The sequence below is a fragment of the Grampus griseus genome, assembly GCF_964374135.1.
Source record: "Grampus griseus genome assembly, chromosome: 13".
NCBI classification, from domain to species: domain Eukaryota; kingdom Metazoa; phylum Chordata; class Mammalia; order Artiodactyla; family Delphinidae; genus Grampus; species Grampus griseus.
Genome location: NC_139007.1, coordinates 60,862,549 through 60,934,637, shown reverse-complemented (window position 1 = coordinate 60,934,637; position 72,089 = coordinate 60,862,549). Strand labels below are relative to the sequence as shown.

Genomic DNA, 72,089 nt, shown 5'->3' with positions numbered 1-72,089 from the left:
CCAGAGAGGTGGAATGAGGCTCCTTTGCGAAAGATGCTGGAAGTTATGTAGCCCCGTGGTTAAGTGTCACACACACACACACACACACACACACACACACACACACACACACACACACACACACACACACACACACACACACACACACACACACACACACACACGCTACTCTTCTTAATTCACTCTAGAACAACCCTCTGTGGTGATTGAATATTAGCATCCCCCAATCCACAGACAGGAGAAAACTAAGCTACATTTGCTTATTTATTGACACAACCATAAACATACCTAGAAACAGAGAACCTGGACAAATAGATCTCTTGAAAATCCCCATCTTTTAAAATTTACATGAGTCGCAGGGCTCATATTTTCCACATTTTTGGTGATTTCCCACAGTCACCAAAATAGAACTCTGCCTACAGTGGGTCCTGCATAAATGTGAGGGAACACAAATTAACCCCTTTTTACTTTCTAGAACTAGCGCAATGAAATAAGAATATTCGTTTAATAAATTACTTCTCAACATTCTGTAAGTCTTCGCCCTACTCTCTGCTAAGTTTTAACTATTGAGAGAATTTGAATGTAAAGTCAGATGTAATGACAGTGAACCAAAGAATACTTTTCTGGAGAAAATAAAATATCCAAAGGAGTTTAAAAACACAGAACTGCTAATTACAAAATTTATTTATGTTAAATCTAACTTAGCTTTGATAGCAAGATGATCATCAAAGAATGAGATATTCTAAATGCCAGAGGCTCTGTAAAATTTGTAAATTATCAGTGAGGATATGAGACTAAGCTTTGGTTAGCAAAATGAGAGGGGAGGGGCTTCCCTGGTGGTGCAGTGGTTGAGAGTCCGCCTGCTGATGCAGGGGACACGGGTTTGTGCCCCGGTCCAGGAAGATCCCACATGCTGTGGAGCGGCTGGGCCTGTGAGCCATGGCCGCTGAGCCTGCGCATCCAGAGCCTGTGCTCCACAACGGGAGAGGCCAGAACAGTGAGAGGCCCGCGTACCGCAAAAAAAAAAAAAAAAAAAAAAAAATGAGAGGGGAGGAAAGAGGTCAGACTTACTGGCAAAGAACTCTCATAATTCAGAGCCAAGACCAGACATGAGGGAGATTATCAGGGAGGATGCTCCCTTATTCCTTTATTCACACAAAAGCTGTATGACTATTGTGGGATGGAATTGGAAGAAATAGAATATATGTGGGAGTAAATGAATAGGTTTCTGTGTTTTTTTTAAGCTTTTCCTGGATCCTGCAGCTCTAGTTTTAAAAAAGAAAAAGAGATCTGGGCTCTGGTAATAAAAGATATTTTTGCATCATCTTTATGTTAATTCAAGGGCTCTTAGGTTTAGGTAGATGAAATAAAAATAAATTTATGTATTGGAACCTACTGCAAAAGAGTCAAGATTTCTATAATGGTATCTATCGCATGTAGGAAATAAGCAGATTTTCCCACTGAACTGTTTAATCACAACCAGCTTATAGTTTAAATTTTTCATTATTTTTATCTGTCATTTGTTTAGTCCTTTGCATTGGCCATAAACTGTGCCAGGTACTTTATTCATCGGAACCTCTTTACTCCTCAAAGCCATCACATGAAGAGTTATTATCTCCGTTTTACAGAAGAGGAAACTGAGGCCCAGCTACATCAAGGAAAACACATAAACAAGAAAAGAAATAAATCCATCATGAAACAGGCCCTAACATTTCAAGATCCAGGGGATTCCTGCCTTTTGTGGCCTCTTCTCTGCCGTTCCCTCAGGGAGAGCTTGGTGGAAGTGACTCCGGGCACGGGAGTTTGGAGCCAGGAAAGCCCATGTGTCAACTCTCAGGGTCCCGAATGAAGATGAGATGGGCCAGCCCTTGCTGAAGAGGCCACCAGTAAAACCTGCCAAGATGTCACAGGGACATCCTGCGGTCAGTCCTAGGGAACTGAACTTCTTTTTTCTAAAATTGCAACGATATTTATTAAGATTTCTTAAAACTGCTTTTAATTCTCTTTAGTGTCATGATTCCATTTGGAAATTTTTCTTGTTTCCTAGATGTACCTGGTATGTTGTGATATGTTTACAAATGGGATAAGGAAAAAAAACTAAAATAATGGGAAAAAAGCACCTGTATAAAAAAAATGGCCTCGGTGAGGCAGGTAAGGAATTGCATCCAATATTCCTTATATGAAACACAATTTTGCATCTTTTTGACCGGTTGTGTACATGGATTTTAATTGATCCTGGCCGCAGCACTGTATTGACAGTCAGGTATCTTGCCCTAAGTTTATTATCCATATCAGTTTCATTAAGGGAGTGAATAACCAAGAGCCACGTCATATCAGCTCTGTAATATAGAAGAGCAAATGGTCTGTCAGTCTTGGGTAAGAACTGCACTGAAAGTATTTTTGAGGCCATAGGTAGTTATTTTTATGAAATTCTTACTGCAGTAACACCTTGCTAGCTAACAGCCACTGCTTTCTCCAGGGCTTCTTTCTAGAATCGCCACCTCAGGGCTCAGTGGCATTCTGGGAGACCAGGGCTGGAGCTATGCTGTCTTCAGAAAGCTCAGTTGTACCTGGTCTTTCAAGATATTCGAAAACCAAGAATGTGAGCACTTCAAAAAAAAACCCCACATCTCAACTTCAAAGATTTTAATAACCCGTCAGAAAGACAGTTTTGCCACTACAGGAGGAGGAGGCAGGAACTAGAAACCTCCTTCTTGTGTTGTAGTTTTGGACTTTGGTATTAAACGGAGATGGGCACTTGTAGTTTTCACAGTGGAGAAGGCAAAAGCAGGTGGGTTGTGACTCTGACATCTCTTCCACCTAAAGTTGTCAGCTTGGAAACACTGCTGCCTATTGATCCCAAGCCAGAGCAGTGGTTTCGGGGTTGTTCGAGGGGTTTTTGGGGGCTGCCAGGTTGACAACAATGGAAAGTGTAGAAATGTCAACCAAACAAAAGAAAAATCCCACCATGTTATTATTAATCTTTAAAAAGGAAAGCCTGTTCCCTGATACCAGTTGGAAAAACCTACAGCAGGGCAGTCAATCCCTTTGCTCCCTCCCCTCTGACCAAACTGGGGAACTAAAGCAATCAGACAAGTGTAAAATGGTTGAGAGGTGGGACAAAGCGTATCCAAAAGGTCAGATTTTCCCATATTCTTAGAAAAAAGTATCTTTGTAACTAGGGTAAAGTGCACAGTTATCAGATAAAGGCCAGTGAAGCAGCATGTACAATGGAATGACTAATAAATAAATTATTTATTATAAACTATTATTTATAAAAATAAACTATTATAATAAATAAACTATTTTTAAATAAACTATTATTTATGAAAATAAATAGTTTATTATTTGATGGTGATGATTCATACAACAAAGTGCCAATAAGTGACTCAATACTCAATCCCTATTTGGAAGATTTTTTGAAGCTTGCATGGAAATGAGAACAATCATTAACCTGAATAATTTTCTCATGTATATATAGAAAGTCGACGCATCTCCTGGCTTAAAAAATAAGTAAATAAATCAATCTATTTAAAAAAAATTTTTTTTCCTATTTTTTTCTTTGTTATCCCTATTCCAGAAATTTCTAGGGTCCATTAAAAGCTGTTCTTTGAACAATGAAGAGTTGGTAACTGCATCAGCTTTCTCTTCAGCATTACCTATGCTTTATTACTTTTATTAAGGAAATATAAAGTAACAGTAAAGAAAATTTGGAAGATAGAGCAAATCTCAACTACTTTCACTTTTTAAAATTCGCTTCTAATGCTAATGATACACATGCTCAGGTTTTGCATGATAGCTAGTTTAGTATCTGCCAAAGAATATACCCTGCTTTCTTCTACTGAACATTGCATAGTAAGCGTTTTACTTGCTTTTTGTAGGTTACATAGTACGTCATAAACTGCCTTGTTCCACAATTTAATTAATGCCCTAGTGTTTTCTTCCTTTATTTCTTCCTTCTTTTCTTCCTTCCAACTTCTTAACTTCCTACCCTCTTTTCTTCTTTCCTTTCTGCCCGTCACAAGTCCCACTGTTTCTTATTTATTTTGTCTTTTTTATGCCAAGTTTCTGGAAATACGATTGCTGTGTCAAGGCAAATGATGATTTTTATGGTTCTTTATATATGGTGCTAACTTGTTTTCCAAAATATTTGTAGCAATTCCCACTGCCAGCAGTGGTAGATGAGTGTACCAAATTCCATAAGCCTCCTCTGACAGTATGTTTAAGTTGTTCAAAAATCCTAATTGTTATTTTTATGTATCTTTTAAGTTTTTAACAAGGTTCATAATTTTAAGTCTTTTTGTTTGCTAATTATGCTTCCTCTTGTTCAAATCATTCATTTATCTACTGGGATTTTTTTTTTTTCTTACCAATTTGTATAAAGTCTTTCAATCGTAAAGAATGTGCTGTCTTTATCATATGTGCTCTATCCATCTTTTCACAGCCTTTTGTATGTCTGTTTACTTTGGTTGAGGAAGATGTTTTTATGGAGATGTAAAGATTTGCAAAGTCTCTTTAGCTAAATCTATAGACTTCTAGTTTTTAGATTCTGTCTTTTACTTCTAAGGTAATCAAAAGCAATCCAGCATTTAGATATTTGATAAATATTAAACTCTTTTTCTATACGTTAAAATATTTAGGTTTTTACTGTGTTACACAGTGTACAGTTCAGATATACATGGATTTTCTGCTCCAGTCATTAATCACTAACCACTATCCCTTTTCTTCCTGGTCATTTTATGAGGCTTGCCTTATGATATATTAAATTCTTATCACTGTGAAGTTATCCCAGCCCAGCTCTACACATGTATTTATTGTGGCTAATATAAGGCAGTACTGGCTCCCCTTCTTAGTCTTTTTCTTTTGTAGAATATTCTTTGATATTTTTACCTATTCCTTCTTTGAAAGAAAATTTAAAATCATATTATCGAATTTAAAAACATCTTGTTGGGATTTCTTTACACCTGAGAAATTCTTTCTTGTAATCCTTGAGATAAGGCGGCATGTCATGACTGGGGTATTTTAGCAACAGATGACCTGAACCAAACTGGGTTAGGTGAATTTTTACTCAGAACAACCTGAAGAAGACATGAACTAAGAGACCAATATAAAGTATACCTAAGGAGAGGCTTCCAGATCCATATTTGAGGGAAATGTAAAGAATCAGGGCCACAGGGAGTGAGTTAGCCTTGAAAAGTAGAAAGGGCACTGGGAAATCTAGAACCCAGGAGAGCAAGAATAAATCAGAAAACGGACTTAACATAACCATGGGGACCTAACCAAACTCTTGGTTTTTTCTTGGTACTTTTCTACAATTCCATTGAATTTCCCTTTGTGTTAGCAGTGTCATCCTGAGCCTGGCCATGCATTTTATAAACTAGAAAGAAGCTCTTATAATCTTGTGAAAACTGTCTCAATAAAATCTAAGCATCTGTCAGATTTCCATACTATTTGATGTGTTCTGCAGGAATCTTACATAAATTCTCAATGAATCCTTTGCAGTTGCCTTATTACAGATTTTTGAGTAAGCCGAGCGAACATTTACTTTGTGATGTTCTGCAATATTTTGTTTTGAAATGTGTACTCTTTTGAAATCAACTGTAAGTCATAATATTTGTCTTTATTTTCCAACTTCAAAATTGCCTTTTTTAAAATCAGAAAGACATGTGATACCCTCTTAGCTATAAACATTGTTTTCTAGGAAATAAAATACTTTCAGCAACAAATTTCACGTATGTTCTATTTCCTGAAATGTAGATCAAGATAACGAAAATAATATGCCAGATCAGTTCTCCAGAAATCAATCTTTACTCACACATTGTTATGAGTGCAAATACATTTTATTTATGAATGCTTTTTGACCTTTTCCAGAGCTTTTTCTTTCCATTAGAAACTCTTCATTTTAAATGACATCTCCATAAGTAAATATTATTTAAAGGAACAAGTATTATAAAGAACAGAATGTTGCATCCTTTATAATTCTGTATCCTTGTGTTAGACCTCAATACCGAAATTCTTCGAAGCTTCAAAGTTATCTGCAGAATTCTGGTGGAAAGTGCTTCACTCTTCTTAATCTTTGGGGAGTAGCTATGGCAAAAGATTATATTTTATCTATCATATTTCTTTTGGGGGAACTTCTCCTTTCCCCATCTCTAATCATGAGATCTATATAGCAGCAGCCATCATTTATGTAACTTCATATACTTGGCCACTGTGACTGTGCAAGAGGGAAGTCCCTGAATCAAATGAAGTTACATCAAATTCCAAGGCACTGACCGTAGCACTTGATCCTGAGAAAGCCACATGTAACAGACACTCTTGGTGTTTTGCACCCATCCCCTCTGGTACCTATTTTTATGTACCTGTGTCCTGGCTTTGATGTACTTTGTATCTAAGGGCTTGCATCTGTGACTCTCTTCTGAGGCCTGTCTTGGGCTACTGGAGATGCTTTGCTTTCACACATTTGCAAGCAAGTGCAGAGAGTCAGAAGCATCTGGAATGGGGTGACCTTTAGCCAATGACCAGCTGGTCAGTTGAAAAGTGCCACAAACTTGCCCTGTATCTGGACAAACTTTGAGCGCCGTTTGCATTCCAGAGCTCCCAGTAGGATCAGGCTGAAGCTGGAATTTTGCTTGAAATCACTCCCTTGTTTGGTTTCTTTCCCCTTGCCTGTCCCTGCTCCCTCGTTCCTTTTCTCCTGAGAGCACTTTCACTGTAAATGACTTGAACACATAGCCCCTTCACAGGCTCTGCTCCTAGCAAACCTGACCCAAGCCAGCATTGACTCCTGCACGGTCCATGAGTTTCTCTCCCTGAGATTTTCACTCCTGGAGTTGGGAGGTAGAAAGCTTGTCAGGATGAGTCTGAAGCTGACCCACAGAAAGCTGGGGAGACAACCCTGAAATGCTACAGTCCCCACCTCCAGCTGTCCTTGAGGCATCTCAGGACACCCCCAAGGTGTGGTTGAGATAGAAGCTGTGGTTCAGGTAGTTAATTCCATCCCTGTCAACAGACGTTGGGGAACTTTTTGAGACCTGGGAAACTTTATTTCCCTCTGACTGTGTTATCTTCTGCTTTATGAAAAGCCATCTTGGGAGTGGGGGGGAGGGTGAATGGGATGAAGGTAGCCAAAAGGTACAAACTTCCAGTTATAAGATAAATAAGTACTAGGGATGTAACATACAACATGCTAAATATAACATGCCATATGTTATAGTTGAAAATTATTAAGAGAGTAAATCCTAAGAGTTCTTATCATAAGGAAAAAATATTTTTTTCTTTTTCTTTTCTTTTGTATCTATATGAGACAATGGATATTCACTAAACTTATTGTGGTAACCATTTCATGATGTATGGAATTCAAATCACTATACTGTACACCTTAAACCTAGTGCTGTATTTCAATTATATCTCAATAAAACTGAAAGGATACAAAAGAAAAGCTGTCTTTATAAAATGTAACTTTATATTTAGCTATCCCTTGATTTTACAAAAGAAAGAAAGACAAAAGGAAAAAATAAGAAAGAGGAAAAGAAAGTAAGCCAGACCCTACACTTGATAATGGTATCTGTCAGCATCTTTCTGTTGAACGCATCATCTTCTCATTTTGACAAGCGCATGGCAAACGTTAACGCTGCCCTCACTTCTGTGCCTTAACTGAAACTTGGTTTTGCCTAATGACAGTTTTCCTTATGACCAGTTCTCAAGAATAGACTACTCATATTCCCTCTCCTCTTTAAACTTCACACCTTTAAACTGCAGTCATATGTTGCCGCATAACAAATTACCACAGGCTTAGCAACTTGAAGCAACACCTAATTATTAGCTCACAGTTATGTGGTGAGCAATTTCGGAAGGTCTGGCTGGGTTCTCTGCTTAGGGCCTCACAGGCTGAAGGTGCTGGCCGAACTCAGCTCTTATCTGGAGGTTCTGGGGAAGAGCCTGCTTCCAAGCACGTCCAGGCTGTTGGCAGAATTCTCTTCCCTGTGGTCCTCATTTCCTTGCTGGCTGTCAGGTGGAGGCAACTCTCAGCTTCTAGAGACTTCTCTCTGGTCCTGGCCCAAGGCCCCCTCTATCTTCAAAGCCAATGATGGGAGTGAATCCCCATGATGCTTTCTGACTTCCTCTTTTGCTACTTTCTGGAGAAAATTATCTGCTTTTATAGGGCTTACCTGTCTGGCTCAGGCCCACCAATGGAATCTCTGACTTGGGGCTGTAATTACATCTGCAATCCTTTCAGAGCAGCACCTAGATGAGTGTTTGACTGAATAACTAGGGCACAGGAATCTTGTGGGAGGGGTCATGTTTAGAATTTTGTCTACCATGGCTACCAACTTAGAAGCATTTTAGTACCCCTTGAGGGTCTTGGATTAATGTGGAAGCCTCCCCATTCCATAGCTGGGGTGAGTATTTTCTCCTAGGGTAACTTCAGCTTTTGGAATTATTTGCTGCTTACTGTTTGGATGTTGTCTGCTACTTCTTCATCATCTTATTTTTGTCTTCGTTGAGTTGGGTGGAGGGTTTAGAGATTCCTTTTACTTTCTTGTGAGGCTAAAAAATATTCTTTAGAAAGTATGTTTGTGGAAATTTGTATAGGATCTCGTTATGTTGTAATAGGAAGGCATTTTGGAGTATATAATCCCCTACAATGATGCATTCAATGCCCACCGATTCTTTAATTAAATGAGAGAGAGAGAGAGAGAGAGAGAGAGAGAGAGTGTGTGTGTGTGTGTGTGTGTGTGTGTGTCCTTACGAATGATACAGCATGGCTACTGAGCAATCAGAATGGACACCAGCCATGAATGCCCAGTACAACTAAAGAGCGGCCCTGCTAGCTCCAATATCAAAGAGGCACTTTATAAAGTGCTACGAGAGACACAAAGATGAACACAAAAAAGAAGATATGACAAACAAATCTTGGGAGGAAGAAGAGCTATGTGCCTAAAAGATAATGGAGAAAGTTTAAGCGTTAAAAGAGAGATAAAACGCTTTGTGTAAGAGGGGAGAAAGATTATTTCCAGCTAAGAAATCCAGAATATTCTATGGGAATACAGCCCCTGAGGTGAGACCGGTGGAAAACAGGCATCCCAGGCCTTTCAGTCTCATCTAGAGAAAAACCATTTTTCAAGATCCTGCTGGAGTGCCCTCTGTACCATGCATGTTAATGTGCTGGTAAACTACTAAAGATACTTTTGTGTCTAATGCAGGTATAACTCTGTTTTCTGCGTGAGGTCTAATTTTGATATTTAAAGATAAACCATAACATCAAGACATCAGTTTCTTGACATCAAGAGACTCAGAGACTAGCCATCAGGTTATCAATTGCTTTTTATTCTCTGTCCAAAGTAATATTATAAAAGATTCAGATATTATCGCCTTGGTGTTTTAAATTGAAGTATAGTTGACTTACAGTATTATCTTAGTTTTAGGTGTACAACAGAGTAATTTGATATTTTTATAGATTATACTCCATATAATGTTATGATAAAATAGTGGCTATATTCTCTGTGGTATACATTACATCCTTGTATCATATTTATTTTATACATAGTAGTTTGTATCTCTTAATCCCCTTCACCTATCCTACCCTTCCCCCTAGTCCTCTACCCCCTGGTAACTGCTAGTTTATTCTCTGTATTTTTGTGTCTGTTTCTGTTTTGTTATATTTGTTCATTTGTTTTATTTTTTTAGATTCTACATAGAAGTGAGAAAGATTTAGTATTTGTTTCTCTCTGTCTGACTTATTTTACTAAGCGTAATACCCTCCAGGTCCATCCACGTTGTCGCAAATGGCAAAATTTCATTCTTTCTTATGGTTGAGTAAAACGCCATTGTATATGTACACCACATCTTCTCTATCCATTCATCTGTTCATGGACAGTTTGGCTGCTTCCATATCTTGGCTGTTGCAAGTAATGTTGTTGTGAATATTGGGGTTCATGTATCTTCAAATCAGTGTTTTCATTTTCTTGGGATTTATGCCCAAGAGTGGAATTGTTGGATCATATGGTAGTTCTATTTTTAATTTTTTGAGGAACTTCCATACTGTTTTTTATAGTGACTTCACCAATTTACATTCCCACTAATAGTGCATGAGGGTTCTCTTTTCTCCACATTCTTGACAACACTTGTTTTCTTGTCTTTTTGACAATAGCCATTCTGACAGGTGTAATCACATTGGTTTTTCATAGCTCAGGCCTCTCACCTTTTTTTTTTTTTTTGCGATACGTGGGCCTCTCACTGTTGTGGCCTCTCCTGTTGCGGAGCACAGGCTCCGGACGCGCAGGCTCAGCGGCCATGGCTCACGGGCGCAGCCGCTCCGCGGCATGTGGGATCTTCCCGGACCGGGGCACGAACCCGTGTTCCCTGCATCGGCAGGCGGACTCTCAACCACTGTGCCACCAGGGAAGCCCGACCTCTCACCTTTTGACAGTCAGTCCTGAAACAGAGGATTTGGTCCACGACTGCACAATTGCTTTAAAGAGGATGTGCTGACACTTTCAGCAGCATCTTTCCCGGTAACAGTGATGAATGTGGTGATTGCTTTGATAGACTGCAAACATGGCTACAATTATTTGCCTCCCTTTGCAATGTGACTTCATAGCTCTTCCCATCAAGAGGTGGGGGGAGCCTATTTCTGCTCTCCTTGACTCTCAACTGACCTTGTGACTTGTTTTGACCAACAGAATGCAAAAGAGGTGACATCATGCCTGGTCTGCAGAGACTGTGCCTGCCGGCCTGCTCTTTTGGAACTCTCCGGAGCCACCAGGTAAACAAACCCAGAACCCCATACAGCCAAATCCAGAAGCAGAGCTGGATTTCAGGTACTTGAGGAAACACAGCTGAGATAAGCAGAAGTGTAGGTTCCCAAGAAAAAGTTAATGGCAGTTATTTTAAGACACTAAGTTTGGGGTTGCTTTGTTATACTATCACAGTTCCATTTCTTTTCTGAGGGAGGTTAAAAGGGCAAGTCCCACCCTATTCTTTAGTAGCAACATTAAATAGGGACCTGGGACAAAGATTTCTCACAGGAACTTTGCAAGTGTATTTCATTTGTTTCAATAATGAGCAAAATTTCTTTCTGTGATAGGTACACATAGATTTTGTGTAATTACTTAAGAACTACAGTTAAAAGTCACAATATTTTATTTCCATCTATTTTTTTCTCTCTGAGTGAAAAAGAACCATTAAATGTGTTATGAGTTCCAGGTGCTTCAGAAGAAAAAAGGTTAAGTTTAATTGAGAGTCTTCTGAACTTTTTTTTTTTTTTTTTGCGGTACGCGGGCCTCTCACTGTTGTGGCCTCTCCCGTTGCGGAGCACAGGCTCCGGACGCGCAGGCTCAGCGGCCATGGCTCACGGGCCCAGCCGCTCCGCGGCATGTGGGATCTTCCCGGACCGGGGCACGAACCCGTGTCCCCTGCATCGGCAGGCGGACTCTCAACCACTGCGCCACCAAGGAAGCCCCTGATCTTTTAAGCTTTCAAAATGCTCCAGCAATGCTATTAGATAGCGTTGGGCAAATTGGTGGGTGCAGTGTGGGGTGGGACGGTCTGAAACATCTGAATAACATAAAAGTCTTTTTAGTCTTTGTAATTCTAATAGTTGATTTCTTTTTCTAAGTAACATTTATAACTCTTTAACTGTAAGACGTGGGCATCATCCCTCACTCCTGCCCTCCCAGCCCATTTTATACGCAAGAATACCAAGGCTCAGAGAGATTGTCACTTGACTTAATGGTAGAGTCATGGCATTTTCCCATTACCAGCTGACACCAAAACCCATACTTTTTCTTTGTGTTAATAAATGATCAGTTGTTTGAAATTTGATAGTATGTTTCATTTAAGTTCCTTAAAGTGGTAATAACATTTCTTCTTGCATAACATCCATGTCTTTAATTTGGAAAATACTGAGAAGGGAAAAGATTAATTATAACAATATATCATTTAATTTAAGAAAAAACACCTCTACAGTCCTACTTGCAGGCTCAGCTTTCAAGTATTTATAGTCTACTACTAACCTCACTGCTAGCTTTGTGCTCATCTCCCCTCCTCCCCGGCAATATTTGATTTGTGAATATTTTAAACATCCAGAAAAGTTGACACAATTTTAAAGCAATCACGCATCCACCCACTGCCTTGATTCTATAATTAACATTTTATAATACTTGCTGTATCATATCACCTACTCATTTATCCTTTCCTATCCATCCACCAACCAATCTTTTTATATTCACCTTTAATCGGACAGCTCCATAGCCCAGGACAAAACACTGCTAAGAACATTGCTTTGTGGACAAAGGTTTGTCACCTCACCTTGGCACCAGGGTCTGCAGACAAAACCACTGATGATCTAAAGTCAACTTCAAAAGAGGGATGCCAATAAAAGCTCCAGCTGCAATCAGTTTCAAAATGACTTACATGGTCTGAATGGAGGCATTGCCTGCCTGTTAATGGGAAGGGTTGGCAAGAATGCAACTCCTGCCCACTGGCCTAGAGGATGTTCCTTTACTGCAGCTCTAATTCTGAGTCATATGTTGGCCCTTTTCTCTTCCTTTATTTCCTTTTGTCCTTCTTTTCTGTCTTTCTTTCTTCTTACCCTTGGGACTTTTTTCTCAATAGTGATATAAACAAAAATAAAGGACAGGGAAAGGAATCATGGAATCACAGGATATAGAAGGACAGGAGAACACCCTATGACTCTACCAAAGGGGCCAGGTGCCTGAGATTAGGGGTAAAGTTCACTGAACACAAAAAGCTAAACAACATGTACAATGATGGAGAGAAGAGGCAAGGCAAATCCAGAAGAGTGACACAGCTAGATGTTAAGGAAAAGTGGTCAATATGTGCTACCAGGGGTCTGGAGGAAGGGCCCTGGAAATATTGCATCCACTACTGTTTTAAAACCATAATGCCCACATAGCCTGATAACTGATTTTTTGTCCCTGGAACATGCTACTGCATGCTTTATTCCATTCACTAAACACAAGTATTGAACCAAAGAGAACCAGTCTTACAAATGGATTTGAAATTTATGGCTTTGGGAGCCCCAGAAATTCCAGTGTATGCCGAGAGTTTTTGTAAATCACGTGGGAAGTTCTGTGGCTGCGTGCCCTGGCTGCTGGGAATTTCTCCAGTAAGTGAAGCCTGTTGAGTCCTCCCGCTACTAAAACCACAACCATCCTGTTCAGGGATACGCAGTTAAACAAAACGTCACTGCTTACCAGGAGAGCACTCAGAGGGGAGCATTTAGAGGAATAGAAAGAGGGAATTCTGGAGGAACTTAGACAACTGTATTGCAGTATGAAGGGTAAAGAAAAAATCTACTTGACCTAAGTCTATTATTGATGTAGTACATTACTTATGGGTTTCCCTATGCACAAGATTACTTGGAACTTTGCTTGAAAAATGAGAGTTTCTGATAACAGTTTGCAAAAAATAATTTAAAAATTAAGCCCAGGACAAAACCAATCGTGTCATTTTATGGTTATGGAGATAACATGAGGCTATATCTGTTGTGAGAGAAATGGACCAGGACTTGGAGAGAGCACTCATGGTGGGAAGGGCTATAGAACCAGAGTGGCTGGGAGAGAACAGCAACTGACCCATGGGAATGGAAGATTATTTGGGGCAATTGGGCCATCACAACTGCCTTGATATCCCAGACAACCATCTAGCTCTCTGCATTCCTGAGTCTGAGTATGTCTTTGGTCTTTATAGTCTTAAGCAGCTCAAATAACTGAAAATGATGACTTTCTCTCATATAAGGTGTGCCAGCATTCCAGAAGCTCTATGTGTGTGAGAGAAGCAGAGAAATGAGCCATCTCATCTTTACTCACACCTCCATGTGTTTCCTCCTAGGAAGTATTAGGATCTCAGCTATATTAGAAACAATATAATTTTATAGTTGATTAAATAAACCTATGTTTGTAGTCAGTGGTTGCTATGGACTCAACCACTGACTAACAAAATATTGAGTGTCCACTCAAAATTTATATAAAATTCATATGTTGAAGCCCTAAGCCCTGATGTGACTGTATTTGAAGGTAGGGTTTTTAGGAGGTAATTAAGGTTAAATGGGGTCATACAGTGGGGTCCTAATCTGATGGAATTGGTGGCCTTTTAAGAAGAGGAAGAGAAAGAGAGATCTCTTGCTTTCTCCACATGTACATACTGAGGAAAGACCATAGAAGGATCCAGTGAGAAGGTGGCCATCTACAAACTGGGAAGAGAAGCTTTACCAGAACCTGACCATGCTGGCACCCTGATCTCAGATTTTCAGCCTCCAGACTGTGACAAAATACATTTAAACCATACAGTCTGTGGTATTTTGTTATGGCAGCTTGAGCTGACTAACGCAGTGGTAACAAGACCAAAATAGGAACCTAGATCTGACTCCTGATCAAATACATTTTTGCTCTTTTTTAAATATATCAACTGCTCTCATTCATTCTTGTTCTCTCTTTCTCTTTTCTCTCTTTCTCTGACTTTCTCTCTCTCCCTCTCCATCCATTTTCCCAAGTAAGTGTTGTGTTCTTGGATTCTAGCTGACCTAGTGATGACAGAGCTTGGCAACATGTAATTTAAAAGGGGCTTTTCAGAGGTCTAGGAACCATTAGGCAGGGGATTTCTATGTGCTGCTACAGTATTCCATGTTTCCCTTTTGTAGTATTCATATTCACCCTTAAAGTTTTGTATTTTTCCCTAGAGCATAAGCTCCATGCGGACAGAGGCTTTTTGTCTTGTTCATTGCTGTATCTCCAGCACCTAGCACAGAGAAAATCACCAGCTGTACCTTCTGTCACAATTCTCCCATTTTTCGTTCAACAGCATTCATGAAAGACTTACTTTGAGCTAGGCACTGTGCCCATGGAAGATAGTAATGGTATAGTGGTTCTCAAAGTGTGGATCCTGAACCAAAAGCATCAACATTGCCTGGGACCCTGTTAGAAATACAAATTCTTGGGCTTGGCCCCAGACCTACAGAATCTAGAACTCTGAGGATAAGGCCCAGCATCTGTGTTTTCACAAGCCCTCCAGGTGATTTAACTCAGATTTCGGTTTGCAGTAGTGATGACCTCAGTCTTTCATTACAATTGCCCTCATTCTTCTATCTAGGTGGACAGAGTCCTTAACACACATCACCTGGGTATTGCCAAAAGCTCAGCTCAGAACTGCTCTAGCGGATTGCACATTGGAATCACCTGGGGTGTTTTCTAAAAATACCAAATGTGGGGTTCCTTTCCTGGAGGTTCTGCTTCAATCAGTTCTGGCTGTGGCCTGGGCATTAATGTTTTAAATGCTCTCCAGGTGATTCTAATATGTAGCCAAGACTGAGAATGACTGAGATAGTTGGAAGGCTACAAAAGGAAAGGGGAATTGAAACTGAGCATACTGAAGGAGGCTGAAGTATTAGATTGAGTCACATGAAGTTACCATAGTTATAGATCAAACTCTGTCGAATGTCGGCAGTTATATATGATTTAACATATAAGATGCTCTCAACTCCCAAACAAAAACGGTCACGGCATATAGCCAACAAAAGGGCCCAGAAATGAAGAAATTATATAAACTCAATCTGTTTAACTGAAGCAAAATCCATTATCTTCACCACTAATAATGAAACTGCTGGGAATTCCCTGGCGGCCCAGTGGTTAGGACTGGGTGCTTTCACTGCCAGGGTCCTGGTTCGATCCCTGGTCTGGGGAACTAAAATTCCGTAAGCTGTGTGGCACAGCCCAAAAAAAGAGCTGCTATTGTGATTTTTGGTTACTTTTCCTCAAGGGCTGGGGTCACAAACTTTTCTGCAAAGGGCCTGATAATAAATATTTTAGGATATGCAGGCCACATGGTGTCTCTTGCCACTACTAAACTCTGCCATTGTAGTAGGAAACCAGCCAGAAACAATATACAAATGAAAGGGCATGGCTGTATTCCAATAAAACTGTATTTACTAAAACAGGCAGATTTGACCAGGAACCATAATTTGCCAACCCCTGTTCTACATTATGAATTTTCCATAAGAGTGCTAGATATGAGTTGCCTAAGACTTTTTCATGATGAAACAGCTGCCAGTTGACTTAAGTAAAGTTATACAAATCAGCCATAAGACACAAAGAGAGCTTCCATATGTCAGGTAGCTTTCAAGTGATATGCTGTAGTATTGTTGAGTTCCTTGGAATAGAAGGACTCCCATGTAAGCAGCAATTGTGAGCCTTGGGGACAGAGATGGGAGGAGTCCCAAAGTGTGGAAACTCCTTTTCCCTTCTTACACAATTAATGTTGAGCAGATATTATTGTATTAGGCTGCTAGGGCTACCATAACAAAGTACCACAGACTGATTGTATTAAACAACAGAAATTTATTTTCTCACAATTCTGGAGGCTGGAAGTCTGAGATCCAGATGTTGGCAGGGTTGGTTCCTTCTAAGACCTTGATTTGTAGATGGCCATCTTCTGCCTGTGTCTTCACATGATCTGTGTGTGTGTGTCTGTGTCCTAATCTCTTCTTCTTGTAGGGACACCTGTCATATTGGCTTAGGATCTACAGGTATGACCTCATTTAACATTAATTACCCCTTTAAAGGTCTTATTTCCAAATACAGACACATTCTGAGGTACTAGGAGTTAGGACTTCAACACACACATGGGGGTGGGAGCATAAATTCAGCCCATAACAGTTATTAAATGCATTACCTTCATAAACAATGCACACATCAAATAAGTCCTCTAAAATCACTGTAGTTTCCCTTTGCAACATCTTAATGAATGAGCTCTCCTACTCAGAGATGGTTAGAGCTGGAAGGAGTCTATAGCTTAGCTCATTCAAAGCTCATTTTGTAGCTGAGCAAACAGACCCAGAGAGATGAAGTGGTTGACCACAGTCATACCGATAGGGCAAGGATAAGATGTTGCAGGGATATCCATGTTCTTTTATGGAGTTTCTAAGTATTTATTGAGCACCTACCACATGTTGGGAATTGGGTTAGATGCTAGAGATAAAAGGGGATTCCTGCCCTGGAGTGGTTTGGACATGGACCAACCCATGGGCCATAGTTAAGCATGTGGTGCTGATGTGCATGGGAAAAGTGTAAAAAGTTTGTAGGGATGCTGAATACCTGTTGTTTCATCACTAATAAAAGGGTGAGGAGGATAGTGTTCACAATGTGGAGTAGAAGGATGTGCTCTCACTCCCTCTTACAAGAACACCAGAATCACAACTAACTGCTGAACAATCATCAACAGGAAAACACTGGAACTCACCAAAAAAGATACCCCACATCCAAAGACAAAGGAGACGCCACAATGAGACGGCAGAAGGGGCGCAATCACAATAAAATCAAATCCCATAACTGCTGGGTCGGTGACTCACAAATTGGAGAACACTTATACCACAGAAGTCCACCCACTGGAGTGAAAGTTCTGAGCCTCACGTCACACTTCCCAATCTGGGGGTCTGGCAACGGGAGGAGGAATTCCTAGAGAATCAGGCTTTGAAGCCTAGTGGGATTTGATTGCAGGACTTCGACAGGACTGGGGGAAACAGAGACTCCACTCTTGGAGGGCACACACAAAGTAGTGTGCTCATCCGGACCCAGGGAAAGGAGCAGTGACCCCATAGGAGACTGAACCAGACCTACCTGTTAGTGTTGGAGGGTCTCCTGCAGAGGCGGGGGGTGGCTGTGTGTCACCGTGAGGACAAGGACACTGGAAGAAGAAGTTCTGGGAAGCACTCTTTGGCGTGAGCCCTCCCAGAGTCTGCCATTAGCCCCACCAAAGAGCCCGGGTAGACTCCAGTGTTGGGCCACCTCAGGACAAACAATCAACAGGAAGGGAACCCAGCCCCACCCATCAGCAGACAAGTGGATTAAAGTTTTACTGAGCTCTGCCCACCAAAACAACAGCCAGCTCTACCCACCACCAGTCCCTCCCATCAGGAAATTTGCACAAGCCTCTTAGATAGCCTCATCTACCAGAGGGCAGACAGCAGAAGCAAGAACTAGAATCCTGCAGCCTGTGGAACAAAAACCACATTCACAGAAAGATAGACAAGATGAAAAGGCAGAGGGCTATGTACCAGATGAAGGAACAAGATAAAACCCTGGAAAAACAACTAAATGAAGTGGAGATAGGCAACCTTCCAGGAAAAGAATTCAGAATAATGATAGTGAAGATGATCCAGGACCTCGGAAAAAGAATGGAGGCAAAGATCGAGAAGATGCAAGAAATGTTTAACAAAGACCTAGAAGAATTAAAAAACAAACAAACAGAGATGAAAAACACAATAACAAATGAAAACTACACTAGAAGGAATCAATAGCAGAATAACTGAGGCAGAAGAACGGATAAGTGACCTGGAAGACAGAATGGTGGAATTCACTGCTGCAGAACAGAATAAAGAAAAAAGAACGGAAAGAAATGAAGACAGCCTAAGAGACCTCTGGGACAACATTAAACACAACAACATTCGCATTATAGGGGTCCCAGAAGGAGAAGAGAGAGAGAAAGGACCAGAGAAAATATTTGAAGAGACTACAGTGGAAAACTTCCCTAACATGGGAAAGGAAATAGCCACCCAAGTCCAGGAAGTGCAGAGAGTCCCATACAGGATAAACACGCCGAGGAGAAACACGCCGAGACACATAGTAATCAAATAGGCAAAAAATTAAAGACAGAGAAAAATTATTGAAAGCAGCAAGGGAAAAATGGCAAATAACATACAAGGGAACTCCCATAAGGTTCACAGCTGATTTCTCAGCAGAAACTCTACAAGCCAGAAGGGAGTGGCATGTATACTTAAAGTGATGAAAGGGAAGAACCTACAACCAAGATTACTCTACCCAGCAAGGATCTCATTCAGATCCGATGGAGAAATCAAAAGCTTTACAGACAAGCAAAAGCTAAGAGAATTCAGCACTACCAAACCAGCTCTACAACAAATGCTAAGGAACTTCTCTAAGTGGGAAACACAAGAGAAGAAAAGGACCTACCAAAACAAACCCAAAACAATTAAGAAAATGGTAATAGGAACATACATAGTGATGACTACCTTAAATGAGAATAGATTAAATGCTCCAACCAAAAGACACAGGCTTGCTGAATGGATACAGAAATAAGACCCATATGTATGCTGTCTACAAGAGACCACTTCAGACCTTGGGACACATTCAAACTGAAAGTGAGGGGATGGAAAAATATATTCCATGCAAATGGAAATCAAAAGAAAGCTGGAGTAGCAACACTCATATCAGGTAAAATAGACTTTAAAATAAAGAATGTTACAAGAGAAAAGGGAGGACACTACCTAATGATCAAGGGATCAATCCAAGAAGAAGATATAACAATTATAAATATATATGCACCCACCATAGGAGCACCTCAATACATAAGGCAACTGCTAAGCGCCCTAAAAGAGGAAATCGACGGTAACACAATAATAGTGGGGGACTTTAACACCTGACTTACACCAATGGACAGATCATCCAAACAGAAAATTAATAAGGAAACACAAGCTTTAAATGACACAATAGACCAGATAGATTTAATTGATATTTATAGGACATTCCATCCAAAAACCACAGATTACACTTTCTTCTCAAGTGCACATGAAACATTCTCCAGTATAGATGACATCTTGGGTCACAAATCAAGCCTTTAAGAAATTTAAGAAAACTGAAGTCATGTCAAGCATCTTTTGTGACCACAACACTATGAGATTAGAAATCAATTACAGGGAAAAAAACGTAAAAAGCACAAACACATGGAAGCTAAACAATACGTTACTAAATAACCAAGAGATCACTGAAGAAGTCAAAGAGGAAATCAAGAAATACCTAGAGACAAATGACAGTGAAAACACGATGATCCAAAACCTGTGGGATGCAGCAAAAGCAGTTCTAAGAGGGAAGTTTATAGCTATACAGCCTACCTCAAGAAAAATCTCAAATAAACAATCTAACATTACACCTAAAGGAACTAGAGAAAGAAGAACAAGGAAAACCCAAAGTTAGCAGAAGGAAAGAAATCATAAAAATCAGAGCAGACATAAATGAAATAGAAACAAAGAAAACAATAGCAAAGATCAATAAAACTAAAAGCTGGTTCTTTGAGAAGATAAACAAAACTGATAAACCACTAGCCAGACTCATCAAGAAAAAGAGGGAGAGGACTCAAATCAATAAAATTAGATGGACTTCGCTGGTGGCGCAGTGGTTAAGAATCAGCCCGCCAATGCAGGGGACACAGGTTCGAGCTCTGGTCTGGGAAGATCCCACATGCTGCAGAGCCACTAAGCCCGTGCACCACAACTACTGAGCCTGTGCTCTAGAGCCCATGAGCCACAAATACTGGGCCCTCGTGCCACAACTACTGAAGCCCGTGCGCCTAGAGCCCATGCTTCACAACAAGAGAAGCCACAACAATGAGAAGCCTGCGTACCACAACGAAGAGTAGCCCCCGCTCACCACAACTAGAGAAAGCCCGCATGCAGCAATGAAGACCCAACTCAGCCAAAAAAATAATAATAATAATAAAATAAAATTAATTTTAAAAAATAAAATAAATAAATTAGAAATGAAAAAGGATAAGTTACAACAGAGATGGCAGAAATACAAAGCATCCTAAGAGAGTACTACAAGCAACTCTATGCCAATAAAATGGACAACCTGGAAGAAATGGACAGATTCTTAGAAAGGTATAACCTTCCAAGACTGAACCAGGAAGAAATAGGAAATATGAACAAACCAATCACATGTAATGAAATTGAAACTATGATTAAAAATCTTCCAACAAACAGAAGTCCAGGACCAGATGGCTTCACAGGTGAATTCTATCAAACATTTAGAGAAGAGCTAACACCCATCCTTCTCAAATTCTTCCAAAGAATTGCAGAGGAAGGAACACTCCCAAACTCATTCTATGAGACCACCATCACCCTGATACCAAAACCAGACAAAGATACTACAAAAAAAGACAATTACAGACCAATATCACTGATGAATATAGATGCAAAAATCCTCAACAAAATACTAGCAAACAGAATTCAACAACACATTAAAAGGATCATACAACATGATCAAGATGGATTTATCCCAGGCATGCAAGGATTATTCAATATATGCAAATCAATCAACGTGATACACCATATTAACAAATGAAAAAGAAAAACCATATGATCATCTCAATAGATGCAGAAAAAGCTTCTGACAAAATTCAACACCCGTTTATGATAAAAACTCCCCAGAAAGTGGGCATAGAGGGAACCTATCTCAACATAATAAAGGCCATATACAACAAACCCACAGCAAACATCATTTTCAGTGGTGAAAAATTGAAAGCATTTCCTCTAAGATCAGGAACAAGAAAAGGATGTCCCCTCTCTCCACTACTTTTCAACATAGTTTTGGAAGTCCTAGCCATGGTAATCAGAGAAGAAAAAGAAATGAAAGGAATACAAAATGGAAAAGAAGAAGTAAAACTGTCATTGTTTGCAGGTGACATGATACTATACATAGAGAATCCTAAAGATGCCACCAGAAAACTACTAGAGCTAATCAATGAATTTGGTAAAGTTGCAGGATACAAAATTAATGCACAGAAATCTCTTGCATTCCTATACATTAATGATGAAAAATCTGGAAGAGAAATTAAGGAAACACTCCCATTTACCATTGCAACAAAAAGAATAAAACCTAGGAATAAACCTACCTAGGGAGACAAAAGACCTGTATGCAGAAAACTATAAGACACTGTTGAAAGAAATTAAAGACAATACCAAGAGATGGAGAGATATTCCATGTTCTTGGACTGGAAGAATCGATATTGTGAAAATGACTATACTACCCAAAGCAATCTACAGATTCAGTGCAATCCCTATCAAATTACCAATGGCATTTTTTACAGAACTAGAACAAAAAATCTTAAAATCTGTATGGAGACACAAAAGACCCCGAATAGCCAAAGCATCTTGAGGGAAATAAAACGGAGCTGGAGGAATCAGACTTCCTGACTTCATACTATACTACAAAGCTACAATAATCAAGACAATATGGTACTGGCACAAAAAGAGAAATATAGATCCATGGAACAAGGTAGAAAGCCCAGAGATAAACCCACGCACCTATGGTCAACTAATCTATGACAAAGGAGGCAAAGATATACAATGGAGAAAAGACGGCCTCTTCAGTAAGTGGTGCTGGGAAGACTGGACAGCTACATGTAAAAGAATGAAATTAGAACACTCCCTAACACCATACACAAAAATAAACCCAAAATGGATTAAAGACCTAAATGTAAGACCAGACACTACAAAACTTTTAGAGGAAAATACAGGAATAACACTCTTTGACATAAGTCACAGCAAGATCTTTTTTGACCCACCTCCTAGAGTAATGGAAATAAAACCAAAAGGAAACATATGGGGCCTAATGAAACTTAAAAGCTTTTACACAGCAAGGGAAAGTATAAACAAGAACATGATGGAGTACAGGCGATGAAAGTTCATGTGGCATGGGCTGCGGGAGGACACAACAAGAGGAAGTGGTGACCAAACCCTCAGAATGGGAGAAAATATTTCCAAACGAATCAACAAAGGATTTATCTCCAAAATATATGAACAGCTCATGCAGCTCAATATTAAAAAAACAAACAACTCAATCAAAAAACGGAGAGAAGACCTAAATTGACATTTCTCCAAAGAAGATATACAGATGGCCAAGAGGCACATAAAAAGCTGCTGAACATCACTAATTATTAGAGAAATGCAAATCAAAACTACAGTGACGTATCACCTCACACCAGTTAGAATGGGCATCATCAGAAAATCTACAAACAGCAAATGCTGGAGAGGGTGTGGAGAAAAGGGAACCCTCTTGCACTGTTGGTGGGAATGTAAATTGATACAGCCACTATGGAGAACAGTATAGAGGTTCCTTAAAAAACTAAAAATAGAATTACCATATGACCCAGCAATCCCACTACTGGGCATATACCCAGAGAAAACCATAATTCAAAAAGACACACGCACCCCAATGTTCATTGCAGCACTATTTACAATAGCCAGATCATGGAAGCAACCTAAATGCCCATCGACAGACGAATGGATAAAGAAGATGTGGTACATATATGCAATGGAATATTACTCAGCCATAAAAAGGAATGAAATTGGCTTTTTTGTAGAGACGTGGATTAATCTAGAGACTGTCATACAGAGTGAAGTAAGTCAGAAAGAGGAAAACAAATATCGTATATTAATGCATATATGTGGAACCTAGGAAAATCGTACAGATGAACCGGTTTGCAGGACAGAAATAGAGACACAGATGTAGAGAACAAATGTATGGACACCAAGGGGGGAAAGCAGCGGGGTGGTGGTGGTGGTGGTGTGATAAATTGGGAGATTGGGATTCACATGTATACACTGATGTGTATAAAATGGATGACTAATAAGAACCTGCTGTATAAAAAAAAAGTAAAATTAAATTTTTTTAAAAAAAGAAAAAAGCTGAGGAGTTCTTTCTGAAATTCCTGCTTTCCAAGAATCCTATGCTCTTCCTTTATTTTATGGTATCATCAATTTTATGGCTGTACAGATTTAATAGCAATTTTCAAAGAAAAAAAAATCAGACCATTTTAAAGACATATCCTGATGTAAAATGTTAAAACATGAAAAAGGACATTTTAGGTTTAGAGAAATATGGTTATGGTTATGAAGATTTAGAGAAAGATGTGAAATAGACCATTTTCTTAGTACTTTGGGGGTATCCAAGACCATATTGTTCTGCCAGTTATTTGAAATTTATGTATATCAAATTATGTATAGTTTTGAACTCTGCCTTGCATGAGAAGTGCTCAATAAATATTCAACAAATATTACATTTGTTGGATAAGTGACTTAGATTCTTGGCAAATATCTCTTACCTGTTGTTTTCTGTTCTCTGACTTGTATATTTATGCCCCTTATTTGTCTCCTCATTGTCATTTGGTGGAGTTTCCTGATGGAGTGTCATTAATTCATGTCTTCAATACACTATGTTCAACCAGAATGCATGTTTCTAATGTCTTTTCATTATGGAAGATTTGAAATAGGGGAGAGAAATGGATTTGGGATGATCTGAGTAAAGCCAAGTGGCTATGACCTTATGCAATAACCATCTTTCCAGTGTGCTTCAGGCTGGTCATTGTTCACTGCTTGCACTGACTCAGAAATTGACCAAGGAAGGGAAGGTGAAAGAGTCTTCCCATCATTAGGTAATTGGGACCAATAAAAAATAGGTGGATGAATTTACATTCTTTAGGTGAATAAAAGAAAATCGTAGCTCCGTCCTTAACATCTGCTCCCAAACACAGGCTAAGGGTGATTTATTAATTTTCAAATTCAGTTCAGAGGATGTTTTCCTTCAGGAAAACCTAACAATCTTAAGTACTCCAGTGTCTTTGGGTTACTAAAGCTTTCTTTGAATTTCATTTGTCTTTGATCTGAGGACCTCTGTGTGCTTTGTAACTATATACAGGATTAAATACTTCCTCCATTTAAATAGAAATCCCAAAGCACAGAGGTGTAAAGTGACTTGAACAAGGATTTTCAGTAAGTTGATTAGAGACTGGTTTAGAACCAGGGGCTTCTGGATTAAAATAGTGTTGTTGTTTTGTTGTGTTAATATGCTAAACTTCTTGAGCTTAAAATCCATTTTGATAGATCATGTGCAATAGAATCATACTATTAAAGAGATTCAGATACACGGTGTATAAAATTATGCTTCCCCACATCTTGTAAAAATCAAACAAAAGGTGGATCTGAAGGCCAAGGTTAGCGTTAATTAACAATATCTGTCACATAGTAATTCTCTGGATTTAAGAAACTCTTGTTATAGTTATGGGCTTAATATTTTTCAAATATTCTATAGACGCGTGGGCATTTTAATGAAGAATTATGGGCTCCACTGGAATTGAACGCTATGGGGAGGGTTAGAATGAAAGCACAGGGTTGGGGGACTAGAAGGCTTTTCCTAAGGCCTTAGTGTGATCCCCTAAGACCACCTGCCTTGGAATCACCTGGAAGCTTGTTGAAATATTTCTAGGTCTACACCTGACTCATGAATCAGATCCCTGTGGGCGAGGTCAAGAATCTTCATTTTAAGTAAGTTCTCAGTGTGTTTCTGATGCCCCCAAAGTCTGAAAACCACTGGAATATAAGAATATGTTCTAGATTAAGGAGTATAATAAAAGAAATGTTAAAGTAAGCTGAAGATACCCTCGAGAGCAATACTGGCAGGATTCCTTAACAGGCAAAACACCAGGCAAATCAAGGACTATGCCATATTTTAAAAAGTCAGTTGAAGATCTGGTGTTTGAAAACAACCAGGAGGATTTTAGATAAATTATTGGTTGAAAATATTCTGCTCTTAAAGGGGAAAAGTGTTTTATGCAAACGATTCTTCCAAACAATTCTTCCTTAACTAATTACTTTATATAAGATAAACTATGAAAACAGCCTTGATATACTTCAGATCAAAGGATATTTTTCAATAAGATTTTCTGGGATTAAAGCATATTCTTTTGAAATTAAGAAGCAGTAGGAAATATACTGTGTAGAATCCAATTAACTGGGTATAAAATTCAGACTGCAATCATTTGGTCCTGCTAACATGAGGTTTAAGTTTATATTATGTATAAAAAAGGGATTTGAACAGAATTATTTCTATAAATCAGGGGTAAATTAATCATTTTATTTCCCTGAACTAAAATCATTCAATGACCCCCCATATCTCTAAGGACTAAGTCCAAACGCTTGCAGAATATTTATATGACTTCCTTCTCCAGCCTCATGTCTTTCCCCCAGGTTTCCCATTCGGTTTCTCCTCATTCTGACCTCTCAGATCTCACCAGTCTTCTTCTCTCTGCTGGGAACCTTCCCTCTTTCTCCTTTCTTCTCCAGCATGTAGTCAGCACTTAACACATATTGTATTACTGCTAATAATTTCATTACTGACAATGGAGAAAAGTGGACACATTAAGATATATTTTCAAGGTAATAGTAGTCAGGTCTTTCTGAGCCCTTGGGTGTAAGAGGGGTGAGACATCAAGGATGATACTTAAATTTTTGGCTTGAGAAATGAAGAAATTAATTTAAAGATTAGGCCTAATTACTGCAAATGAGAAAAAAAGAAGCATTGAGTGAGTGCAAGTTTTGTTTTGTTCATACTAAGTTTAAGATACCTATGGGTGAGGGAGAGATGTTAACATGGAATAGGATACAGGAGTCTGGACTTTCAGAACAGGGTTAGAGCTGAAGATAGAGATGGTACTTAAAGCAACAGCAGTCTTGAAATCTCTTGGAAAGAATGATGTAGAGAGAAGGTGGAAAGGACCACTTCAAGGCCAAAGGGAGAAGGAGTAGCAAGCAGAGGAAACCAGTGAGGAAGGGAAAAAAGCCAGAAGAGGGTACCCTGGAGCCAAGAGAGAAAAGTGATTCAAGAAAGTGGGAGTGGGACTTCCCTGGTGGTCCAGTGTTTAAGACTCCGTGCTTCCAATGCAGGGGGCGCAGGAACTAAGATCCCACATGCTGTGGCGCTCGGCCAAAAAAAACCGAAAACAAAAACAAAAAAAAGTGGGAGTGTCGATTCTGTTGAAGGCTGCCAATGAGTGAAGTAAAATGAGGCTTAAGAAGTAACCACCGGATTGGGCAACATGGAGGCCATTGGTGACAATGACGAGGGTGAACATGATGGAGTAGGGGCGATGAAAGTTCATGTGGCATGGGCTGCGGGAGGACGGCAACAAGAGGAAGTGGTGACCAAAACCATAGAAGATCCCTTAAGCAGTTTTGCTGAAAAGAGGAGCAGATAAATGGGGCTTTATGATGGTGATATGGGATAAAGAGAGTGTTACTTTTTACTGCTGGGAGATGTAGACCATGTTAATGTGATAAGAATGATTTGGGAGAGAGGAAGACACTAGCATATAGGAGAAAGATAATATCTGCAGGATGAGGCCTGGAGGATATAAAGGTTGCAGAGGCCAAATGGAAGGGCCAGCCCTTGTTTGCAGCCAGGAGTGTTTGTCCATGCTAACAAGAGGGAAGGCAAGGATGTCAGTACATGTGCTGGTCTGTGGGTGGCTTTGGTGTGGGATGGTGAATACTTATATTTTGTCATGGATGTGTATGAGTCAAGGTTATCAGTTGGGAATTGGATGGAGATGGGATGGAGAGGGCTGAGAGAAAGTGGTGTGAAATGGTTGCCCAGAGGGAGGGAAGAAAAATACACTAGAGAATATCTCCAGGCAGTACCATTGCCTAAGTGTCCCTTTGCAATTTGTCATCATGAATTTAAAGTAAGGCAAGTCATTATATTTGGGTGTTTTTCTCCAGTAAACTTCAGATGCTACCCTCACCCTGCTGCCCCCCTCTTTAGATTGGCTTTGTCTGTCAGTCCTGCTAGATTCTTCCATGGAAACTTGTGTGGCTCCCCCAAGTCTAGATCTGGTCCTCTCCAGTGGTTTCTGTTACCCCTATATGAACATACCATAATTGTCCACTTATGCATCTGTCTCTCCCATCAGAACATAAGCTCACAGAAGGCAGGGAAATTTTTTTTTTAGATTTATTTATTATTTATTTTTATTTATTTTATTTTTAAATTTATTTTTGGCTGGGTCGTGTTTTAGTTGCAGCTCGCAGGATCTTCATTGAGGTGCACGGTCTTCTCTCTAGTTGTGGTGCACGGGTTCCAGAGCTTAGTTGCCCTGGGCATGTGGGATCTTAGTTCCCTGACCAGGGATCGAACCTACGTCCCCTGCATTGTAAGGCAGATTCTTTACCATTGGACCACCAGGAAAGTCCTGGGATTTTTTAATCTATGTTGTTCTGAGTTCTAACCCCAACTTCAAACACAGCACTTAGCATACAGTAGGTGCTGAACATATACTAGCTGAATAAGAGAAACATGGTCCATAAGGCAGATATCAGTCTCTCCAGTTTCCACATTAGCATCAAGAACATTTGTGTCAAATGCTAGTTAAAAAGAATTCTAACCTATTTGTTGCCCAAACGCTAATTTCCCTAAGATTTATAGTTCAGCTTCCTCTTACTGTAATTCCCAAAGTTACTACGTATAATTGTATACAATTTCACTTCATTTCTTAAAAGAGGTTTTGCCTTTTGACTGATTTCTTTCCTTTACCCTCTAAAAATGATGAATAAGGAAGACCTTATTTTATAATAGCAAGATTAAAGGAGAAAAATAAGCACCAAACTTGTAAGTATTTTAAGTGCAGTGTAACAGATCCGCCCGTCACATTTTATCTACTAGATAGTTTTCTTTTTCGAATTAGAAACCCATGCGTTTAAGGAAAATATACCCCATATTTCCCACATACAGTTGTACAAGAAGGAGAAACATATATTTAAATATGTTTAGGAATATTTTGAATGATTAGGAGTATTTTGAAGAGATATAATTTAGATTTAAAGTTAATTTTAATACAAAGAGTAGATTTAACACACAATCAAGGATGTGGGCCTCAGTGGTACTTACTTCTCCATTGCTAGGTTACAGACCTGTTTTTTCTTTGACGATAGTCATCATAGTGACTTACGTCATCAATAAGCATGACAACATTTTACAAAGACGCAAGAATGCATTTACTATTTCATATAATCTTCACAATACCCCACAACCTTGAGATGTATTTTTATCTCCAATATAAGTAAAGTAAAGTTTAGGGAGATTAAGTAAAACTCTTACCAAGTCACAGAGCTGATAAAGGGCAGAGTCTGAACTTAAAACAAGACTGTTTGGGCTCCAAAACTGATTTTCTTTCAATGAAGCAGTGTGGAGAACCTCTTATTGGAAGCCCCTCATGTTGTTAAAGGTCCCTTGCAGTTCTAATGTTGTATACTTTCTAAAGAGAATAAGTTCTTCCTTGTACATTTTATTCACCTTGGATTATCAGCCCTATTAATGGCTGAGAGACAGTTTAGGATATTCTCTGTGTCTCTCCTATTCTCCGGATGTGCACATGTGGACTCAAACTTTACACATAGTGACTCAAAAGGACAACCATTGTTTGGGTAGTAAGTAATGCTGTTTCCATTTATTTTAGTACTAGAATCTCTGCGGTAGACAGCAGGAGGATTAAAAAAATGTCCAGGACAGATAAAGGTTTTAGAGTTGCTTGTGAAAGGGGTGCTACATTAATGTATTTATACATAAAACCTAAATTTACACTTCTTTTCATTAGTTTAGGTGCTTAGTCTCTAGTTATTACGTTATGTGCTTATTTCAAAAGTAAATATTTTGATTCTATATAATGCTGAATTCACTCTTGCCATTAATTTATTTTAATAGATATTCAATGACCCCTAAGTTGAACTCTGCAATTGGCAATGCACATTATCGATGAGATGAACATTTGACACACCACACAGCTTGCATCACTTAATTATGGAAAGCTTATGTAATAACGAACATTCGTATAGTGCATTATTTAACAAAAGTGCATTGTAGGAATGAACTCATTTTACAGATGGAGAAAAAAGGCTCAGAGAGGTTAATGACTTGTTCAAGTTCAAGCTCCTAGTAAGTGGCAGAATTAGCACCTCGAAAAGACTCTGCGGGTGTGTGAATGTAATAAGCTTCCTAACACTGAGATGTGTTATTATCTATTAGAAAGACAATCAAAGAATACTAAGCGATCTTAAAGACTAATAATTAGGGGCAACAAATCCTTGGCTCTAGGAACACCAAGTGCATCATGCATATGAGAATTCAAAATCTGAGTTGGAAAGGAGTGACTAAAGGAAATTGTAAGGAAACTATGTGAAAGGGATATTGTAGCACAGTGAGAACACTGAGCTGAGAGATGGAAGCCAGTGGAAGTTGGACAGATGGATGCCTCGGCTGGGTCGCCCTGTCCTTACCCCAGTGGAAAAATGTCCTCTGGCTCTGCCCCAGGAGGCTGATCAGCTGCCTTGCATCCAGGTACTCCTGTACCTTCCAGCTTCCGGTTGGTTCTGCCAATGAGGACCCTTGGCAGATATGGGAGGGACAGGGAATATAAAGTTAGGGGTTACCCTTGGCTCTCTTTCTGTGAGAATTCCAAAGGTCGCCGCTCCTCTCAAGAGCTCCTGCTTTCCATGACTCTCCCCTTCCACATGACAGTGTCCTTCAGGCCTGCATCCATGAGCACGCACTACCCTTTGTGGTCCTGCTACCCCCTGCCCACATCCGTGGTATCAGTACCCTTGTAAACGACCTCTCCTTGCATTATTCTAATTCAAACACTGCTGGGACCCTGAATGACAGATTCTGGATGATTCTTCCCAGCTGTCATTCTGCACATGATTATTTTGGGAACTACTGAACTTGGTTTGCTTGTCCTTCTTTCTCCAAAGTTATAATTCTTGGCTTCTTCAAGTGAAGTTCAGATGGTGTGCAAATTATTAACAGAGGAAAGTGCTCTGCTTTCACTCCATTTTCTTAAAATTGTAACTATTGTCCACAGTCGAAAGTAAGACAGAAGTCAAAAGTAAGTAAAATAAGGGCACAGCTTTATTTCACTACAAGGCAGTAAGTACACTGTCATATCAAAAGTTCAGTGCCGGCCATCTTGCACCGAATGTTCTTAAGGCAGCAACTGGCTATCGACCTCAGCTGCAAACACAGGTTCTGTGTGGCAGTTCTGAGACTATACACTTAGAGACCACGGGGAATGCTGATTAAACACATAACCCCTGAATTAAAGAACAGTCAGGCTGAACTCAAAACAAAACATAGAACTTCAACAACACAGATCTCCCAAGAAAGAAGTGCAGTGCATGCTCTTATAAACCAACAATAATAAAAGACAAAAAACAACCACAAATGCAAAATCTCCCAAACAAGTTTTCCAATGTATTACAAAAGGAAAAAAAGTATATATATATAAAAAATAAAAAAGTTTGAAATACTAGTGCATAGTCAATTACCTAACACCAAGTTTCTTTTCTCTCCGTCCCAAGCTCTACTGCCCCTCTGATACTAGCAGCATGTCTACAGGCTAAGACCATAGCAGCAAAACACATTTTTTTTCATTTGGCATGTACAAAATTAAATTACTGAATAAAAATATAATTTTTTATAAAACTATTTCATACAGTAATAATTTTTAAAGCAAGCTAACAAAAAAACCCTCATAAAATGGTTTAGTACAGTAAATGTACCTCCAATGTTATTAACCATAAATGAGCATTTACAATATTGATTACTTATTCCATGGTGTTAAGCCAACATTTATAGTAATGCATTGTGTTTAGTGATTGAGAAAAGTGAAATATTGGAGTACCTTTTTGTGTAAAATTTCAAAAACCCTATCACAGAAAAAATACTGGTCCTCTTAAAATACAGATAAATCACTTTATGTTTTTTTTTTATTTTAAAAATCTGCAGTAAGATACTAACTGACTACAATTCATGACCTAATAATTTAGGTAAGACTGTTATTTATTAATTTTTTAAAAAAAATTCGTTTAGTTGGGTGAAATCTGATACGATTTCATCCACCTAAATGCACTTGGTGCTGTTCTCAACTGTTGTACCACAACAAAAATAGGCTCTTCTCCCATTCATGAAAAGTTTCATGTAGAGGAATGCTATATCCCAAATCAACTTGAAGTGTTCTGAAAACCATAATGCTTGTCTGCAAACGTCTCACATGACCAGAGTCCGGGTTGAGAAGGCGTTCACGTATTTACGAGCCTGACCGGAAGCCGTCATCTGATCGTCTGTCTTCCCACAGGATGCAGTTTCCCAGGCACCGCTACAAGGCTAATGGGGAGAGAGAAGGCAATGGCAAGGTCAGACCGGGAAGCACACACTTTAGCCCACAAATGGATTCCCAGTCCCAGCAGGGCCAGCAGAAAAAAAGGGTGACCTCCAGACAGCAAGTAGTAGACACCAGGGAGCCTTTGTCAGATAAAATCTTCCCTCTGACAACCAGGAATCCAGCATTCTTAAGTGATATTAATTATCAGAAATTGTTTATCGCGAAGAGAGAAAACCCACTCCAAGCAGTATGATAAGATACAGCTGTATCTTCACACTTGAGTGCCTTTTGTCTGTTAGAAGATTTTACAGAGTTGGAGACAGGAATGAGTGTAATCCCCCAGATACCTCAGGTGAGCTGTGGGCATTTACTTATTAAGCAAACTGGTGAGTACTTGAGCCACCCAGCAAGGAAGCTCCTGTAGGTGCTGGAATTGATCAACACCTACTAAACATAGTGTATCTTTTTAAACAATGAAATTGATTAAGTTGAGTTATGAAAATTTAAATTTATCATTAAAATGGATATTTATCAATTAAATACCAACTAATTAAGAAATATCGGTTTACTTGGATAGCTTACTTTTTAAAGATACATTGGAAGTTACAGGATGGAACTAATATCTCATGGGCAGCATCTGGATCCTTCACACACATGATCTCATTTACACAGCACAACTACCCTGGGTGGGAGGTTCATTCTCTCTTAAACTGGGCAGGAAATGGAGACTCAGAAAGTAAGGATAACTTGCCCAAGGCCACTCTATGGGTAACTAGAGTAATGGTTTTGAACGTGTGTCTGTCTCCTGCGAGCCCTGGCTCCTGCCTTCCCTCCATGTTGCTTCAAACCAAAATATGTACTATTTGTGCCCTACTTAGTTCCCAAAAGGATTTAAGATGCTTACAAAGTAAATATAAGCAAAGAGAGTTTAAAAAGTGGACAAGGCAGGGTCACAGAGAAATGTGGAAAAAATAAATAATACGAAGAAGAGGTGAGATTTGTATTTAAAACACTTGCCATGAACTATAATGCACCGGCAAGATGTAAACTCCAAACATGGCTCTGAGCTCTCTAGCAGTCAATGCAAAGAAGGAAACAGAAACACAAGCAGATATAAGATTTGCTGTCTGTAAGCTCAAAAAGAAATCAGTGGTTTTAAAAAGCACAACTATTCCTAGTGTTGATATCTAAGAGGGATGCTTTTCATGGACAAAAGAAGAATAAGAAAAGAAAGGCCTCTGCTGTCCTTTAAGAGAAAAAATGAACACATGTGAAACCGGTGGAGTGACGACAGGCAGATGAAAGGTTTGTGGTCCCACGGCCAGAGGAGGAGGAGAGGGGACACCAACGAGCAGCCAGGGCCATGCTCTAGGCAAAGGGCATGAATAGGCAGGGTTTAGATAGACAAGTGGTAAAGAGGGTAACCCAGGTGGGAAAATAACATGAAAGAGTCAGGAAGCTGCAGTTTGTACACTGCTTGTGGGAGGGACTGGGAGACAGAGAGGAAGGGACACAGTGGATTTAATGACAACATTTAACAAGTGCTTACTACGCACCACTCACGCTTCTAAGCATTTTACATGTATCATCTCATTTAATTCTCATACAAAACACCAGTGGCATAAATATGGCTCATTACACATGTTTTACAGAGCAGGCAATTTTAAAGGAAGAGAGAGCTGAGGCAACACCCTTAAAGTCACCCAGCTAAGAAGTGATGAAGTAGAAATGTGAATCCGGGCTCTAACTCGCTGCTTCCATTAGAGTTCTTATCAGTGGGAAATTGTAGGGTCCGGTCAGCAGGGCCTTGGAATGCAGGAAGAAGTGCTTAGATGAGGTGTCAAAGTCATCAGACTTTTAGCAAATAGGTGAGACAATTCCAAATGAACGTGGTATTTGTATGTGAAGGGGCTTCCTTGCCTAGGGTCTGGAATAAATTTTCAGTGACATAAGGTTTACAGTGCCATGTTTCTAACTTGTAAACTTTCACAGGACACAAAGTAGATTACCCAGTTTCTGCCCAGTCTGTCGTGCCATCTCACTGCCAATGTAAAGGCACCATCCAAGTTTACACATATTTACTCTCAAGGCTCAGAGGCTCAATACATAACTTGAAATACTACATAGGCAAGATTGATTATCATAATATTTTCCCGGAACTGTGAATCACAAAAATGACAGGACAAAGATGACAAGGCGTTCTGGGCTGACTTCTGCCATTGAGTCACATTTAATGTTTTACTAAGTAAAATCACCAGAGTAGGTTAAGCATTCTTTGATACAGTTCTGAATAAATGATGTTTGTCTAGTTTGAAGGAAGTGGGTTACATATACATATTTCTTTGGTGTGTTATCTGCCCATCCAAGTCTCATATTTTAGTTTAGTTGACTGCTTACATGTTGTTGCTAACATTTTTCAGTGCAGCACTGAAACACCTAATTGACACAAGGAATCCAATTAACAAAATAAAATTTAATGTTATCATTGTAATTTTGAGCTTGTATTTGTAGTGACACACATAGAACATATATGACAATGTGACATATAATAACAATGTGACATCCTAACATATGACAATGTGACATACAATAACAATATGACATATACTAACTACCATTTGAGAGTCAATAGTTAAAGATGATGGCTGTCCATGATGAGTACTATGCAGGGCTTAGAATCAGTGATGTACACAGAACAAAGTACATGGATCTTAAAAGCAAGTGACTAAAGAAGATGCAGAGGGCTTCCCTGGTGGCGCAGTGGTTGAGGGTCCGCCTGCCGATGCAGGGGACATGGGTGTGTGCCCCGGTCCAGGAAGATCCCACATGCCGCGGAGCGGCTGGGCCCATGAGCCATGGCCGCTGAGCCTGCATGTCCAGAGCCTGTGCTCCGCAACGGGAGAGGCCACAACAGTGAGAGGCACGTATACCGCAAAAACAAACAAACAAACAAAAAGATGCAGAATAAAATATCTTAATATGCTAATATCTTATATGTAAGCAAAACATAACAAAGATACACACAAAACCCAAAAATACATATTTCAAAAGAATACATACAAACAAATGAAGGGGAAGGGAGGATGTAGGTGAAAACGGAGATAAAAGTGAGGAGCAAGGAAGAAAGGATTGTTTCTGTTTTTCTCTGGTTAAGAATTTTTCTACTTAGCTGTGCTTCAATTAACATAGGATTAATTTTCTATATTAAAGTAAATTAAGTATCCTAAAATCCTATATTAATAGAATCTCATGCTTGCTTTTACAATGCCTCTTGGTAAAAGTCAAGTTCTGATCCTTGACAACATAGTACTTAATTCGGGATTCCCAATGTCTGTTCAAGAGAATCTAACACAGTTATCGGCTTAGTATATTTTCAACTTGGACTTTAACTGTGTTCTTGTTGGATCTCCCAGATGGCTCATCACTTATTCATGTTTGGCTCTTCCTCCAGGACCAGATATTTAAAACAAGATCAATATAAAGAAGGTACCATATATTTTTAGTTAGTACTTTGAAAACACTTTTCAAACAGTCAGCTTCCCCCAAGTCAAAATGAAATTTATGAAGAAATAAATCAAATTGACTGACCTATCCGAACTTCAGAAAGCAGAGCATTTGAGGGGCACCTAAGCCCTGAAGCTCAGAGTTGAGGGAGGGCAAGACGACTTGGAACACCTGAACCTCCCAGTGTAGACAGACACCAAGACACAGTAGCCACTGTGTGCAAGAACCACTGAGCGCAGAACAAAAAGGCGAACGTGAGTGGGCAGCTCCTTTTCCGCACCGTGAGAGTACAAAGCAAGCACTTCTTACAACCATGAATGGAAATACTGGTCAGAGCAGACACATACCTACTTTGTGAAGGTAAAGGAAGAGCAGAAGTTCGAATACTCGGGTAAGAAGCGAAATGCTGAGGTCCACCAGCCAAAAGGGCAGCTGCCTCCTCCTGCTATTTCTTTCTCCCTCCTTACCTTGAAGCCCTGGGGCCCTGGGCCAACTTTTCAAGCTGATGGAATAGTTCTGACAAAGGAGGATTAAATGTCTTCGTGCTAGAGGATGTTTTTTAATACTGTCATATAGATCCTTGGGCACTCTCTTCATTCCCTCTCCTTAACTGTTAGTTTCATTTACACTAAAGAATTAGTAAGAATTACAGATTTTGGGCTTCCCTGGTGGCGCAGTGGTTGAGAGTCCGCCTGCCGATGCAGGGGACACGGGTTCGTGCCCCGGTCCGGGAAGATCCCACATGCCGCGGAGCGGCTGGGTCCGTGAGCCATGGCCGCTGAGCCTGCGCGTCCGGAGCCTGTGCTCCGCAACGGGAGAGGCCACAACAGTGAGAGGCCCGCGTACCGCAAAAAAAGGAAAAAAAAAAAAAAAGAATTACAGATTTCGGCACATGAATTCTTGTTAAATGACTAACCCATGGTGCTGTTGCAGACATGTCACTCTACCCTAATTCATTACAACATTAATAATCCTACTGCACATCTTCCTCCTCTTGCCCGCGAGTTATCTTACTTATCCCATAATTTACCTTTAATTGCCCCTGGGCAGAAGTGAACTGAAAAAGGACTGTCAGAGGTCTAACTGGGATATCCTGCTGAAGCACTTTAAATAAATACGCAGATCCTTTATATAAAACAGAAGACAAAACATGAGACAAGACCATGTCCACAGGTGGTTTTCTGTCAGAATTAAATTATCTCCACATTTTCACTTAGAATATGAATGGTTTTTTCATCATGCTGAACAAGAACTGCCATTGTCGTTCTATTCATAGAGCAGCTTCACACAGTAGCTGCTGCCGTCAATAGCCTTGGCAGGGTATGTGCTTTACAGTTCACAGACCTCATAAGAAACTTGCGTTAAGTCATGAAAAAATGATTTTGCAAAACCAAAACAACTTATAAGATGGTGTTATGTTTTTCTGTTTCATTTTTTAAAATAATAGGCAGATATAAATGGTGTCCAAAAGACTAAGAATTATTTGATAATTCCATTTAACCTATCTGAAGAAAAGAATTACTCTGGACTAAAATTCTAAAAGTCAGAATTCCTTCCCAGTGGGGCATCTTTTAAAATGTATTAGTTATCTAAGAGATAATGTTGAAATCTTTAGCTGTATCTTGAGAGTCAAGAATAAACCTGAGATGAAGTGTGGCTAAGGTAAGGTTAATGGTTATCAAACTTTTCCCACGCATAAATGCTTCCCTATGTCTGCACAAAACAATTAAATGCTCCCAACTTCAGAGTTGCTAACTTTTCATAGAAAAGAGACCTAAAAGTTAGCGTGGGTCAAAGGTCCAGATGGTGATGGAGGGTGTTCCATCCACCAGCGCCTTCACATCCCACCCACGTCTAAGTTAACAATCGCTAATAGGGATGGACTTTTACCAAATTTGGAGTTTGTCGCCAATGTCTCTAGGGTTCTTTTCATCTTACATGTTGATAGACTTCCCAACAGTTGTAGTCACATAGCCTCAGATGTCACAATTTTTTGAAAGAATAGCTCTTTCCTTAGTCACATATTGGTTTTCAACTATTGAGATTAAGATAAGTGCCAAATTGCTCTAAAGCAATTCTATCTTTGTTGGCCCAAGGAAGATTCAATATCACAGTGTTTACCAAACCCAACCAAACAAAAAAAAAAATCCAGGTCGTGTACTCTCTGGGGTAGAGCACTCTGAATTTGAGCTCAACTTGCCTTCCCCACTCATTTAGCCTTTCTCAGTTCACCCCAAAAACTGTACACGGTAAACTTGCTTATTATATAAGATATATTGAAAGCAGGTCACTGAAATATTATTGACAGCTATGTGAAATCTTGCCAGGGCAAGTGGAAAAAAGTGACCCAAGGGAGAACCAAATGGATACAGAGGTATCCAGGGGAGTAGGTCAACAACAGCACACTAACACTAAGAAATGCCTGGAAAGATCTATGTCACATGGAGACGGACTGTTTCTGTGTCAGTTGACATGCCAACACAAGCAGCAGAAAAATAGAGAAGACCAGTAAATCAGTTGTCTCATCTCCATAACACCAAAGAGATCTGACTACCTTTATTTCAGGAATCAGTTGAATCAGCAATCGCTTTTGGTGACCCACTGACACAGTTCTGCCAGAGTGGAGCAAGGAATGAGAAAGAACATGTGAGAGGAAATAATACACCAGAGTGCAAAGTGAGGCCTCCTTGCCTATGTTTCTAAGGACAGGGACAGTGCATACCCTTTGTCTGAAAATAGGTACCACCAATGTACATTGGCCAGTGTGCCGCCATTTTTTTTTTTTTTTTTTTTTTTTTTTGCGGTACGCGGGCCTCTCCCGTTGTGGAGCACAGGCTCCGGACACACAGGCTCAGCGGCCATGGCTCACGGGCCCAGCCGCTCCGCGGCACTTGGGATCTTCCCAGACCGGGGCACGAACCTGTGTCCCCTGCATCGGCAGGCGGACTCTCCACCACTGCACCACCAGGGAAGCCCTGTGCTGCCATTTTGAAAGTAATATTATATCCATTTGATCTTCATAGAAACCTTGTATGATAAGTGGAGGAAATAACTATAGTCCCCAATTTAAAATGAGAGCATTTTCATCTGAAGAAGTTAATGAATTAAAAACATGCAGTTAGAAACTGCTGATGTCTAGACTAGAACCCAGGTGCCTGTTGCCTGCATGCTAGCTTATTACACTCCTTAGCAATGCCAATCATGCAAAAAGCAATCCAAAGCACGTGGAACTGAAGCAGTGAGCTTCAACTGCTTGCAGTAATATCGTAAGATTCTTTGATGCTGTGCAAATGTGTTTAAGTGTTAATGGCTTGAGAAATTTACTTAAATTAAACTCACTGTTTTTAAAAAGTAAGGCTAGGACAAGGCAAGTCAGGAAATTAAAATTTAAGGCTGTCATTCTGTGGTTACAAAAAAGAGGAAAGTGAGTGAGTAAAAAGCATATGAACACATCTTTTACATTTGGGTTTTAAACAGGAATAAAAGGAAATTATAATTTAAGAGAAAAATACAGAAGTTCAGAGGCTTATAACTTAAGTACAGTTTCAGATCTACCAATGAAAATGTCTACCTTAGGAAATGTTTATTGGCATAATGTATTTATTTCAAAATGTAAAGCAAATTGAAAGCACATTGAGAAAAACAGGCAGTTCTTTTCTCCTTGCTGAGGGAGCTGTGTGTGTGTGTATGTGTGTGTGTCTGCCTTGGGCTCTTTCAGGGTAACTTTCGAACAGCAGAATCCAGTAGTGTTCCACAGTGAATCTGCCTTTCCTGCTCCAAACTGCAAGCTTTCTAGGCTGAATGTCTATTTCCTCATTTGTGTATAAGCTTCTAGACTCCATTCTCTACTACCATACAGCATGAGGAAAACAGCACAATGGTCCGAAAATCTCACATATTCTGAGCTACATGAAAGACACAAATATCAAAAATGTCTCAGGACATTTTTATTATAAGAGTCCCTGTTTGTTTTTACAATTAAAGTTTAGGCAACTAAAAAAAAGAAGAAATCCAACTATTATACTATTATGCAGCTGCTGCAAATTCCTTTTAAAAAAAGATCAAGCATAAATAATTTCAAAACCAAATATAACATTGTGCATAATGGTTTATAATAGCCTCTAAACATTATAGCTTATGGACTAGGGGTATTGGAAAGCTCTGAGTTATTAAAATTCTTTGCTTCTCAATGACAACCCGCATAAAAAATGGGCATACTTAGCACCCTGAGTTTGGTCTCTACATACCATTTCCCACTAAAAGGATCACAGCACCTTAGGGAAATGGCTGGTTCCAAGAAGAGAGGAAGGACATGTAACTATTACACGTATTCATGTATAAGCACATGCATTTATATGTGTATTAGAAGCTGAACTATAAAGCCCCAATATTTGGGGCCTCAAAACAATAACTACTGTGTCTAAAGTGTTACAGCTATAATTAATTAAGCCAAGGATCATTACCACTGAAATGACAGAACACAGAATTGCACAATTAGTGTAGTCTTCAATAAACTTTTCTTGTACCTAAGTAAATTTATTTAGTCAACTAGATGGATAGATGATCAACTGTACTATACAAATGACATTTTAGAAGTATTGGAAATTTAAAATATTTTAGGAGTCATATTTAGTTGTTTTAATTAAATGCACTCTAACAAAAATGTCTAGATTGTTTGCTTAAAATCCCATTTAACATTTGATTTATTATAAGTACAAATGACAAAATTTCTAGGTTATATAAAGTACTCAAGTTGAATAGCCAGATCATTTAACAAATGCACAACATGTTCAACAATACTGTTCATGAGAAATCTGCCTAATTAGGTCAAATTGAATTATCAATGGAAATATATGATAAAGCATAATGGTTTTAATAAAAAATTACCAAATTGCTTAAAATTACCTACATAAATATTGTTGAGTCAGGGTTATATGAAATATAGGCAATATATGCTTAAATATTTAGAATCACCTGACGCATTTTCTGATATTTATCACAAAAGTTTGAAACTTTTTAGAAATCATATATTTCTATGGTACGAGAAGCTATGTTTCCATGACACAAAATGAAGGAGATACATGGTGCGTGCCATTCACTCATTCATTCTTAAAATGAATTAGTTATCTATTATAGCAGGTTATTAAAATATATTTGAGTGGTGTAAATCACTAAAACCATATAATGTAGATAGAAGCATTGACTCCAAAATCAACTTATAGCTCTCAATTATTTAGTTTAGTGGAGCCGACAAATGTTACCTTCATCATGTGATGTACGTAGGTGGCTTAATCTCAATATACAATATCAGAATCTGTAGAGTGCCACATATGGCTCACCGATATACTAGAAAATACTGACTAATAAAAACAGAGCTACTAGACTTCCCTGGTGGTGCAGTAGTTAAGAATCTGCCTGCCAATGCAGGGGACACGGGTTCAAGCCCTGGTCTGGGAAGATCCCACATGCTGCGGAGCAACTAGGTCCTTGCGCCACAACTACTGAGCCTGTGCTCTAGAGCCCACGAGCCACAACAATTGAGCCCGCGTGCCACAACTACTGAAGCCCGCGGGCCTAGAGCCCATGCTCCACAACAAGAGAAGCCACCACAATGAGAAGCCCACACACCGCAACGAAGAGTAGCCCCCGCTCGCTGCAGCTAGAGAAAGCCCGCGCGCAGCAACGAAGACCCAGTGCAGCCAAAAATAAATAAATTAAATAAATTAAAAAAAAATAGAGCTACTACTTAATACTGAGTTTCAAAGATAAGTAATATTTCCATCAAATAAAATATAAATATGCTGATGATAAAGTTCCATACTGATTATTTTTTTAATTAGTATCATTAAAATCTTCAAGGTAAAAATTAGACAACCTATTTTTTAGAAATCTGACACTCTTGCCAAATTTTATGTAATATATATATTTTATATCTGTACCATGTTTGGCTGGATATATTTTATTTATATCTGCATAAAGGTTTAGATTTAGGTTTTGCTAAACACTATTTGGTTAGGCCAAAAGCTTTAGGATTTAGTTTTAGGGAAAGAACCAGGGGGTTTCAACCTACATAATGATAACTGTCCCTAAATATATATATATGTTGCACTTTGCCACTTAGAATGCACTTTTTTTATACTATTATAAATATCGGTCAGATCCTAGCCTATGTTACAAAATATACATAAAACTCAACCTAGTTTAATTAATGCACTAATAGCACTAGTCAAATTCTATGCTCTGGTTATAATCCTTCTAATCCCCTTTCTTTGTCCCCCATATGTCCCCCTTCTGTTCTTTTCCTCATTTTCCAGTTCTTTGCCATATTCTGAGTCTTCTTCACATGGCTACCCAAGCCTGATTGACTCAGGAAGGACTCCAGATTCCCCACAAGGACAGACTTTCCCTAGTCCACACTCCAGTCAACAGTCACCTTTCATCAAAGCAGTTGGATCAGATAGAAGCCACAAGGAGAGCAATCTGATGGAATTAAGACACAAAGTGTGCCTACAGCCCTTCCAGCTGTATTTGTATTTCTTAAAAATAATGCTAAATATCAGAAATGCTTTAAAGGAGGTAGTCTTAAGAGTCTCACAATTTGGAGAGAGAAGGCCTACTGCAGTGATGGGAAAGCCCTTCCAGGAACAGGACACTCTTTCAAATCACACTGCCTAAAACAGTGCCTTTCCCTCACAGGACAACTGTGACTTTCCACTTCCTAATCCAGGTTCTCTGCATGCTGCAGGGGCTATGGCTTTTCCCTCAGTGTAGCACAGGAGGATGGAGGGGAGGAGGGCTCAGCAGGTGGCTGGGTATTGGGCTATTGAATGTTGGGAAATGCGTTAAATAATTTAAGGGAACAAATTTGCATTCTTATTTACATTTGGCTGGGGATTAATTTGGAATTTGTTGTATTTCATCAACATACACCTCCTTCAAAAAAGGGAAATCTCTTTTGATATTAAAACCTGTGAGCAGATGTTCAACTACAGATTAGCCACATAACACTGACAGTTGAGTTTGTCATTCTGATAGTCAAATATGTTGTAATTCTTTTCTAGCTATCTAATTTCAAACTTCATTGAAAATCTAAACAGGGTCTGAGCTTTGATGGCTTAGTGAGGGAGCAGAAAACATAAAAAATTTTGAAACTAAAATTAAACTATACCAATTTTTTATAAAACCTTTAAAAGTAGAAGAAGGAGGTATTGACACATGTGTAATTAACAATCTTAGTCTCAGTCACAGTAAGAAATGTTTCACTTCATCAGGCTTTGGGAGCCTGCTCTAATAAGAAATTTCCAGTGAGTCTCATATGAGTGGCAACAAGGAATTTTAGGAGTTTTTTAGACATTGGGAGTTGTTTAAAAGCATCACTCCTCTATGTCTAAAATGTTTTTCTTTTTTTTAAAAAAAAATTTTTTTTAGTGAATGACTTTTAAGATACCAATGTTGGAATAATAATTACCTGCAAGGGACTCGCCAGGGACCTGTTTTTAGGTACTGTAAATGCTTTGAGAACATTGTCTTCATCTTCTGATACTGGTGTCATTAAAACGGAACTTGTAAGAATATTCTAAAGGGAAAGAGAATAATTTGACATTTAAATGAGGTTGGATAATAGGAGAGCCGACACAATTCTAACACTTCAGAGAGTAGATTACTATGAGTTGACACACATTGGCAGGAAAAAAAATGCAGGTATTTGCCAGAAATTCTCTTCCCAATGAGCTAAACTGAGAACTCAACTATGTACTAACACTAATCCCACTGTGGCAAACATCACTAAAGCAAAAAGCTTCAGGGTCCCACACAGTTCTAGGCATGAGGCAGGCACTCAAAATACATCTGCTAAATGGATTAATAAATTTGTGCTTTTAAAAATTTATTAAACTCTGGTGAGAGAACTGTTTATTTCATATATTGGTAAAGAAATATTTTTGACTTACAGATTAATGGCAGTATAATATGATGGTGAAAAGTATGGAATTTAGAACTAGGCTAAAGTTCTAACCCAGAACCGCCACTTATAAGCTATACAATCTTGAGTAAGTGACTAAGCCTCCCTGTGCCTCAGTTTCCCCCCTGGTGTAATGGAAATGATAATGTTACCAACCTTGTGAGGATTAGATGAGTTAACGTATCTAAAGCTCTTAGACTATTCCTCACCACTTAGAACACACTGAATAAATATTAGCAATTGCTATTAGCTTTGATTCTTCATAAGAGGAAAGGGCAATCATTCACAAGTTACAAACTTTAAAATCGAATGGTTAACCAAGGGCAACACAAAAGAAAACAAAACTACCAAGCCACAAAAAGACACAGAAGAAATTTAAGAGCATGTTACTAAGTGAAAGAAGCTAGCTGGAAAAAGCTACACACTGTATGATTCCAACTATATAATATTCCAGAAGAGGCAAAACTAGAGACAGTAAAAAGATCAGTGGTTGCCAGAAGTTGGAGGGATGAATAGTAGCAGAGGACTTTTAGGGCACTGAAACTACTCTGCACGATACTATAATGGTGGATAAATGTCAGTACAAATTTGTCCAAATCCATGGAACGAATAACACCAAGAGTGAACCCTAACATAAACTCTGGGCTTAGGGTGATGATGTATCAATGTAGGCTCACTAGTTGTAACAAATATACCCCTCTGGTGGGGTGTGTTGATGATCGGGAGGCTGTGCATATGTGAGGCCAGGGGATATATGGGAAATCTCTGTACCTTTTGCTCAACTCTGCTGTTAACCTAAGACTGCTCTGAAAAATAGTCTATTAAAAAAATGGTGGTAAGCAAAGCAATGCAATATCGGGTACAATAAAGGGAATTTACTATAGACACTGTGATTAGCACTATGCTGGATACTACATAAAACCAAACAGGAGACAACTTAGCAAGGAGGAAATACAGGCATCCCCTGCTATTCAAAAGTTCGCTTCACACCACTTTGCTTTTATGAAAGTCCTACATTAGCACCTAATATTTTCGCTAACTGCTAACCAAAAGAAGCCTGAAGAGAATTTTTGCTTTTCTTTTGCAGCCACAACTGTTACAGAGGCAGCACACACCCTGGGTAGTTAGACTGGCACCGCCAAGCTCCTTCCCCAGGCACTACACTCAGCATCTCAGCATCAACCCCATAGTTTTGAATTGTGTGAGCACCTGTGCTTTATCTCAATTTCCTTATTTTTATTCACTTTTTATTGAAGTATAGTTGATTTAAAATATTATATTAGTTTCAGGTGTACACCATGGTGAGTTGATATTTTTATAGATCACACATCATACACAGTTATTAAAAAATACTATCTTATCTGTGCTATATATTACATCCCTGTGACATCTACTTTATAACTGGGAGTCCGTACCTCTTAATCCGGTTCACCTATTTCGTCCCTCTCCCCACCCCTCTCCCCTCTGGCAGCCACTAGTTTGTTCTCTGTATCTGTGAGTCTGCTTCTATTTGTTACATTTGTTTCTTTTTTTTTTTAATTTTATTTAATTTTTGCACCTGTTAGCAAGATATGTCCGAAGGTAAACTGCTTCTTTGCTTTACGTCATTTTGGCCTACTAAAGGTATCATAGGAATGCTCTACTTTCAGATAGCAGGGGAAACCCTATACTACATTTAGAAGACAAATAAGTAAATTAAAAGAAAATGTAAAACTTAATATTCTGTTTTCATGGAAATGTGTATATACATGCAGCAGATTTTTTAAGTGGCAAGGACTCAGATCATAAGAAAATAAACACGTCTGCAATTGAACACAGTCTATTTCCAACACATGTAGAAAATCTCACTTTATATTCAACATTAATAATCATAAGAAAATAAGCATGTGAGAGAATATTTAGAAGTATGATGCACTAAATGCCGAAACCACAGTGGTCCCACACGCCACACACAGAATTCTGTGAGCTGCCCACATCTCATAACATGTCATAACTTACGGGCACATCTGCCACAGGCGATGCCTGTGTGAACAGCTGAGTGTTCAGACTCTCCCCTTCCCAGTGGTCTGAGCAGAAGAAGTTTCCTGTTTTATCAGTTGGAGATTCCACCTAAAAGCAAACAGGAAGTGCTTTGTTGTTTCTAGAGCTAGAACTTCCCATGAAACTGTTCAACTCAAGAGTAAACTTCTGTAAGATGAATAAGGTCTGGGGATCTAATGTATAATACGGTGACTATAGTTGCTAACACTGTATTGTATAACTGAAATTTGCTAAAAGAGTAGAACTTAAATGTTCTCACTGGAAAAAAAGGTAAACATGTGAGGAGATGGATGTGTTAATTAACTCAATGGGGGAGAATCCTTTCATAAGGTACACGTGTATCAAAACATCACATTGTACACTTTAAATACTTTATAATTTTATTTGTCAATTATGTCTCAGTAAGGCTGAAGAAAAAGTAAATCTATGGCCAATCTCTCAACCACTTATCCTTATATGAAAATAAATTCAAGTGGCACTGTATCGAACCTGTTGGAAATGCTTCTTGACACCAATGTAAAACATTTAGCTAGTGGGAAGCAACAGCATAGCACAGGGAGATCAGCTCGGTGCTTTGCGATGACCTAGAGGGGTGGGATAGGGAGTGTGGAAGGGAGGCTCAAGAGGGAGGGGATGTGGGGACATACGTATGCATATGGCTGATTCACTTTTGCGTACAACAGAAGCTAATGCAGTATTGTGAAGCAATTATACTCCAATAAAGAGCTATTAAAAAAAACTACAATGAGGTACAATGCCACACTCATTAGAATGAATAAAATCAAAAAGACTTACCAAAAAAATAGATACTATTAATTTGTTTCAATTTTCCATGATGTCCAAAAATTAAATATCTATGTATCAACCAGTCATCCATCCACCTATATATCAGTGATTTTAAAAAGTACAATACAAAACTGCTTCCTTCTCTTTCCTTTATACTCTCTCACATGTTTTCTGTTCAAACAGGAAGGAAATAGAAGTGGCTCGGCTTCCCAAATGCAAGATTGCATGCCTACAGCTTGGCAGTACCTCGTAACTGCATCTTATATGAAAATCTTTTATGAAAAGTGGTGTTGTTACACAGTGCCTCCCCCCTCCCCCAGACACATCAAGCTGCCCACAAGGGACAAAAACAGCAGGGTTGTTCCTTCCAAAGAATCTTGTGTTTACCTCTTGTTTGATCTTCTTCAGTAAAGGTGGTCCATTTTCTTGAAACTCAGCAACAATTCCAGATTCATCAGATTCCTGTTTAATCACATCTTGTAGGTCTTCTACTAGATGAGATGGTGTCTGAGGCTGAAGGGATGATTGGGTACATTTGTATCAGAGGAAAATTTCTGTCTGTGCTAATAAACCAACTAAACCCCAAGAACTTTGTGAGAACTTACTAGCATCTTCAGGGGACCATATTTAATTTCTTGAGCTGCGAGTGCATGTTTGAATGGTGTAGGAGTTCTCGGAGAGCTTTCTAGGATTGACCTTTTGATAGCTGGAGTTCTGAAACTTTAAGAGGAAAACAAGTTTTGGTTAAATATAAAAGAACATATGTCCCTTACATTTCTCTACCTATTAAATTTAATATTTTTCTACTGAATACAATAAACTCATTGATATGGAATAGGGTATGCTGATGAATCATATATGTATTGCTAGGGAAAAGATAATATGTACATCACATATTTCAAAATATCATACCACAAAACTAAGAGCATTAAATTATTTCTCATCTTTCTTTAATCATTCTGAAAACACATGTAGTACCCCTAAGCCTTTATAATGACCATAAGTATTGTGAAGATCTGATGTCATTTAAAAATCAATTTTATCTATTCATTATCTCTTATCTACCCACAACAGAAAACATATGTTAACCTTTTAAAGTGTATTTTATATTGGAAACAATAAAATTGCTTTTTTAAAAGGTTTCTTATAATTCTTATTGATGTTCTCTCCCATTTCTTTGAATTGGTTAAGGCTTTATTGACTATAAATGACTACTTAATCACTCCTTGGCTTCTAATCATATAATTTTCCTGGGGATGGCAAAAGAGGTCCTATCTATAGATAAATTTCAAAAAGAAAAAATAAGATTAAAAAAATATGAACTAAGTAAAGAACCATACTCATTCTTAAGTTTATAATCAAAGAGGAAAGAAGGCTGAAAAAGCTTGTTTTTGGTGAAGAAGAAAAAGACTTATTGAACAAACAGAAAAACTGAATGGAAAAGTTATTTTAAAATTACCTTTGCATATATAGGAAATTTTTTTTTTTTTTTTTTTTGCAGTACGCGGGCCTCTCACTGTTGTGGCCTCTGGCCTCTCCCGTTGCGGAGCACAGACTCCGGACACGTAGGCTCAGCGGCCATGGCTCACGGGCCCAGCCTCTCCGCGGCATATGGGATCTTCCCGGACCGGAGCACGAACCCGTGTCCCCTGCATCGGCAGGCAGACTCCCAACCACTGCGCCACCAGGGAAGCCCATATATAGGAAATTTTGAAATGAACTACAAAAGGTAATTTAGTTTATTCTCCTACCTTCTACCTCTAGGTAGTTCTAACATGCCCAGGACAGGCATATTCAATGTGGAGATACACATGACTATGTATATAAAAGTGGATCAGTAAAATTACATACATATAAATAGATCAGACATTTGGGGACTATATTCTATTAATTAAATATAAGTAAATAAAATAAATAATTTTTTTCTTGAAACAAGGACTTACATAGTATTTTCCTTTTGAGTTTTCACAGTCTGGTCTCTATGAAATGGTGTTGTAACAGTCAATTTGTGACCATTGAGAGAGGTGGAAGTTAAAGAAGGCATTTCCAAGTCTAAGTTTTCATGGTTATTGGAAGTGTTTAAGAACTAAATATGGGAAGAAAGAAAATATACTTAAATTAAACAGTGATTCTTTACTCAGCCCAATTTAAAAATGACATGTTGTTAACAAGTAGGTGTGTTTTACTGGACCATTATCTGAGATAACAATGATGTTAACAAGCACATAGTGTTTTATTTCAATTCAGCACCCGGGATTTGGAGTATGATTTCCAAGAAATAAAATCTAGAGTCAATGCTGAAAACCTTGCAAAATCCTAAGAAAACATTCTCAATAAGGACACTTGTCATTAAAGAGAATGAGATGCATTTCTTATTAACATTAAAGGTGTTAACGTGATTTTTTTTGGAAAGTAATCATTTTTTTCTTTCATACTTTGTTTTTTCTCTTTAATGATCTAGGAACCATTATTATATAAAGTTGACATTATGTGGAAAATTCTTGAATAATTTAAGCTGTATCTCTCAGAACACTGATGTTCTGGGAAAGTAATAGGTGTTCCTCAAATGGTTCCAAGGTAAAACAAATTTGGGAAACACACATATTGTAATCTCCTCCTGGAAATTCACAATGCACATCCGTATATTAAAAACTTTGAGAGGTCCTGCAGTAAACAAACCATTTTTTTTTTTTTTTTTTGCGGTACGCGGCCCTCTCACTGTTGTGGCCTCTCCCGTTGCAGAGCACAGGCTCCGGATGCGCAGGCTCAGCGGCCATGGCTCACGGGCCCAGCCGCTCCGCGGCATGTGGGATCCTCCCGGACCGGGGCACGAACCCGTGTCCCCTGCATCGGCAGGCGGACTCTCAACCACTGCGCCACCAGGGAAGCCCTAAACAAACCATTTTAATTTTGTTTGATTCAGTGTTTCCCAAACTTATATACCTATATATTTAGATGTTTTTCTGGAACATCATTAAAATCTTGTAGAACTAATATACTTCAGAACAGGGTTTGGAAAATACAAGCAAAAAAAGAAGATCTTTTTTTAGTGGGCATATCATTTGCTCATACCTAAGTTGTTCTTATAACAGACTCAACAGGCATAATTGGAAAAATGTTTTAAAGTGCCAAATTATCCTTTAGCTTCAATTATTTTCATAATTAAGGAACACAAGTCTTTGATAAAAATTATAATTTCCATGCCTTAAAAAAGCTGTATGAAATAAGAACATTCATTGGCAAAAACTGCCAATAAAATATTATGGCACGACTCAGAAGAGCCAATGTTGAGAAATTGAAATTAAAACATACGTTGTTTTTCTTAAGCATTTGTTCCTCATTTTCTCCCAAAACTTTTTCACTTAAAGATGGACTGGAACCTTTAAATTTTCTCGTTGCAGCTCAAATGTTATCTAAACATAATTTGGTTCCCTCCTCCCCTGGGTCAGTGAATCACATAACAATAAGTGAACAAAGAGGCAGAAAATCTGTTAAAGTTTTTAAAGGGATGGGAGAAGAGGAAGGAGTAGAAACGTTAAACTCTAGTGTTGAAGGAAATAAAAGCACATCCCAGGCAACTAACTCTCTTTAGAATCACCAAAAAGTCAGAGAGAGAATTATGACAAAATCATCAGTCCATCTACAGATAGCCTACACTCTGGGAGGCAGTATGACTTAGCAACAGCCAGAGGCAACAACGGAATGAAATCAGTGAAGACAACAGTAATGAGTCATTTGTTCCAAAGGATTAGTTTCTAGATTATTAAGGGTCAGGTGTCTGCTGAAAATTAGTAACAGCTGTGCAGAAATTGTGCTCTACCTGCGAGGGGGAGAAAGGTAGGCTTTTGACAAGGGAACGCTTGGGAGTTGAACTGCTGACGTCAGCAAATATCAAGGAACTAGAGTGTCCAGTGGCTATGGGGCTGGCTTGGCCCCGCTTTTTTCGAAGGATGACCCGTGGAATTGTGCTGGGCCTCGCAGGAGGGAAGGGCTTGGGCAGGTCAAGTGAACCCTCACTCAACTTGCGTTTGTTCGCCCTCTTGCTAGGCTCTCCTGCAGGCCTATTCACATTGCCCTCTCTTTGCTGAAGCTGGAGGGCTTTGCCTGCGTGGTGTTGGCTAGGTGAAAAAGCTGCTTCTTCAAAGAATTCAAAACTGCTGAGATCACCCCACGATGAAGGATCCTGAAACAATGTGGGAGGCACAGAACTTTGAGACAGTGTGTGCATGATGTGTGCCATCACCTGAAACACAGCACTGAGAAAGAGATGCTGAACGCAAAGAAAACACCTGGCCCACTTGCTTGACCTCCTGAGAAACAGCTTCGGGATGAACAGTTGTTCTGGTACACTGCATGGTGCGTCTGCCATGCTGCCTCAAGGCTGGCCCTACCCTGGTGCTGCAGGGACCTCCTGGCACTCTATCATTTGCATGCAGTTCAAAGCAAAAAGAAGACTTTTTGATAGCACATTTTGGCAATGTTCATCCTCTGTCTGATGGGGGATGCAGTAAATGCTTTTTAACCAACCGGGAAACAAAGGAAATGAATTGAGTGTCTGCTTTTGTGGTACTGAATTCAAGTTTGTTTCACCAGAGATGGTTTGTCTCAGTGAATCCGTTGGGACTGGTAATCAATGTTTTGTGGAGAAAGCCATGCGCCAACAAATTAACATATTACCAATTCACATATATTGAAAGATGGCTTTAAGCTCCGAGTGAACATAATTCTTAATGTGCTATCCAAAAGCAAAGCACAATTTTAGGGAAACACAAAGGAGTAAACAAAGTACAAAAAAACAAGTTTAAAATAATCCAAATATCATTCCTATTACCCAAGCTCTACTTATAGGTCATTAACTTTACTATTTTTAAAAATATGCATTTTGAAGGAAATATGTGAAAAGCTACCTTTATATCTGGGTAGCCTAAGAAATCAGATATTGAAAAAATATATACACAGAAACTAAAGTCATACGTTTACGTTAACATATGCTAGTAACATGATATTCGCCATAGAAAATGGCAACAATTTGAGGAGTTTCCTAATCCCCCTTCCAAAAACATTAGCTTGCCTTAAAAATTCTACTTACAGAATCTATAAATTGAAGTGTTTCTGCAAATTCTAAGAGGTTCTTAACATTGTCCAGAATGGTGCCTTGGTGGACGATCATGCACCTGGCTGGAGAGGCGCTTTCTTCAGGTAGGGAACCAGGATCCACCGGCAGAGATGGAGTGGAGTGGTGGTCTTCCAAACAGGAAACAGGTGCACTGTCTCCATGAGGTCTGGTGTGGTCGGCAATGGTGGTGCTGTGCCACCCAGGGTAGCTGCATGTGTGGTTCTGTGTCTAAGGAGGGGGTGGGGGAATAAAGAAAAAGCGGGGAGGAAAAAGGGAGAAGGAACTTAGCAATGAAGTTGCACAAGGTATCAGATGCTGTTAGAGGAAAGATAAAAGTTGTTGCATCATCCAAAACTTGCGCCTATGAGACAGTTGTCAAGATGTTTCCTTCTGTCAATGCAAGACCCTGCTTTTTAATAATGGTATAGCCTGTCATCTATAGGATTACCTTCACTGTCATCATTTTGTTAAAACTGAAAATAGAGGGATTATGTTACCAAGTACAACTCTCACATGGAACGTCTTAAAAATCTACTTTAACATAATTTCCAATAGGATCATAAAGGTTTGCTGCAAATTAAGAAGTGGGCTATTCTCATTCTAACCTACAAAAAGGCTGGAGGATTCAAGAGTTAGAGCTGCTTTTATTTGCATATATTCTTGTGGCTTCTACTCCTTTTTTAATGCTACAGATTGCACTGATGCAGTGAAGGGCTGCCAAATCAACGTGGTTAGGAAAGCAGAAGAGCAAATTAACAGAAGTCTCCTTTCAGCATGACCATGCAACAGGAGAAATTGCAAAACATTAACTAAAGTTAAAAAGTGGTCGAACTATCATATGCACATAATCATTTTATTATTTAACCAAAAAGAAATCTACTCCTCAGAATACCTACTGGGTATCCCATCTTTCATTCTCTTTGTTGGTTAATTACATACGTTACAAAGTGCAAGCTGCTTTCCCAGTTTGCTGCCCAAACACTAGAAAAGATGTCAGAATTCAGTAATGGTCCACACAGCTTTTGTGTGTGCAAACAAAAGAGAGACATTTATGTTGCTTATGGAGAGATTTAATATATATCTTTTTTTACATGTATATACTGGACATACATCAAATCATATTTGAAATTATAAAGTACGAAAATCTAGCTTAAAAGAATAATAGAAAAAATCGAATGAATAGGCACCCGACAGATACACAGATTTGTAAAAAAAAAAAATTGCAAATTTTCATTTTTTCTCTGCCAGTCTTTGAATTGATTACAGTCCTTCTGAAGAAAAGAAAAATCAAGAATGAGAATCACAAATGGATATTGAGTTTCTATGGCAACACAAAAGGACTACTTCCAACTTAGTCAACACACATCGTGATACCAACTGCATTTTATTACAAGCAACCTCTAGTGTTTAAACATTGTTAGTGGATATACAGAGTCTTGATTAGTGTGATATTTAGAAGATAAGGGAAAAGATACAGAAGAGCGCTGGGGTCAAGCGTTATCCCCCGCCCAGATCAAGTAGGCAGTGACATCTTACTGGAAGTGCCTGCTGTCCTTTGAGTTCATTCTCAGTTGACATTAGAAGCAACTCTAGCTCCTTTATTCGCTTTTCTTTCTCAGGGTCTTCATCGTTATAGTGTCTCTGAAATTAAAAGTTAAGGGAGAGAAAAAGACAAAGATCTGGTGGGAAAGTGTAAATACAATGATCGTGGCCCGAGGTTCACGAGGGACCACACAGAACCCAAAGAGCCCTGGCGTGGAACAAACGCCAACGGAATCTGGCCACTGTAGAAATCTCTGAATGTTATCCCAGACATAAGGGAGGGATGTGAAACCTGAGGCTAGAGGAGATGCTGACGGAGGGATTGTTTCAACTTCTAACATCAGAGAACCTGAGAATTCTGGCACTAATTCACTCCGAAAGTGTAGCTTGCTGGCCAGAGCTCTGCCCACCTCCCCACGGCCCCCATTTCTTTTAACTTCAGTGGATCAGGTGCAAATAATCGTTGGGATGAAAGAAACAGAACTGTGCCTTGAGTAGCTAATGAGTTTCTTCATGAAATGATCTGAAAATGGGCTTACCTGAATGGCTGCAGCAGCTGGCTGAGGGACATTGACTATATTTACATGTAACGCTACAGGATATGGGACGTGACTGGAGACCTACATCAAAAAGGCAAAACATATATACACTAATATGTATAAAATAGATAACTAATAAGAGCCTGCTGTATAAAAAATAAATAAAATTAAATTTTAAAAAAAGGCAAAACAAACAAAGGCCGAGACATTCATGGTTACATGTGCTTCAGGGGACTTGTTGGCTTCCTGAAGTTTTGCTCTAGGACTAAGGAAAACAAACAAACAAACACTTTTCTGATAAAGTTCACAAAGCAAAATAAATAAATAAAACCCAACTCCAATTTGAAATTTTAGCCAAGCCTTTAATAATTGTTAAAGAGCTAAAGCAACAGAGCGAAAGAAATTTAAGGTGCTCATCGATCCTGATAGGAAGTATTCCTTAGAGTGAAACAGAAAGAAAAATATAATCTAAAGTACATTCACGAGTGTATGAAAGTTTTGATGGTAAAAACGGATGGCACTAGCTGTTTATAAATAAAAATATGTTCCTGTGAACTATTATGAGCTTTAGGAAAGAGTATAGCACCTCTTAAGATAGTTCATTCACCTGAGACCAGTCAGGAAGGTCTGTAGTCAAATATATGGAACAGACAGAGAAGAGTAAAAGCTACTAATATGTTTTGCATAGAATTTGCTTATGAGCTCTGAATTCTTGGATAAGTTTCACCATTTATTATTGCTGATTTTAAGATTCAAGTTTCTTGATTTTTTTCTCTTTATTCTTCTTTTCCCACCCATTTTGAAGATTTTTGTCCATAAATATAAATATCAAGAAATGAAGAAAGAATCACACCGATTCAAAGGAAGACAAAAGATGTCAGATGTCAGTCACAAAACTGCTCCTGATTCACAGTAAGAAGGTAAACACTTACTGAATGAATAAATTAAGATACTTCAGCTAGATCACCACCAGAATTGAACTTACAATTATCTGTTAAATTTCAGGGTCAAACTATTTCCTCTTTAAATGTAATATTACATTCACTTTTCATTTGAGCAGAGAAAAGTATTAGATACAACTGCATCTCCATACCCCCATTCTTCTTCAGCAGTACCTTGATAAGTAAATTTGCATCCAAAAGCTAACTTCCCAAATTAGATTCGAAGCAGCAAGTTAGAATCAAACAACTTGGGTTTTAGTCTGTACTATCTCTATGAGCTGTGTAACCCTGGACAGATCACTTAACATCCTCATTTCTGGATCCGTATCAGGGCTAACAACACCTACCCCTCTCGATTGATCGTGATCATGGTCATGTTCATGAAAGCTGAGAAGTATGCACCTGAAAGGTATCATTATTACCTGGAGCTAAAATAACATCTCTCTCATTAAACTAAATTCTGAGGAATGGCTTACGTTTTGTGCTTCAGAAACGTGGTAATAGGAATAGTCATTGTTAACTGAGGGCTGGCCAGTTGGAGGGAGTTGAGCTGAAGGTAGAGCATGGGCAAAACCCATCAAATGGCTGTTCTTCTGAAAACTTGTGGCCACTGGTGGCTGGCTGGCTTTAGAAGACTCCTGCAGATAACCTTCCTGCTCGACCTTGCGACGCATGGTAGAATTCCAGTGGTTCTTGATAGCATTATCAGTTCTGCACAGAAATATATCACATACACATTTTACAAACAAAAATTTCAATTCAGATTACAGTTAATTGACAGAAAACTGTTTCTAACAGAGACCCTTTCTTTTGGTCCACTACGAGTGTTTCTTTCCTTTTAATCGTTTCTGTCTTCTCTGCCTCCTAAAAATCATGCTTCCACTATCACCTAATTAAAAATTGATAGGTTTCTCTAAATTACATAATATGGAACTTATATAGTTTTCTATAAATGCTGAAATCTTTTAGCCATTTTGTTTCCTTGTTAAGAATATTTCCAATAAAACACCCTTCATGTTTATTCTGATTGTGATACAAGACTCTAATACAACTTAAAGTTCTGGCTGTTCTAGAAAATTACTCCTTTGAGCGTGGCTTAGCAGGGCCTACACATCACAACAGGCACTCAGTAAAGTTTGGTGAGCAATAATGACGTTGCTGCCCTCTCAGCGTCTACTCTTTATCTAGAATAGCACTAGCCAGAGATTTTGAGTAAAAAAAATGCCCACCTTTTGAAAACTACCTCAAATGGTTCCATAACCAGGCAAATGGAACCACAACCAGAGGCGAAAATGCAAAATGGGATCCCGAAGGGAAAGAGGCTAACTCCCCAATATATTTTCAAACTGCAAAGCATTTTTACTAAGGTTTTTCAATTCTCAGGAAAACAGTTTCTCAATTCAAAAAAACGGTTTTAAGCCTCCCTTTTACTATTTCGATGGGGGTGGGGGAATGTATGCTAAAGAAAGAGGAAGTTCAATTGCCCCTTAAATTTTTGGAAGAATCAACAGCATATCCTTTCAGACCATATGGGAGAAAAGGCCTCCTTTTATCAACCTCTTGAATTCTCTAAGCTTATACTGAACCAGGAGGGAGGAAATGTTTCAGAACATCACAAGAGAACACTGCATAGACCATGAGAGCCACAGCCTTCTTTGAAATGACCCTTTCTCCACTTTGGGGTTATGAAGCTCAAGAATAAAAATATTTAAAATGTTTCCTATCCTACAATATTTTAATGTAAGATTTATAATTAGTATCTTCCAAACTAAATGACATCCGTTATAAACTGTTTAAATGGGGAAAGTGGGACAAAAATGAGCTTCCATAGATATCCCTCATAATGAGGTCATTTTCGTGCTTTGTTCATTAAAAAGAAAGCTTAACAATGACATTATTTAAAAACCTGGAAGCAGTATGATAATTCTAGAAATACAATCTTTCTTTATTCCAAAGAAAAAATTAAGCCAAGTGGTATAATGAAATGAACATGGTATCAGGAAAATGGTAGCCAAATTCCTTCTGGTCACTTAACCAGCTGTGTGAACTCAGACCAAAGACAAACTGTCTACCCTTGGTTTGCTTCTATGTGTTTAGAGTTTCGTAGTTTACAAAGTGCTCTGACATTTGTTTTACTTGATACTAGCATTGGGCCTACGAAGTAGGTTATACCCCGTTTTGCAAATGGGGCAACTGAGGCTGAGGAAAGTTGGCCCAAGGTCACTGTTGGGTGGATTCTGGAAGTCCTCAACCAGGTAAACTCTAAGATCTCTTCCAGTTGTAAAAGCTATGGATCTAGTTTATCTTGTGAAACATTTACCGTCGATAAAATGTAATTCACTCACCATACATTTTAAAGCAGAATGTTCAATACCCACTCCCTCATTCTTCCCAATCAATATATTTTTTGACATATTATTACCGTCCAGGCAGTAGCTTTGCGATTTCTGCCCATCTGTTCCCCAGTCTCTTGTGTGCCTGGTAAATAATTCTGTCTTCCTCTTCTGTCCAGGAGGTTTTCTTAACTTCTGGATTCAAGTGGTTATGCCACCTCTCCCTACATTGTTTTCCAATTCTCCCCTTTAAGTGCTTGGCAATAACAGACCAACGTTTCGGACCGTATTTCTGTACAAGCTCTATCACCTTCAGATAAACACACAAAAATAACCTATGTTTTAATGTTATGTAATGAGTCAGTGTAATCATTCTTCATGTTACAAGATCTTTAGAAAATTTCTAAAAATCCTCTTTCATTCATGGGAAATATGGGAATGGAGTCCTCTGCTTCCTGTTTGCACACTTTACCTGTTTCTTCAAGTTGGGAAACAGTCAACAATGTTGGGGAATATTCATAATTGTGATTCACACACCAACGGAGAAAGAACTTACTCTCTGATCTTCTTCTTTGGTCCAAGGACCCTTGATAAGCTCAGGGTTTAGTACTTTCTGCCATCGGTGCTGGCACTGCACATCTGTTCGATTCTAGGCAAATAAGATAAAGTGTGCACTGTCATACAGATACGATGTGATAAGCACATGAAGACTGCTGTAATAAAAATCACACACGGACAATATGCAGTGAAAACATTCAAGAACATAGTTTAGGGCATATCTGGAGAGCCCATTACTTACAGCTAAAGAACATACAAAGAATATATCAAAGTTGCATCTAAAATTAGAAGCTCTGCATCCTCAGGGAAATAGTCCTGCCATGTGAACTAAAGGATCATCGTACTGTATACCTGGTTGTCAATTTAACTTAACCTTAACCTCAGTGTATTGCATTTGGAAGTACCCACATGGATTAGGACTTCTTAGCGATTCCATATTGATGTTGGACTTCTATGGAAACCCACTCTAAATGACTCAAGTTTGATTCCCATTCAAACTAAGAGATGTGCTTCAATTTAGGACCACAAGTGTTAATATTGTGGAAAGAACAAAGGTGAATAAAGATAGGCCCTGTTTTATAAGAGTTTATAGTCTTGTAAGAAGTAAAAGACAAATATATAATTAACTAACAGAGGGCAGAATTTGATTCATATGCAAGAAGAGACCAAAGTAAAATGATATTGGGGTGGAAAAAGGAGCATCTTCTGAGGAGGAGAAGTTACGTTTCCTTAGAAGGAGTACAGAAAAGCTCTTGGCATGGACTTTGAAGGATGGCTAGAACATTTTAGGAGGTGGCATCACCAGGGACAAAAGCCCTCAGGAGGGAAAGCAGAAATGAATTCAACCAAACCTGCTTACAGAGGGGAAGTAGGAAACAGAACTGGGGCTGTAAGTTGAGGCATATGGGAAGGCCCTCATGTGCCAGGCAGTTTACCTGATGTGTGAGACTCGAAGTTACTGTTGCTAGTTTTGAAAAGTAAAGTACAGCTGCATTTTATGAAGCTCCATCTGTCAGTGGTGTCTGGAATGTATGGGAAAGTGGAAAGCTACAAGTAGGAAAGCCAGTTATGAAGGCAATGCAATCGGCCAGAGAAGAGGGAAAGGGGCCGAACATACGGAACGGTGAGAAGAATAAACAAAGGAATCCCAGATTCCTTAATCCTCGCTTGATTGTAGGGGATGGGGGAGTATGAGAAGTCTAAAAGAACGCCAAAATTTTAAACCAGGGTACCAAAATTATGGCTATTGAAAAAATAGGAAATTTAAAAGAAGCTGACTTGGGGGAAGTACCATGAGTTTAGTCATCTACCATACAACAAATCATCAAAATGCTAATTTATATTATTCTAAAAAATTAAAAGATAAAATAAGAAGCAAACGTTTAAAATACATTGTAAAAATCCTTTAAAAATATATTTAGAAATTTTAATTATATGCATTACAAAAGAAATATAAGTTACAGATAAGGCATTTCTCCCTTACTTCTTATATACAAGCAAATATGTAATGTCTTAATATCATCTCCTACAATATCTTATTTAAATCTTTGGGAGAAGATTTCCTTTTACAGAAAGAAAAAAATTACTAACTCACCGGGAGATAATTGGCAATAACTTTCCAGTCATCTGTTCCATTCTGTTCCACCAGCTTCTTTAGTTTTTCATCCTAAGACATTTAAAGGTAATCCTAGGATATCAGTCATTTACTGTACAACTCTATTCAAGTTAGAGTTAAAGGGGAACCAACCCCTCACCAAAAAAAATCTCTCAAAAATAACCAAATTCAACAAATATTAAGGTGATATACTGGTTTACAGCATAGATTTATTTAGAGTCAGACAGACCAGAGTTTGAATCTTAACTCAGCTACTGATTAGCTGTATAAACCTGGGTATATCATTTTGCTTTTCTGGACATTAGTATTGTCATCTGTACAATGGAAACGATGATGTCAGCAGGGTTATTTGGGGATTATATGAGTTAATTACGCAAAACTTTAGCACAATGCCTGGCGCATTGAATGTTTAACATATGGTAACTTTTAAAATTTTACTTTGTGGGAAAAAAGTAATGAACGCCAGTGTTTGACGTAAGAGACATTGAACTATGGCAATAGATAGACTCTCAGTAAGAAATAGTTCAAGCTCTAGTCTAACATTTAGTAAGTTCAACCTCTTTCATATAAAAAAATGTAAGATCACTTTTCTTAATTACACTCGAAGGCATGTATGATGTAAGAAAATCATTCAGCTTTTGTATCAATGTGTTGACAATTTAAATGAGACCAAACTTATTAGAACACAGAAGACGCTAAACGTCAGGGTGAACTCTTTCAGTTCACAAGTGTCTTTCTAAACATGTTCAAGCAAAAGAGAATCCTCATGTTTCTGCAAAGGTAACTTTCACACACAATGTGAGTCCTCGCTATGACACAGTCACAGCAATTAGGAAACCAGTGTTACAAACAGAACTTCTAAATCGCTGAGAATCACCCAAGTGCACAATTTCCATAGGTAAATTATGGATTTCCTATGGACCTCACTGGAAATCCCGTCTGCCTGTCAATGAGAGTTCTGGTTTAAGTGAAGGAGGACAGGATGAAACCGAAGAAGAGTCAATACCATTTATTCTAACATGAAATCTTCTACAATTGGTAGCAAAAATTTTTTAAAGAACTTGGAAGAAAAAAGCAACTTTTCTCTTACATTAATAATTTTGCCTCCTAAGCATTTTTCCATTCCCATAGAGATCAAGATTTGGTAAGCTAGCAGACAAACAGAGGTGAGAAGGAGACATACCTCCATCCATTTTTGAATGCTTTCAGAACAGACATCCACATATATTCCTCTGTGTAATATTATATATCAAGAATGTTAAATGAACCCATTATAACAAGACAAGTTCTGTGAGTGTTTTGCTTTATTCTTTTGTTTTGTTTTTGGAAATAGCAATTCATTCATTTGTTCAGGGAACATCTGTTAATATTCCACTTTGTGGCAATCGATTCTGGGTTCAGGGAACACAAAAATGAATAGACGTTTAGCTCTGCCCTCAGCAGACTTACAGTCTACTGGGCGGGGGGGCATATACATTACAGCAACAATAAATAAGAACATGTATGTATCCATTGGTTGGAGGACGAATCCAACCTGTCTGGGGAAGCCAAGGATGGCTTCACAGAAGAAGTGATGTCTTCACAAGTGATGAAGAAGTAGTAAGGGGCTTCCCTGGTGGCGCAGCGGTTGAGAGTCTGCCTGCCGATGCAGGGGACACGGATTTGTGCCCCGGCCCGGGAAGATCCCACATGCCGCGGAGCGGCTGGGCCCGTGAGCCATGGCCGCTGAGCCTGCGCGTCCGGAGCCTGTGCTCCGCAGCGGGAGAGGCCACAACAGTGAGAGGCCCGAGAACCCCCAAAAAAAAAGAAGTAGTAAGAATTTGTGGGGCAAAGGGACAAGAACAGAATAGGCAGAAGGAAACACAGATAAAACAAAGTGAGGAGGGGACCTTCAAACAACTGCAAAAAGTTTGGAAAAGGATGGTATAGTGTCCATGTGGGGGAGTGGTGAGGCAGGCTAGGATAAGAGTCAGAGAGCCCGCTAAGGAGTTTGAACATCTGTAGTTTAGCTGAAATTTTGTCCTTTATAAATGGATGCACTCTAGGTTTTTCCCCATGTTTTGATTACGTGATTAGTTACCTCTTCCCTGGTCCACCTAGTTTTCCCCAAGTGACGCTTTCCAGACTTGGGAAGCAGCCCATCATAATCATGGTCACACATCTCAATGTCTTCATCATCCTCGTCACTACTGTAGATGCTGCAGAAATAAAAATGGGCAGATGTGGACTGAAACAAGAGGATTCAAACGACTGGATTACAAAACTTACACCAAAACTCCTCAACAATCTTTTCAAAGGTTACGAAGATAAAACTTTGAAAACTTGCATAACGAGACTGTTTTTGGCACTCTGTTGCTCTAGGATTGTAAACTGGTTCTGCTGTTATTGGTATCCACAGATACGGCAAAGGACCTGGTACTTTCTATTGCTCTGCGTGTTTAAACCTGCTGTTAATGTTAGACCAGTGACAAGTTACACAATTGGCAACCTTCCAACCAATGAAGGTTTAAGTTTAAAACTTAATGTTAAGGACAATAAAAGGAACGAGAGCCCATGTCCTTTACATAAGTACACTCGCAAAACCTTTGGTATACGTCCCATCATTTAAGTAATATTTCCCAAATACAATTAAAAAAACCTCAATTATGTTATCCTAATGGGACTGGTGTTTTATTAAGAGAAAAAAATTCAAGAAGTAATGCACCCAACAATGTAATTATAGTCATCCCTTAAAGATTAGAAGATTAAGAGAATCTAAAAGGAAAGGATTTAAAAACCTGACAAAGGATAAATGATCAAGTGATCAAACTGCTTTGTAGATAACATTAATACCAAACAGTTCAAAACTCCAGGCCAGGTTGATCCAACTTGTGGCCACGTTTACAATCCTCAGTTTCCAGAGTAACCAAGTGAATAATTAGGCCACATGATAGTCAGAATCTTACTCATGTTTTTTCTACCTCTGACTGAATGGTTTTTGAAAGATCTTAAAATGTACCTAATTCAAAACTGAGGGATTCCCCCAGGTGGGTTTAAAAGGAACCCATTACTGTTTTCAAAAGAGTTTTTTCTTTTACCTACTTGACCAAAACTATAAATTTTGATGACTTTTGAAGTAACTTTATACGTAATGTTTATTAATGGATAGGTGAGAGTCATTTTACAGCAAGTTTACTTTTAGTTATAATTTTACTTATAAAACTTAAGATATGAGGAAAAATTATACTATCTTTAAAAATTTACTAAAATTTATAATTGTAATATTGAGAATTCCATCAAACTAAGAGCGATAAAAATAATGATATAAAGCAATATCATAATGCAGATCATTATTCTAAAAGGAAAATGTATGTTCATATCAGGTTTTGTCTTCCAAAAGTAACTTACAAGTATATATTACCCATCCCTTACCAGCAAGCAAAAATGCTTACCCAAAATCCTGAATTTGAGGTTCTTATAATTTAAAACTATTATTTTGGGAAAGAATCTGAAGGTCCAGGATGCATAGCGATAAGTAGGATGTTATCCAAACTTAAAACGCCACCACAAAAAAGACCACTAAACTGTGTTTATAATCTATAACCATCTTTCACTTAGTACCTATCCTTTTAAACAAGAGCCTGATCCTGTTTCACACTGTCAACAAGGGGCTCTAAACCAACTTCTGATTAAAAATTACAGTAGTTTCCCTTTAATAAAAAGCACAAGCATCATAAGGTGGAAAAAAAAAAGTTATAATCCTAGAGCTTTTGAAAGGTTCATAGGGAACTCCTTGGAAAGCCCCCCAAGTGAGGTGGCACCCTTGTGAAATATCAGGGATACCAAGAAAACCAGAGTAATCTGAAAGTGGAGTCATAGATTCAACTGAATTCAACTTTGGGGGTTTGGGTGGATCTGGAGATCACGTTTTCAGAACTGAGGACTATATATTTTTTTCAGGTTTTTATTAGTTATCTATTCTATACATACTAGTGTATATATGTCAGTCTCAATCTCCCAATTCATCCCTCCACCACCTCCCCCTTTCCCTCCCTTGGTGTGAGGACTAGGTTTTCCAAATCAGTAATTGGACACCACTGTCTGGGCAACAGATCAACACTCAGGAATAAGCAACAAATTCAGCTGCCCATAGGGGGCAGCCTACACCAGGTGAGAGAGAATAGACATCAAACAGGACTAGGGTTCTGGAGGCAAAGGTGCTAGTTCTGCCTCCACCTAGCTGCGTGACTTGGACAAATCACTTCCTCTCTCTCACGACCTCAGTTGCTCGCCTATACAAAGGGCTTGGATTTTACTTGTAAGGTATTTTCCAGGGCTAATAAGGGATAATTCCACATCTTCCATGACTCTTAAAAATTAAGCAGAAATGTGCAAAATCAGAGATGTGCAAAAGCAAAGTCTCGGGGAAAACTTGGTGTGCAACTTCCGCAGGTCCTGAAGAGGCCATGAGGGGAGCAGGGCGAGCCCAGGGCTGCTCACACTGTCAGCTCCTGGGTCCATCAGCAGGCTAGGCGCGGGTCTCGCCTTTGAGCTTTGCATGAGATTTCCTCGTTCTAAATTGTCCGGGTCGTCTAAGCATGATTAATTTCTACTAAGGACCTGAAATAACTTTTCCTTTATCTGCTCTGAGAAGATCTCAGACCCAACAGTCAGAAGACTCTCAAAGGCTGATTTCAAGCTTGATGCACCCGACTCCCCACCTGCTAGACCTGGTGTGGTTACAAGAGTACGACTATGAATATTACATTCTGTCAAGGAAACAAACCGTGCAAAGAAACGAAAAAGAAAAGAAGTGTTGGGGGTTGGGAAAAGGGAGGGGAGCGGGAGGAAGTGCCTTGTGGCCGCTACTGTGATTCTAGAAACAGGGTTCAGACTCATTTCGCTGACCTGGTTAATAATCCCTGCCGAGTTGACGTTCGCCTTGCAAGAAACGGCTTCGAGCCCGCAGCCGGGTTTCTCTTCCCCCTGAAGCAGGTTCAAGGCTCCCGCCCCTCCTGGCCGCCTCCCCTCTCTGCTACCTGGGAGCCACAGGGAACCTGCGCGGCCCCGCCCCGCGGGGACAGTCGAGAACTCGGGGCGCGGAGCCTCCCCCGCGCCTCCTCCCAGCACCCCTTCCCAGCTCCCTCCTTCTCCTATTCCTCCTAGTTTCCGCTCTCGAAAAAATAGGTGACCTCCGTTGCTCTACTGTTAAGTCCCAAGGGCGAAGGTGAAACCACTTAAGGGGCAGCACCCCTGCCCCGCGCGGCCGGGCCCTGGACGAAGCTTAGGGAGCCAGCGGCCCCCCAAGTCGCCTCCCTTTTTCTCCGGCACCCGGCCATGCCTTGGTGCCGCTCCCCGCCCGGCCAGGCCCGGCCGAGGGTGCTGCAGCGGGGCCCACACCCACGCTCTTTGCAACTTCCTAGCTCTGCAAGAGGACCCGTGATCGCTGATTCGAAAACAAATAAGTAAAAGAAAATCAGAAAACCCGAGGAAAAGAGGGTGGGTTTACTTTGCCTCCGGGGACTTTTTCCCAAAACCTCCTGGCGAGGGTCCGTCCCGTCTCCCCTCCTCCGACAGGGCGACCTGAGGCTGCAGAGCTGGGCGCGGGGAGGAACGGCGACCTCGGCCGGGTCCACGTGCGCGCGCCGCGCCGGGACCTCTTGCACAGGGGAAGAGCTCCGGGGGATTGCGTCCCGGTTGCGCGGCAGCGGCCTTGAGTGCTGCCCGCCTCAGTCCCTTTCCGTTGAGTGGCAACCGTGACGGCCGCCGAGCGAGCGACTACACCCGGCCACCCGCAGGGAGCTCCGGCGCGTCCAGTCCGGGAAGTCCAGAGACTGGTGGAAGCGGGAGCTTCAGCAAGTGACAGTTCGGACCAGTCTTTTCCTCCTCCGCTCCCTATTCCCCTCCTTCCGGCCGAAATGTAAGGGCACTTCATTCAAGATACCCGGCGAGCCTCCCCAAGTGCGGTTGACATGTGCGTCGCGGGTGCGTGGGAGCGGGTGTGCAATGTTTGCTTTAGAAGTAAAAGCCTCGCAGAGAATAATGATTAGAACCTTCAAAACCAGGGCTTAAAACAATTTGCAGATGTAGAGACCCTTTCCTCCCCTACAATCTTCTTTCCAGCCGCCTGTCAGCTGACACTCTTCTTCGCCTCCATAAAGAATGAATGAAATTTACATGAACTACCTGCAGCTACTATACAATCCGGCATTTTCCCTATATCTGCCATATGCTCTGCACTTCCAAGTCCAAACATATCGCAATGCATCCAGCAATTACGCTGCGACTCCCTCGCCGACATCCGCGGCATCAAGCCAGGGACCTAGTGGGCTCCCCGGGAATGGTGGGCACCGCTCTGCCCCCGGCTGGAACGTGCTTTTTTCCCCCTAGAGAGAACGTACCCCCGTGCAACTTGCAAAATGAGCCGCAGGGAGTGCTTCCCAACGTCCTAATGCGTTTCTCGCATAGGCTCTTCCATTCATCAGTCCCTCGAGCGGCTTCTGCTGCCAAGGCAGGGGCTCTAGGTCCTCGCAGGATCTGACAGCCCCGCAGAAGATCCGGGAACCATTTCCCACCTGCTCTCCCGGCGCCTGGCGCCCAGCGCGCCCCCGCCCGCGGCCGCCCGCCCGGGATCCCCGTTACCTGTGCCGGGGTCTCCGGGCCATGGCGCGGCGGGCGCGGGGCTCCGCTGGGAGCCGCGGGAACCGCACTGGGCTGCCGCCTCCCGCTGCCCGCCGCCTGCCTGCGTCCCTCCCCGACTGCGCAGTGGCGCTCCGCACCGCCGGGGCGAAGTTTCTCAGGAGAAAGAGGAGGAGGAGGAGGAGGAGGTCGCGGAGGAGGAGAAGGAGGAGGAGGAAACAGGTTGATATTAAAGTGTAAACTCTGTAAACAGAGATGCCATCAAACAAAGAGCTTTGGACACTCCCCCTCCCGCCAAATCTGGCGCCCCTGCAGTGCGCACGCGCCCTGTCCACCGCCTCCGCGGTAGCCTTGTCTGCCGCCCGCCGGGCTGCCCGGCCGGCGGGGCCGCCGCTCCCCTTCGGCTCTCGCGCCGCCGAGCTGCTCCTGGCGCGCTGCGAGGCCCAGGCGGCGCGCGGGCGGATAGCCCGGGGCCAGGGAGGGGCGGCCGGGGGCCGCGGCGGCGCCCTTTCCTGAGCAAAACCCGCTCCGCGGCATGGGCCGCGCGGGGCCGCGCGACGTCCCACTGATGCCTCCTCCCCTCCTTTTCGGTGGCCGCACCGCCGTCGCCCCACTCGGCTTGCTCCTGGGCACCCGAACCGAGCTCGCCGGGCTCTGCCTCACTGTCGCAGAGGCGGCAAGGGGGGTGGGGGTGGGGGTGGGGGACTCCGGCATTTGAGATTGGATTTTCTGCAGGGTTTAAAACTCAGCTCCCTGGCGATGGGGCAATGTTGGATTGGGGGATAGGTAGTAGGGGATGGGAGCATACGTTTGCATAGAATGTTTGGCTATGTTTTTGTTTTTGTTTTTTTTTAAATAAAGATCATGTCTAATTTAACTTGATGACCAAAGACACTTAAGTACGAGTGGGGCTGGAGCTATCACCGCTCACACATGGCGCACCCCGGCGGAGCTTTCACTCTCCACCCAGATCCTGGAGCCAACACGCCACCTTCGCATTGTCACATGCCTTCATTCTCACCGGGGCACACGCCCGGCCCCACCCACCCTGCCCGGCCCAGGCGGCGCCCACCACACACCTCTGCCCGTGCAGAATGCAGCGCGCGCCCTGGATTACACACCTGCAAAATCCACAGGGTTCCAAACAGCCCGCCCCCAGCAGAACTCAGGAAACCCCACGTGTGCTTGCATGGTTTTAAAAGTTCAACAGTTTGTGATACGGAGGTCGGTATCCACGTTGAGCATAGTTTACGACTCTTTGTTTTACGAGATAAAAATCACGAAAGACCTTCGTGTTCATCTAAGTAGGGGCTCCCGAAGAAGCAGAGGGAGAATATAAGTGCTGAATTTATAAGGATTGATGATTGGGGGATTTTAGGGGAGTTTTAGTTTTACTTCCGTTTATACACTTGTACCATTGGGGATTTTTTTTTTTTTCATTCTCTGTACACACTAATTTATTTTTCCTTTAATCTTATAGGAGTTTGAGACTTCTGCTGACTGGGTTTGTGAGTGTCCCATGTGCCCCGGCAGTTCAAACTTAGCTCAGAAAGCATTTTTCTTACTAAAAAAGCATTTTCTTACTGAAATGAGTCACAATTTTATTAAATGGTGAAGCATGCTTGGTTTCAAGATTTTATCTGGTGTTTTAAACTTTGTTTCTTAACATTGTAATATAGTTTAAATCCTTATCAAAAAGTGTTAGTTTCTAGTTAGGTTTTAACATTCCTTTCTTCCTGAGGAAAAAAAAATAACACTGAAACAAAATTATTGTGAGATAATTCAGTTCACAGTCTTGAAAGACAAGTCACTTGCAAGTTAATATATTTTAAAAGCCAATGTTTATTTCTAGTTTCTATAATAAAGTTTCTTTCTCCATATCAAAAATAAACAAATTAAAAAAAAATACCTAGAACAAACATCTAGAACCCACCCTTAAAGTAACTGCATCTGTCTTTGGGATTATTATGAATCTAACTGGCATGATTCCCAAATGCTGAGCCTGTTTGGCACAATAAGAGTGAGCCTGTTTGGCACAATAAGAGTGTCTGAACCCTTCCCAAAGTGAGCTCACCACCTCTTTCCCAGGATTTTTAGGAGATGGAAGTGGTCTATGATTCTTAAACTCCTTTTAAGTAGAAAATACCAAATTCAATTTTATTTCCTTTATTCCCTTTGTGCATCATTTTCATACATGTTGTTTTGAGAATTTATAATATTGTCATTCCCCAGACATTTTGGAGTTTAGGTTTACATTTTTTCCCTCATATGTGTGACAAAAATATGGATGGGGACAAATATAGTCTGATAAAGAGTATGCATGCAATGATTTTACTAGGCTAATTTGGGATATATTGCCACCTGATAAGTATGTGGAAGGATAGAATCAAATGGAATTATAAATTCTTGTATGGATGAAAATGTATTTTCAAAGACATTGCAGAATATGAACTGTAACTATATTTATACATTTCCTTTCTCCACTTATAATTATTGCAAATGCATTTTTAGATGACAACATTATATATTTCATTAGCATCAAAATCTTTTTTTTTTTTTAAAGATCTGCTGCATCAGTTATTTTAGTGTGGCAGGCCTCGGTTAGATCTAAATTCAGATATAGCCTTTTATTTGCAATGTGCTAGATGGGGGTCAGCAAACTTTTCTGTAAAGGGCCAGATAACAAGTGTTTTAGACTTTTTTGGGGCTGTGTTGCATCTTCTTCTACTTTTCTTTTTCTTTTCTTTACAACCCTTTAAAAATGTAAAAACCATTTTTAGCTTGAAAGCCATATCCAGCCTGCAGGCCATAGTTGGACAACATTAAACCAGTGATCCTCAGTCTTTAGAATAAGAATCACTAAGTGTATCCATGAAAAATGCACAGTCCCAGGCCATCCCCCTAGAGACTAGATGATTCCATAGGTTTGTGGCAGGGCCCAGGAAACTCTGCATTTTTAAGAAGTATCCAAACAGTTTTCACGGAAGCCGTCTCTGAATCAGTCATTGACTATCTTGGTATTAGAGTGAAGTCAGCCTGCTTCAAAACACTTTTCCCTCTGCCTGTTGCCTCTCACCACCTTCCCCTACCTCATTCTCTTTCACCTCTCCTGGGCTAAGGAATCAAGCTCTCAGAAACCCAAGACAACTTAGGTCCATGGGAAAGTTGGTGCCAGTGGCCGCTGGGCTGTGGCCTCCTATCTCTTCTTCCTTTACTACTAAACTTCAGCCTCATATTTGAAACTTGAAAGAAAAGGAATCACTTGATCACACGCTGGTCATCATTATGATCATCTTCTCCTCCAGAAAGTAAGCACTTAAAGCATTTTATTTTACTCTAAACGCTGAGGGGAAGGGCTGACAGAAGAAAGATGTAGATTCCAGCGTTTTTGCTTCTGACTGCTGAGCAATTCTGGGCACATGGTGGATCTTTAATACCTGTGAGCAGCGTCCCAAAGATGAAGGAGGATCAATGGTGGTGACAGACCAGGCCCCAGGGGCCCCATGTCTCTAACCACCCACCATTTCCCACCCCCTCAAGCCAATTTGGTTCAGAGCATTAAGAGGGAAATAATTACAGTAAACACCAAATGGTTAAAGTACAGACAATGCTTGATCATTTCAGTTAATGAATGACAGCTGTAGCATGTATAATTGAAATCCATAGGTTTGAGATAAACCTCATGTTGGCTCACAGCAAACCTTTTAGTAATAACAATGGGGAAGTGCTTAGTGCAATATGTTTCACAGAGCCTCCATACAGGATGGTGACCAAAAAAATTTTATCCTTAAAGGATTACTGGGTTTGGTATTTTCTGTTTGTTTTCAACCTCCAGATCTTCATAAACTTATATGTGTATTCCTGTGACAACCAAACCGCATATTTTCATTGCCATTTGAACTTTGTCTTAAATAAAAGGTATGAGGGGTTTTTTGTGTGTGATGTGGGAAGGACATTCCAGAGGAAGGGAAAACTGTGAGCAAAAGCACACGATCGGGAACCACAAGATGTATTCCAAGCACAGGGAATAAGGAGGTGGCCAGATTTCCTGGAGCAAGGAGAGTTTTGAAGGCCAGGTCAGAGTGTATGTGTTGAATGGAAAGATCTACATTATCAGAGCGGTGCATTTGGAAGTTTAATCTAACAGTGTCACAAATAGATTGGAGTGAGAAAAAGGGGTAGGAGAAGAGGTCAGTCAGTTAATTGGGCTGGACTAGGACAGTAACCCTATTTAGAATGGAAAGGAGGGGGCAGATCCTAAGAACACTGCAGAGGCAGAACCTTCAAGACTGTAACAACTGATTGGATGGCTATTTGGAGGCACCATTAATAGAAATAGGGAAGTCAAGAGGGGAAGAGAAGTGAGTGCTAAGGAGATTCAAAGAGGAAAGTGAGTTTAGATTTCAGTATGTTAACTTTGTGGTTTCTTTTGGAAGAGATCCGGGTAGAGCTGGTGAGCAGGTGGTAGAGAGTGTGGGATCAGAGCCTGTGGGAGAAGTCGAGCTGGGACAGCGGTGTCCTGGGGCAAAGCTTTGGGAGCCAGTCCTTAGACACGGACATTATTAAATGCTAAATTACATAAATCTACAATTAAATAGATTTTAAAAGATAATAAATATTAAAAACTCATCATTTCCTAATTATTTTACTACATTTCACTGTTAAATATGCTTTTGAGTTTACCTCTGTTACCTCTGCATGATGGAAATACGATGTAATGTATGCGAATGTGCATTTCTTTCCAATTTTGTGTTCAGTGAAGTTGTGTGAGTAGCTTGAAATTGGCTCTGGTTGGAGTATTTGCCCCATAAAAAGTGGCAAATGCTACAACAGTTAAGAGTTATCTGCGTGAAGGCAGTAATTGTGGTACAGCCTGGCTTTGCTAATAGGCATTGTACAGAGAGATGGCCAAGGGCAAGTCTTTGGAGAATATTTAAGAGGTTGAAAGACAAGGTTGAGACTGAGTGTAGGAGCTAGGTGGAGAGACCTCTTGGGAAGTAAAGAAAGTTTCTAGATATATATAAATAAATGTTATTATCTTTTCTTCTTTTGATAGGATTCTGTATTTATCAGCTGACTTTGAAAGGTTTTCCTTTATTTATTTATTTATTTTTTTGCGGTACGCGGGCCTCTCACTGTTGTGGCCTCTCCCGTTGCGGAGCACAGGCTCCGGACGCGCAGGCCCAACAGCCATGGCTCACGGGCCCAGCCGCTCCGCGGCATGTGGGATCTTCCCAGACCAGGGCACGAACCCGTGTCCCCTGCATTGGCAGGCGGACTCCCAACTACTGCGCCACCAGGGAAGCCCACTTTATTTTTTTTAAAGAATGCTTTTTAAAAAATATTTATTGTATGTATGTATGTATGTATGTATGTATGTATTTTGGCTGTGCCAGATCCCAAGATCCCAGATCTGGCTGTGCCAGATCCCAAGTGTTACGGCACTTGGGATCTTCGTTGCATCATGCGGACTTCTTAGTTGTGGCATGCATGCGGGATCTAGTTCCCCAACCAGGGATCGAACCCGGGTCCCGTGCATTGGGAGCATGGAGTCTTACCCACTGGACCACCAGGGAAGTCCCGGTTTTCCTTTACGTTGAAAAAAAATATTTACTGGGCAGTGGCTTTCAAACATTTTGGATCATGACTCACATTATTCTACTCTATTCCATTCCAACCCATTCCATTCTATTGTTAATATATCCTGGTTAGGAACCCTATGTTGTTTTTGTGCCCTGCTTACAGGTAGTGAAGGACAGTTTGAAAATCACTTCTGAGAGGATGAAGGCCTCACCTCTTTTTGCTTTAGACAGTAACTTTTCCCCAAGTGGCAGTCCTGTCTTTTCAAAGCTTTGGGAGAAAGTCCTCAAAACCAGTTTACAGAAGTAATTTTTCTCCCCTCTCTTCTCACAACTGTTCGTGGCCAATTCCTCCTGCCTCTCCATACTTCCTCCACATGTGTAGTAAATGTAAACTAGCAGCTTTCAGAGTCAGTAAACAAACTAACGAGGTTTTTTTTTTTTTTGGCATTTAAAATCTTTTTTTTTTATTAATTTATTTTATTTATTTTATTTTTGGCTGCATTGGGTCTTCATTGCTGCAAGTGGGCTTTTCTCTGGTTGTGGCGAGCAGGGGCTACTCTTTGTTGTGGTGTGCGGGCTTCTCATTGCGGTGGTTTCTCTTGTTGGGAGCATGGGCTCTAGGCGCGCAGGCTTCAGTAGTTGTGGCTCGCGGGATCTAGAGCTCAGGCTCAGTAGTTGTGGCGCACAGGCTTAGTTGCTCTGTGGCATGTGGGATCTTCCTGGACCAGGGCTCGAACCCGTGTCCCCTGCATTGGCAGGCGAATTCCTAACCACTGTGCCACCAGGGAAGCCCAAGAGCTGTTATTAATAGAAATTGTAACAGAAACAACAGTCACACTTAGGGGCTTATCGGAGTAACGAAATGACAAGGTGGGCAAGGCAGGTCATCAAACATACAGCAGATGGCAATTTCTCTGAGCCTCGTATTCCAAACCTTCAAAATGTGGAGATTGCAGGAGAGAGCTTGAAAGGTGCTTCCAGTCTTTAATATTCTGTTTTTCCCCCAAAATACCTAGGTCTCCCATTTTACCTCTATATACCTGACAATGTTTCCACAGTTGTTTTTTTTTGCGGTACGCGGGCCTCTCACTGCTGTGGCCTCTCCCGTTGCGGAGCACAGGCTCCGGACGCGCAGGCTCAGCGGCCATGGCTCACGGG

At 40.0% G+C, this 72,089-nt stretch overlaps 1 protein-coding gene across 8 annotated transcripts; it reads right to left on the bottom strand.

Moving 5' to 3' along the window:
- Nucleotides 1–31,682: 31,682 nt before the first annotated feature.
- Nucleotides 31,683–65,375, bottom strand: MYB (MYB proto-oncogene, transcription factor; the record flags this gene model as incomplete). Of its 8 annotated transcripts, none has more annotated exons than XM_082668983.1 (16): nt 31,683–31,799; nt 42,770–42,877; nt 45,260–45,370; nt 46,475–46,600; nt 46,693–46,807; nt 48,031–48,173; nt 49,908–50,270; nt 51,177–51,431; nt 52,740–52,844; nt 53,285–53,365; nt 54,702–54,936; nt 56,648–56,868; nt 57,115–57,207; nt 58,711–58,782; nt 60,812–60,929; nt 65,353–65,375. In XM_082668983.1, 16 exons carry the CDS (start codon nt 65,373–65,375, stop codon nt 31,683–31,685), a joined length of 2,286 nt encoding a protein of 761 aa, XP_082525109.1. The 8 variants fall into 8 exon arrangements, with proteins under 8 accessions (XP_082525109.1, XP_082525111.1, XP_082525110.1 ...); XM_082668985.1 differs by having other exon boundaries at nt 51,225–51,431; XM_082668984.1 differs by having other exon boundaries at nt 52,749–52,844.
- Between the last annotated feature and the right edge of the window lie 6,714 nt (nt 65,376–72,089).